Source organism: Neodiprion virginianus, chromosome 7 (genome assembly GCF_021901495.1).
Source record: "Neodiprion virginianus isolate iyNeoVirg1 chromosome 7, iyNeoVirg1.1, whole genome shotgun sequence".
Classification (NCBI taxonomy): domain Eukaryota; kingdom Metazoa; phylum Arthropoda; class Insecta; order Hymenoptera; family Diprionidae; genus Neodiprion; species Neodiprion virginianus.
In genome coordinates this window covers 12,757,601-12,829,689 of record NC_060883.1, presented here as the reverse complement: position 1 = coordinate 12,829,689, position 72,089 = coordinate 12,757,601, and the positions used below count along the sequence as shown (strand labels likewise).

The following is a 72,089-nucleotide window of genomic DNA, read 5'->3' as shown; positions in this document are numbered from 1 at the left end:
AGCCAGTAAGGAGATACGGTTGCATCTACGCTATCTTGGCGGACCGTACGGTCAACTTGAATTTGTATACGTATAATATTCGAATCGCCAATGTTCTGTGTAAGTCTTACGTTCAATAAACAAAAAAAAGATTTAAATTATGAATATTTTTTCATTCATCCATCTTGTATACCTTCAATCCTACGTACGTTTTGTACCTTGTAATTGTATCTAGAATTAAGTCTCAAAACCTAAGAAAATGCTACTCCAAACACCACTAAGCAACGACGGAGGGTTTCGAGCTGCGTCATGTAATGTGAACTCTACGATGAGTATTTGGACGGGTTCAGACCGGAGTGCAAGGTCGGCCGATAGCCGCGGTACAGAGCCAAGGATCTGCGGTGTTGGGTTACTATCGCTCCAGGAATGCAAAACATAACTCGGTTTGAGTACAGCTCGGTCAAGGATGGAGAGCAAGGTCGAATCTTACATAAGCTTCGTATTGAAAAATATTCTCTCTTAAGAGCTAAGGTGAAGGTATAAAATTATTTCATGAATATTCTTTAAAAAAACAGTTTTATTGAGTACAATTTTTAGAGTACGGTTGACAATTACTTCACAAAAATAGTACAATAATTCTATTCAACAGTATCATGACCAGGGTGATATATTCGCCAGGAATGCGGGACCGTTCTTGTAGACGATTCTGCGCAGTAACACAAATCGTACAGCCTCGCCATCCGGACAGTACGATGATTTTGTAGCCAATTCTGAAGTATGCCAACGTTTCGTGCTGCACAGATTGCGTTGGGTATTGTGTGAAGGTTGCATCTCAGAGACACAGCTGAAGTTTTTTGCAGGGTTTCAAGCGACGGGCAGTCAAAGTCCAACATATCGATGATTTGAACTTTCGGAACGATTTTGAGCAACCAATCTCGTTTTTCTTCTCCTTTTACGTACACGGTTTGAGCTTTGCACAGCCTGTCTTGAATGGTCCGCTCAACTTCCTCAAAAGGTATGGTTCCCAAACCCCTCGACGTAAGCCGTGAAAATCGCGTTCTAACCAAGAATTTTGGCTTTTGTATTTGACGTCTAGTAAATTCCATTTGTAAGGTGGCTTGAAATAAAAACATTGATGGAGATGCTTCCGAGTAGATTGAAATTATAGCCAATTCTTTTAATGTGAAGGTGTTGTTGAAAGGTCTACGAAAGCCTTGTATGTCAACGATGAGCTCCATCTTTGAACTGTGCGAGATGGTGGGAACGGGTCAGCTTTCATACCAACTTTTTCACCCCACCACTGAGCGGGTTGTATTCGACAATACGATCGTGAACGATCAAGCAGTACGCCGATGTTTCAGCGGGAAAGTTGGCTTTAGCTTCAAATTCAAGACGGATGTCGACAGGTCCGTACTTCAAAGATTCGTTTTGTTTCAAACAGTCGATAACGAATAAGGGGACGTCTCGAAGGAATTCACTCTTTGTCAGCAACGGCTCGGGGTTCTTGTCGTAGTAGGTAGCTTGGAAGTTTGCGTACATCTCGTACAGGAGCGCGTACAGATTACGACTCATGTTGAGGTTCAGGTTACCGTACGGATAAGATTGAGAGTTTAAAAATAGCTTGACGTCCGTGATATTGCAATGATCGAAATGACTTGCGTTCTTGCCGGTCTTGTTCTTTCTACTTGTTTGGAAACTCAAAATGACGTACCGAGGTTTTTAAGCTGAGTGGAAGTTTTCACAGTCCAAACGTGCTTCGATGTTGTGGGAAGTAAGGGATATTCGTACAATTCCCAACTGCGGAAGCTCATCGAAACAGGCGGATCTCTCTGAATGAAATTTAGTAGGTCAACTTTTTTCTGATCCGCGAGTTTCAAATACGGTATTAGCCATTCCACTGCATTGATCGTGATTTTGAATTCCTCCTCCTGAGTCTGCATGATTGCGTTGACGTCAGTTTTTGATCTCGTCAAAATTAACTCATGTTTAGCGTTGGCAACGATCTTGCGGTAGTCTTCGGCGAAACCCAATACCATGCTGAGCGGTATCAGTACGTCAAAGTTACCATTGGCATCGGTTAATTTTTTCTTCTCTTCTACATCGAGCCATCCAGCGTTCTCCATCAGCCAAGTCTGACCAGGGTGCAGGGAAGCGTAACCCTTCATGAGACTTGTCAAGCCAACGTTCTTGCTTCTATCAACCTCAACTGCGTTAATTTCGTAGCGAATTTCTTCAAACAGATGACAGATGGCGTTGTTTACGAGCTGTGTGTTCACAGTAGCTGTACCATCAGGTTTGAGGAGTCGTCCGTGGATATGTACCGAACTTTTGCTGGGTAATATGCATAAATCCTGATGCTGAACGGTGATTCGAATTTCATCGCTGTTGTTGAAAGTTGACGAGGCGTAAGGTTTGTGAGCGTGAATCTCGTAATGCGCAACGGATTCGTCAAAGACGACTGGTGTTTGAATGCTCAAGATTTCCTCCTCCATGGCACGTAGCAGATGATAAAAAAGCAAAATCGGATTTTTATTTGTCGGAAATTCCTCTTCCAAAAGGTGTCAGTTTCAGTCCCAGAGCTATCAGGAACTCCACGTTTCGAGGTGTTAGCGGTTCGGGAATCGATCGACGACTGACTTGATCGGGGCATGTCGACTTACTGATACACCTACTCTTTGACAGTCTGTTATATACAATTCCCATCGTTTATTGCGATTTGATGTGTAGTCTCACGGTAATAACTTCTCCACGAAAATTAACCAGGTCTCCGTCTTGATCCACTAACCGGAGCTGAACGTGATCTATGGTCTTGACGGTGATCGGAAGAAAAATGACGTGCGACGGTACTTCCACGATCTTATATCCTGGTGGGACGGTCGGGAAAAACTCGTAAATAGTGTGTACTTTGTGTCCATTGACGTAGGCGCCCGTTGTAATGCTACACTCGACTCGCAACGCGTTGACCTTGAGTATAGTTACAGGCACGTCCGATTCGTGAGTTTTATCAAACTCCAATACACGTGGTGTAAATCCCAAAAGTTGAGCAATGGAATCATTCGGCTCAAAGTTAATCGTGTGATTGCATGTGATTTCGCTGCAATAGTGTGTACTTTGTGTCCATTGACGTAGGCGCCCGTTGTAATGCTACATTCGACTCGCAACGCGTTGACCTTGAGTATAGTTACAGGCACGTCCGATTCGTGAGTTTTATCAACCTCCAATACACGTGGTGTGAATCCCAAAAGTTGAGCAATGGAATCATTCGGCTCAAAGTTAATCGTGTGATTGCATGTGATTTCGCTGCGTAATGTATTATTGTTGGGTTTCATGGCGAGCCTGATATCTGTATTTCTTAGCACGTTTTGAGGATACTTTCCTATGTCCTCGATCTCGTAGCTGCCGGTAGGTATGGTGATCACTTTGTCAGCTGCGTAAATTTTATTGTGACCGACATCAACGTTGGGAATCGAATTAAAGGTTAACAATTCTACCAAGCCAAGAGCATAACTTTTATCACGAGCAAGTTCGATCGGTGGGAAATATTGTGCCTCGAGTATCGAAGAGGTTCCCGAAATCGTTAACGTTAACGAATCATCCATGACTGCGAGTGGTAGACTGACTTTGACGAATCACGCACCATGTTTATTTTGCTCACCACTTAGAAATTTCAGACACAAGTGTCCGCATTCAAATGTATCATAATCCTGGTACCTCTCATGATTGTATTTGACGCTACCAACGCCGAGGTATTTTATGAGGTCTGAGGGTGCTTGAAGGTTGCCGAAACTGTCAAAGTAATCGATATTATTGTCGCGTTTCTTGTAAGCAACCCAGTGTGTTCCCGGACCGTCTTTGTCGTCAAGGTTGATTATAGCTGACTCGTTTTTTCGTGGACCGTTTTCGGGCATTTCGTTTCGCATGAAAACACCGCGGAAATGCGGAACCCTCAAGATTTTTGCATATTTCAACAAGTCCCAATCAGTCAACGCTCGACGTGGTAGCGTCGCATCTAGTTTTTTGAAAGATGGAGACCAAGACCTGTTTTGTACGGTTTCATATGAAGCCCTTTGCCCAACGCGATAGCTTCCATAGTTTTGTTGTGTCGTTTGCTTTCCTCCAATTCTCGTTTAGCCGCGCTCGCATCGTTCACAGCTTTTGCTATACCTGCCGCACCACCGGCTAACGCACCCGTAGCGCTGAGACCGGCAAAAATAGGAATCAGAAACGGTAGAAAACCACCGACTTTCGAAGGTACCGGTAGGACGCGAGGTGTTCGCACTTTACATTTACCACCCGCTTTTTCAACGGCGGTCTCAGCTCCCTTCAGCGCAGATTCGATAGCTACTTTTGCATCGTTGCTTGGAACCATAGAACGTTTTGCAGCATTTACAATTTTTCTCAAGGTCACATTTTTCGACTTTTGCATTCCCATTCCGAGTTTTGATTTTACTTTCATTGTATTAGCTACTGCCCAAGCGGCTGCCTTCTCACCCAAATTTGCGTCCTTTGCGAGAACCCGTTTCCAAGCTTTCTCAGCCAACACCCTATCAGCCTCGTTTCTAACCTCAAGGTTCTCACGATTTTTCGAATACGCTATATTGTGTTCCTTACACGCTGCATCAAGAGGATTGATACCGGAATCGCCTCTCGCGAGTCTTTTCGTCAACTTCGTACCAGGACCGCAGTATTGGTAACCGGGAACATGCAACTCGATCGGAAGTTTGTTGATGATTCTATTCACCAGACCCTTGCCACGATGTTGCCGCCTGCTGCTGCTTCGTTTACCTCTGTACGCGATCATGTTCGTGCGTTGACTGAAGAAAAGTGCTTTAAAACGGGGTATTTATAGCAAATCCGATCAGTCATGTCCGAGATGCGGTTTGAGAAACAACCTACCAAGCTCCCCGTGATGAATTTTGACAAACTTTCGGAGCAAAATGTCAAAAGGCACAAGCGGCACGGTGAATTACTCCCGAACAGTGTACGTGCGATATTCTGTGGACCGTCGAATTGTGGTAAAACTAATGCGTTGCTCACACTTATAACCCATCCCAACGGGCTCAGATTTGAAAATATCTACATCTACTCGAAATCTCTCAACCAACCTAAATACCAATTGTTGAAGTAATTGCTGGACCATGTTGAGAATACGGAGTATTTTGCGTTTACCGAGCGTGAGCAAGTGATTCCACCGGAAGAAGCACGGCCCAACTCAATAATCATATTTGACGATGTGGCGTGCGAGAAGCAGGACAATATTAGAGCCTACTTTTGCATGGGTAGACATCACGACGTTGACTGTTTCTATCTCTGTCAGACGTACGCGCGTATTCCCAAACATCTCGTGCGCGACAACGTAAACTTACTCGTGTTATTCAAACAAGGCGATATGAACCTGAGACACGTATACAACGACCATGTGAACACCGATATGTCTTACACAGAGTTTAAAAGTGTGTGCTCCGCATGCTGGAACGGTGAGAAGTACGGGCTTCTGGTGATCGACAAAGACAGTGAGCTCAACGAAGGACGATACAGGAGGGGATTCGATTCTTTTGTTAGCCTGGGAAAGGAATGAAATCTAACGTTTTTGAGCGAGAGACGCAGTAGCGTTGCAGACTCAGTTGCGTCAACATGCAGAGCTCTGAAATTTCCAAGCAAAAAGATGTCCTACATCAGATTGCTCAAGCAAGTGCTGCGATCCGTCGAAAACACAGATTGCTCAAGTCGGGCAGGGAATCTACGACTCAGAAATTGAGTGACGTTTTCAAACCAGTAGTGACTCCGTTGCAAGAACTGGTGGATGTTACAAAAGATACCAAACCTGTCAAACAAGAGGTGGAAGAAATTAGAGAAGAAATGAAGGAGATGAAAAATGAAACGAAAAATGAAACTGTCTCGGAAATGGACGATTCCTTTGCTTCGGCGGGGGATGAAACAGTCGTAGAAACACCGGTCGAGGACGAGTATTTTGCACTGATGAGAGATGCGAAGACAAAAGGCGAATTGGACAACGTGTACGGTGTACGCAACCTCTCAAACGGACTAATGATAGGTGATTCGTTGATATCTTTTGAGAGTGACTACGTTCGTATTGGCGACACGCGTTACCCGAAAACCAAGGGTTCGCTGGAACTTTTGTTCAAAAAGAAGCCCAACGGTTCTTCTGTGAGCGCCGGAGATCGGGAAAATTTTAAAAACATAATCCTCGCAACAAACGCGCATAAGAAGTATTACTCATCCGATAGGGCTGTTCGAAACGATAACAGTTACAAATTTAGAAATGTCATTGCCGAATCAATGGATTATTCCCCATCACCTCGCCGAAAGGGTAAAGGTCTACTTCCGCAAGCTATGATCACTCGACAAGGTGTTGAAACGGAATACGTCTTCTGGGATGATCCAAACGAGTTGGTGGAGCGTCTTCGTTTACTCCTGGCATCTCAGGCAGCAGGAAACCCGAGTCACAATAACGAAATAATCTCCATTATCGAAGAGCTACGCGAAGCAGGAATCATTTATTAAGCAGCTCCCGTCATTTTTGCATACATTACCGAGATGAGCGTCGACGTGTTTGGACGTCAGCTGAATAAAAACACGACCGCGAGCACTCGCGGTCCTCCGGGTGTCGGGTTTCAAATAACAGCGGACGGGCATTACGATATACGGAACAAGAGACTGTGGAACGTCGCAGATCCCGCACAGCCGAACAATGCTGTAACTTTAAAAACCTTGAGACGAAAATTCAGCGTGCTGCAAAAACAAATCGACAACCTCGATGAAATGATCAAAGCTTTGGAGATCACCACGGAGAAAGCCTTGGATACCTTCTGCAAAGACTTTAAAACAGGCAGGGACTTGTCGATTCGGAACGCGGAAATCATTTCCAAATTGGACACCAGACTAATAGCGTTGGAATATGAACGAGAAAAAGCAAGCACTGGTGACGGAACTGCATAAACCTGCACGCCGGAATTGCCCACGTCGACGTGTAGACGTGCGCGGCATCGACGAGACCTGGCAGGCGGATCTTGTTGATATGACGTCGTACGCTGGACAAAACAAAGGCTACAAGTACATGCTCACAGTCATTGATATCTTTTCAAAGTATGCGTGGGCTATACCGATAAAGAGCAAGTCTGGAGATGATGTTACGAAGGCAATGGAATCTGTGCTTGTCCAAGGACGGGTACCGAAAAATTTACACGTCGACAGAGAAACGGAATTTTACAACTCGAAATTCGAATCGCTTATGACACGCTACGGAATCAAACTTTACTCCACGTACAGTAATTTGAAGGCTTCGATCTGTGAACGTTTCAATCGCACGCTGAAAGGTAAAATGTGGACACGGTTTAGCATGCAAGGAAGCTACAAGTGGCTCGATATCTTATCTGATTTGGTTTCGGCTTACAACAACGTCAAACACCGAACCATAAGAATGAAACCGTCGGATGTCACCGTTGCAAACGAGAGGCTGTTATTACGTCAGGCGTACGGAGGGCTTCGAGCGATACCTACCGTATCGGCAAAATTCAAATCCGGCGACAAAGTTCGAATCAGCAAATTCAAAAATGTCTTCGAGGAAGGGTACCCTCCTAATTGGACGACTGAAATATTCACGACAAGTCGAGTGGAAAATACTCATCCTGTGACGTACAAGCTCAAAGACTACCGAGATCAACCCATCGCTGGTGGTTTCTACGAACAAGAGCTCCTCAAGGTTAAGCATCCGGATATCTATCTGGTGGAGAAGGTGCTCAAGAAGCGTGGAAGAAAAATATACGTTAAATGGTTAGGTTTTGACAATACACACAACAGTTGGATAAACGAATCGGACATGTAACTTTTGAATAAATGAATTCTTTGTAAAAACGTATGTCCCTCTTTATTTTATATCCGACACACAACAAGTATGCGTCTTTATTTTTTTTTAGACAATCGACAGACATGGTACAGTTATAAATTACAAAGCTTAGGCTTGTAGCCCCACGGAAGCTTGTCGGTTGTATTTTGAAACACGATCCGCTTGTCGTCATTCCAGCTCAGTGCTACTTTCTGCTGTTCTACGGTGTATACCTCGTGCTTTCGACTCAATATCAAATGCTGATTTGAGGATAGATTTTCACGTTTCAACGCACAGTCCAAATAATCGTTGAAGGTTATTTTTCTCAACGCTGATCCTCTAACACCTTTGGCACGTTTGTTGTCTTTTTCATCTCCCAAGACTCGGAATGCGTACAACTTAGCTCTTAATCCTACAAATTCGAGCATGATTTTCCCGTTATTCTCGTCTTTCATCAAGCCGAGAACTTTTTTGTTTGCTCGAGGTATTCCGTAAACGTTGTCAAGCGGATAATCAGAAGTATCGAATTTGTGCAAGTCCTCCTTAATGTGTTCGTATATGTCGGGGACGGTAAAATTGTAAATCAAACTGTCGGTATCCGTGTACATTAATTTTGCTCGGTTGCCGAATTTCTGCTTAATGTAATTGTAATGAAAATCGTGGATATATGTTTTAGCCAGATCCATGATGGAGAAACCTGCGTACAATGGTTTATTCAACTTGACTTTCGTCTTACTCATTTCAACGATAATTATATCTTTGTCGAAAACGGTGCAGCTGTGAAAATTGGGTTTGGCTATGGTAGCTCTAGCACCGTATCTTCCATCCCATTTCGTGATCAGCCTGACATCTCTATACTTCCTAACATTTTCCATAGTTTTGCCAAAAACTGCGTTGTTCATTAGCTTGTAAAAATTTTTCTCAAATTCGTTGTCAGATTTTTTTCGCAAATCGGTATTTAAATCTATATATTTTTTGAGCCACCGGGTTTGCCCGAATTTGAGAACTCTATGAATTTTGAGTAATTTTAAGCCTAATTGTAAGCATTGTTTCAAAACGCGGTAGTGAACAACGTAGTTTTTCTTGGAAAATAGCGTGGGTGTCAATTTCGGTTGCTTACTATTCGAGATCGGAGGTATGTAGTGCTCCGGACACAGTGGTAAATCCTTATGAATTTCATGCAGTTCCTCAGGATATTCCAAATCAACCTCCAGTATGTAACCAAACTCCGCGTCGTCCGAGATGGTAAGAACGTCGCACTATCCGAAGTCTGATAACCATTCGAAGGAACTGTATGGCAGAGCAAAGCTCATAGCAGCACCGTACAAATTATTAACGTCAAAGTACATGAGATAAGATTCTTTGACCTCAGGATCGAATTCCTCTCCCATATATCTATTGTTGGCCTTTGCGTATCTGTTCGAACACTGTGACACACCACCACTAATACCCTTTTCGATAAACTTAACCATGTCTATGTCGGTGAGAAGCTCGAGTTCAATGCCTGTACATTTTAACATTGCATCAAACGACAGACCGGGCGCTGTGTAGTAATGTAACGGGTCCAGTTTGTACGTCGTCCAACAGCTCTGTCGAAAATTTTGAAAAACGTCGGCCAGTAAAAACACGTCCGTCTGTAAATACAAGTCCGAATACTCTCCCAAAGTTTGAACGTTAAAAGTTTGCCAAACTTTACATGCATGTGCATAGTCGTCGTCTGATATATCCCGATCATTTAATTTTGAGTAAAATTGTTGTTTGGATGGTAACCGTGTGTCCTCGAGCTTCTCCCAACTGTCTATGTATTCGTACGGGAACACTCCTTTTCTGGTCAATAACTGAAATTTATCTGAGCTATGATAAAATTTTCGTGTGATTGATTTCTGATCATCACCGAGATACGTTGCTAATTTCTCAAGACTACCGGGCATGAAGCGGTACGAATCTACGAATCTAAACTTTATATCTGTCTCCTCGACGTATTTTGTAAATGAAATGTACTTTTCTTTGTTCACGGGTAGAAGCTCAGTTGTGCCCTCGAACGATGTGGCCAGTGCTTTGATCAGGAAATGTGAATCGTAACCCGACAGATTGTGGAATATCACTGGGATAATGTGCGAATTTTGGTAATTTAGATTGCAACCTCGGTGAGCAGCACCACGGTACTTTCCGGTGAAATGGCAGTGATCACGATGTTTCACGTCTGCGAGTGTAAACGGTTTTTCACAAATGTGACACACTGTTGTTGAGTGAAATTCGTTGATTTGATTGAAATTTAGTGGTTCCATCGGTACAACAGTCTTGTAGTATCCCTCCAACGAATGTGCCAATTCCGCTAACTCGTTCACAAACCATTGAACGCAAGTCTCTCCGCGATTAATTTTGAATTTTGAAAGCGAATCGTCAAACGCGCAATGTAGATAGTAAGCTATACTATACGGAAGATGCTTCTGATAAATTGTTCTTGTACCCATCTTTTTGAGCGTAGGTTCCAGTGAACATTCGAGATTCGCGTAAATACAGAATGGAACGGTTTCTTTGTGCTTGAAATTTTTGAATTTTAGTATTTTTTTCTCATCTGTAGGTAGAATAACTTTGGTTTTGTTTAAATTCATGCAATTTACATTGTGCTTTGTTAAACACTCTTCAGATTGAAAGTGTGATAGACACCTATCACATAACCAAGTACGACCATTGCGTTTAGAAATTCGGGAACTTGTCAACCGCGATAAATTTCGAATCCATGCAAAATAAAAGATTCTATTTTTTTCATAATTTTCCATATTATCATCATCATCAGGGATTTCAGTTTCGATCGCCAAAAGATGAATCATAGGTTTGTCAGACTCATTCTGACTCAGGTGAATCGGTACTATTTCACTTTTTTTCCGATCACCTTGGTCTATACCGTAAACGTTAATTGAAAGACCGTTAAGCTTTTCAAATTTTGAAATGATGTTTTTGTCTAAAGACATTGGAAAATGCAAACCGTCGTATTGTAGCACTGAGCTGAAATGTGGATACGAAGTAATTTTACTGGGATTGTTGTTGTCGGCTGGGAACAGAGCTGCGGTGACCGACCAGAGGAAGCAATACGAGTCGCTGTTACGGATGTTGACGACAGCCTTCTTATCTTGAATATCTTTGGGTAGTGGTGTGTATGTGAAGACACCGCCTCGTAGTGGCACGTACTTGTTGATATTCACAGTCAAATTGATCATTTCGGTCAGCGACCAGCCTGAATCCTTTTCCTGGAAATCTTCCACCTTTTTCAACAAACGCTCCATCGCGTTTTCGATGAACCATTCGTTGATATCCGTTGTCTGGAGGATGATTTCATTTCTTGTATCAAAAAATTTGATCTCTTCCACCATGCGATCATCTTTTCTAACTTCAAATTTACAAGCCAGGATAACGTTGGCTTTCAAGCTCCTGTCTTTCTTCAGAGCGTTATTCAGCCTCGTCACAGCTAGTACCTTTGCGTCTTCTAGAAATCTCTCCACATCTTTATGCTTCAAATTGACGATGGATCCAGTTTGAATTCTACTCTCGAAAGCTGATCCCAAATCTTCCCACCGTACTCGATCGCTTCTTCGTCGGCTTCGTAATCCGTCACCCACTTTCTGCAATTGTTGAAATTTGACTGTCAACGATTTCAGAATTCCAATTATAGTCAAAATTCTTGTCTTCTCCCCGATCGTTGAGGCGTTGTTGCGTAAGATTTTATTTAAAAGCCTGATATTTTGGGTTCCGAGTCGAATCCATTTTGCAATTTCTGCCGGCGACGATTGTTCCGATAAAATCTTGAACGCCGATTCCATAATATCGATCAATCTCAAACACTTCGCGGATTCCATCTTGAGCTCTTTCCTCACGTATTCTTGACAGCTTGTGACGTAATGATCGTTTGCAGTGATGAGCGTCCTTTTTATAGGGCAGCTGTACGGATGCGCGCGCACCTTTTGGCATTCCAACAGGGATAGTAACCCGACACCGCAGATCCATGGCTTTGAATGTACCGCGACTATCGGTCGACCTTGGATATCAAACCGACATCCGAGTAGGTGAAAAACAATTCTCGGAATCGTCCGACGAGTTTCGACGGTGAGCGGCATGGGGTCAAAGGATTTTAGACAAAACAATGCGTTCGACAAGTTTCGACTTGACGGTGAGCGGTATGCGGTCAAAGGATTTCGGTGCGACGTTGAATTTGGGACAAACAATTCTCGGAACTATTAATTTTGGAATGTCACGTGGTTGTTAAGGTGGTTAGACAAATCAATGCGTCCGACAAGTTTCGACTTGACGGCGAGCGGCATGCGGTCAAAGGATTTCGGTGCGACGTTGAATTTGAGACAAACAATCCTCGCAACCATTAATTTTGGAATGTCACGTGGTTGATAAGGTGGGAAAGGAATGTGAGGTGGTTGATATCAAACCGACATCCGAATAAGTGAAACACGATTCTCGGAACCATCAATTTTGGAATGTCACGTGGTTGATAACGTGGGAAAGGAATGTAAGGTGGTTGATGTTACATATCAGCAGTCTTACCGTGAGAAAGGAATTCGGAGTGGTTCATGTTACACATCAGCAGTCCTATCGTGGGAGAAGAATGCGGGACGGTAAAAAAGTTCTCGCCCCCGCTGCGTCCTCTACCGTTGGCAGGCGAGCACTACAGACCTTCGGTCGGTGAGATTGTCGGTAAAACAGCACGATTTTGACCCTCGATCGATACAACTGTCGGTAAGGTTGCACGGGGTCGGTAAGATTGTCGGTAAAACAGCACGATTTTGACCCTCGATCGATAAGAATTGCCGGCAAAGCAGTGCCATTTTCACCGTCGACCAATACAACTGTCGGTAAGGTTGCATGGTCTTATCTAACGAGAGTGGGGGTAACCTTTAATGGTTTGCGTCTGGGCTGCGCGGAGCGGTTCGGTCGGTAAAGAAGGTGTTTGTACTCAGAACTCTCCTTGCCATACTACTAATACTACAAGACTGTTGTACCGATCAAACCACTAAATTTCAATCGGATCAACGAATTTGATTTATCGGCGGTCTGTCATATGTGCGAAAAACCGTTTACACCCACAGACGTGAAACATCGGGATCAGCTCAACTCAAGTTGAATCAACCATTGTATGCAGGTTTTCCCGTCTCGAGGATTCTGTGCTTAGGACGAACCGCATTACTCGCTTGAGCGATACGATGCAAGACTTCTTTTGCCTCACGAATTTCCTGCATGTTGACACAACTAGTTCTGGAAAGCTACTGTTTCGTCGCCTCCGAAGATCGTGTATTTCATTCTTTCGTCATGTTGATGAAATTGTCAAATCCCCTCCTATACCGACTATTATTGAGCTCTCTATTCTTGTCGATCACTACGAACCCATGTTTGTCACCGCTCCAGCATGCCGCACACAAGTCTTGAAACTCTACGTACGACATATCGGTGTTTACATGATCGTTGTACACATGTCTCAGATTCATCTCGTCTTGTTTGAATAAGACCGGCAAGTCGGTGTTGTCGCGCACGAGATGCTTAGGAATTCGAGCGTACGTCTGACAAAGATAGAAACAGTCTACATCGTGATGTCTACCCATACAAAAGTACGCTCGTATGTTATCCTGCTTCTCGCACGTTACGTCATCTAATATCATAATCGAGTTAGGTTGCGTCTTCTTTCGTTGCAATGACTTGCTCATGCTCGTTAAAGGAGCAATACTCAACACCGTCGACATTTCCGAGTGTCACGTACGGAGCGGTCTCGCACGCGACGGCTTCAACCCTCTTGTTCTTACTGAGGTTTATATTTATTTTTTTGGCAGGTTAGGAGGCGAACGTCCTCTACAGGATGTTCCCTGGGAAAAAGTTTGGAGGATTTCAATTAATCGTACCAATGTTTAAAGGGAAGCAAAGTAAAAAAATGTTTAATGGATCAAAACTAAAAGCAGAAAAGGTGCTTAACAAGGAAGCTTACAATATTTTTGGTCTTATTCTACTCACGTTCTCCCTCTCTCGCTCTCTTGCTGCTTCGGCCTCGATGATGCCGAAGTATACGCCTTCACACACTCACTTACAGGCTACACTGCTCTATAGAGTTCGTGGCTTATACAATTGCGCTTATTACTAGCTTCAAAGACTGACGCCGCGACGCGGGATGCTCCGGAATACCGCTTGTAGAATTAGAGGTGTTCTCGTTCTAATCGTCGTGATTCTAAGTCTGATACTCTTCACACAGCAGCTCTGAAGGAGCCTGGGTTCCGTTCATGTCGTTCTTAGCTGTCTCTAACGGGGACTGCCTTCGCTCGCTCGTCCGACACCCCTTGGAACGTCGGGCGGCGAGCGAGTTTCCGCTGAATTTACAATTCGGCATTTTCGCTAAATCCTCTATTTCGAACAAAGGCTCGCCTCGCAACAGTCATCCTCGAAGCGCGTGATTTCGCGCTCGCCTCATCCCGGTGTTGATTACACCCGGGATCCGGCGGGCGCGAAGACGCTGACGTTGCTGGCTGTCCAACTACGCCGTTGCGCTTGGCTACTCCACGAACTGATTATAATAAAATATTCTGTATAGACTAACTAAAACTATGCTTCCTTGTTTCTAGAGATACTAATAATATATAAAATAATAATTGATATAATCGGTAATATATTATAGTTTTGAGTAAATATGCGGCGCTCGTGACACGAGCACTTGACTCAGAAACTTGTATTTCGGTTGATTGAGAGATTTCCAGTAAACGTCCAAGTTTTCGAACCTCAAACCGTTCGGATGCGTTATAAGCGCAAATAATGCGTTGGTTTTGCAACAGTTAGATGGTCCGCAGAATACCGCACGTACACTGCTCTGCAACAATTCGCCATGACGTTCTTTCCGTTTTGTACTCTGCCGCGTGAATTTGTCAAAATTCATCACGGGCAGCTTGGTCGATTGTGTTTCGAACCTCATCTCGAACGTGACTGACTGGATTTTCTATAAATGCATCGTGTATAACAACTTTTTCTCAGTTGCAGAGCGGACATGATTGTGCACACACGTGATCGTAAGCGATCCTCAAAAAAGCGATCGAGTGGGAAAGGTTTGGTAAATAGCATTATCAACAAACTCCCGATCGAGTTGCATGTTCCCGGTTACCAATACTGCGGTCCTGGCACGAAGTTGACGAAAAGACTCGCGAGAGGCGATTCCGGTATCAATCCTCTCGATGCAGCGTGTAAGGAACACAATATAGCGTACTCGAAAAATCGTGACAACATTGAAGCTAGAAGCATTGCGGATAAAATGTTAGCCGAAAAAGCCTGGCAACGGGTTCTCGCAAGGGACGCAAATGTGGGTGAGAAGGCAGCTGCTTGGGCTGTAGCTGACACGATGAAGGTGAAAACAAACTTACGTATGGGGTGTCGAAAACCTAAGAACGTTTCCTTGATCAAAATCGTACGAGCGGCAAAACAGTCTATGATTCGGAGCTACGACGCGAAAACAAGCATGAAGTCCGTACTCAAAGGTGCTCGAGAAGCTGTGAAAAAAAAGGTGGTGAACATGATTTCCGATCACCGCGCGTTCTACCGGTACCCTCAAAAGTTGGCGGATTTCTACCTTTTCTCATACCTATTTTTGCCGGTCCTAGCGCTACGGGTGCGTTAGGGGGAGGTGCTGCGGGTATAGCAAAGGCTGTAAACGATGCGAACGCGGCTAAACGAGAATTGGAGGAAAGCAAACGGCAAAACAAAACCATAAAAGCAATCGTCTTGGGTAAGGGTCTCCATCTCAAACCCTATAAAAAGGGTTCCGGTCGTCATGTTTCAAAAAACTAAATGTGAAGCTACCACGCCGAGCGATGACCAACTGGGATTTGCTGAAGTATGCAAAAATCATGAAAATCCCATACTTCTGAGATGTCTTTATACGCAACGAAATGCCCAAAACCGGACCGCGTAAAAACGAAACAGCTGTAGTCAATCTCGACGATAAAGATGGCCCCGGAAGACACTGGGTTGCATATAAAAAAAGCGGCAGCGATGTAGTGCACTTCGACAGTTTCGGTCATCTTAAACCTTCGTTAGACCTCGTGAAATATCTCGGTGTTGGTAGCGTCAAGTACAACGACGAAAGGTATCAGGATTACGGTACATTCGATTGCGGACACTTGTGTCTGAAATTTCTAAGCGATGAGCTCAATAAACATGACACGTAATTTAATAACGTCAGTCAAGCACTTTCAGTCATGGATGAATCGTTCACATAAACGATATCGGGAACGTCTCCGAGTCTCGAAGCGCAATATTTTTCTCCGATCAAACTTGCTCTGAACAAAAATTATGTTCTCGATCTCGTTGAACTGTTAACCTTCAATTCCATTTCCAACGTTGATGTCGGTCACAATAAAATATACGTAGCCGATAAGGTGGTCACTTTATCCACTGGCAGCTACGAAATTGAGAATATTGAAAAGTATGTTCAAGACGCGTTAAAAAATACCATTATTGAAATTAGCATAAAGCCTAACAATAATACGTTATGTAGCGAAATCAAATGTAACCACAACGTAAATTTGGAACCTGACGATTTTATTGGTCAGCTTCTCGGACGACACCGCGCGTATTGGCAGGTAAACAAACTCACCATTCGGATATGCCTGTAACTGTTCTCAAGGTCAACGCGTTGCGAGTCGAATGCAGCATTACAACGGGCGCCTACGTCAATGGTCATAAAGTGCATACTATTCACAAATTTTTTCCTATCGTTCCACCGCGATATAAGATCGTGGAAGTGCTGTCGCACGTCATTTACCTTCCGATCACCGTCAAGACCATAGATCACGTACAGCAGCGGTGAGTCGATCAAGACGGAGATCTGGTTCATTTTCGCGGAGAAGTTATAACTGTGAGACTGCACATCAAATTGCAATAAAAGATGGGTATTGTACACAACAGATTGTCCAAAAAAAGTTACATTAGTCAATCAGCACGTCTCGATCAAGTTAGTCATCGATCGATTCCCGAACCGCTAACACGTCGAAACGTGGAGTTCCTGATAGCCTGGGGTCTCAAGCTGACACCTTTTGAAAAAGGAATTTTCCACAAATAATACTGCGATTTTGCTGTTTCGTTGTATGCTACGTACCATGGAAAAGGAAATTTTGATCATCCAAACACCTGTCGTCTTTGACGAATTGATCGCCCACCAAGAAATACACGCACACAAACCGTACGCATCGTCAACTTTCAACAACAGCGATGAGATTCGAATCACCGTTCAGCATCAGGAATTATGCGTATTACCGAGCAGGAATTAGCTGCATATCTCTGGAAAATTGCTCAAATCGGACGGCACTGCAGCAGCGATCACAACTTCAGTCACTAACGCTATCTGCCATTTGTTCCAAGATGTACGGTACGAACTCAACGATGTAGAGATTGATAAATGTAAAAACGTTGGTCTGACCAGCCTGCTGAAAGTTTCGCTTCGCTCTACCCTGGTCAAAGTTGGCTTACGGAAAATGCTGGATGGCTCGATGTTCAGGAAACGAAAAAATTGACTGATGCTGATGGCAACTTTGACGTCGTTATTCCCTTGAGCATGATATTGGGCTTCGCTAAAGATCATCGCAAGATTATCGTCAACGCAAAACACGAGCTGATTCTCACAAGATCAAAAAGTGATTCGAATGCCATCGTTCAAAATCAAGACGAAGACTTTAGAATCGTGATCGATCAGGTGCAATGGTTAGTACCCTATGTAAAGCTCTTGGATCAACGAAAAATCGCACTGTTGAATTTCATTGAGAAAGATACACCAGTCTCCATGAGCTTCCGCAGTTGGAAGTTGTACGAATATCCTTTGCTACCGGCAACCACGAAACACGTTTCGACTGTGAAAACGTCCACCCATTCGGAAAAACCGCGATTTGTCATGCTGGGTTTTCAAACGAATCGAAAAAATAAAGCCGGCAAAAATGCTAGTCATCTTGATCACTGTAACATTACTGACGTCAAGCTCTTCTTGAAATCCGAGTATCATCCGTACGGTAACCTGAACTTGGACATGAGTCACAATTGCTTTGCATTACTGTACGAGATGTACGCAAACTTTTAAGCCACCTATAACGGCAAAGAACCTGAGCCTCTGTTGACGACGAGCGGATTTCTACAGTAAGAACCTTTGATTTTCATCGACTGTTCGAAACAAAACGAGGCTCTGAAATCTGGACCGGTAGATATTCGTATCGAATTTAAGGTTGAATTTTTCACTCAAACACAAAAGAAATTCGGTATCTACTCGAACAGTTATTCATTCTCATCGTGTAAAGCATGGGTACGATACCGTTGAGTAATTACACCCATATATCAGCATTGTGAATTTCATGTAAAACTGTAATCTTGAGTTGTTTTTTGCAATAAAATATTTTGCATCGTCAATATCAACCGGTAATTCAGAACCTCTGTCCTGCTAGTTAAGAGTTTATTTCAGAACCTTCCAGAATTCGACGTCGCACCGCAATCCGTTGTCGGCAGGCCGCTCGCCGTCAAGTCGAAACTCGTCGGACGATTCCGAGTATTGTTTTCGTCGGACGATTCCGAGAAGTGTTTGTCTAAAATTCGTTCAAGGCCAGAGCGGATCTTTCAGAATTCAACGTCTTACCGAAATCCTTTGACCGCATGCCGCTCACCGTCGAGTCAAAACACGTCGGACGATTCCGAGTATTGTTTTCGTCGGACGATTCGGAGAATTGTTTGTCCAAAATTCGTTCAAGGCCAGAGCGGGTCTTTAAGAATTCAACGTCGCACCGAAATCCTTTAACCGCATACCGCTCACCATCGAGTCGAAACACGTCGGACGAATTGTTTGTCAGTCTAGATTCGTTCAAGGCCGTGAGAATCTTCTCGAACCTTCTGGAAGCTCTCAAAACCCGACACATGCCAGGATTCTCGGTCGAACGGTCGAGGATCCACGGGGTCCGCTCGAACGCCTGTGGATTCACGGAGTGCGCTCGGTAATGCTGTTATCGATCCCGCTCGATGAGCATGATTTTCTTTACCGACAAAGAGCACAACTTATCCCACAAGGGGTCATACCACGGCAATTTCAGGCATTTTTTACCGACGATCATGGTCATTTGGAATATTTTTCACCGACAATCATGGTCATTTGGAGGATTTCCTACTAACCATCATGGTCATTTTGGAGATTTTCTTACCGACGAGCGGTCGGCAGAGCACATTTCATCTTACGAGAGTGGGGACATCCTTCAAGGGTTTGCGTCTAGGATGCACGGATAGGCGGATTGATCGCCTGATTGGCGGCTTGGTCGGTAAAGATGGTGTTTCTATCCAGAACCCGCCTTTTATACCACTTACCTGTCATTCTTGTAGGCCAATTCGTCACCAACGTACACAATTTGAAAAAAAACACATTTTTTTTTACATGTTATTTCCATAAGAAACTTTGGCGGGAAAGCGAACTATCTTAGAGTCGTTATTAGGAGCTGAAATTTTCAAAGGATTTTTTCCATTGATTTGTAAGCGTTTGAGACCCTGGGAGCATACAAATTCGAAAACACCCCTGGTAAGGGACACCCTAATTTATATATATATGTAAGGAAGTTTATTTCCTTAAGCCGGAGTTGAATAGATTCGCGCTCACGCGCGGGTCGGTAAGGTAGCGGACCACCCATACGAGTGAGGAAAAGACAGAGGACATAGAGATTGCAAAATGCCACTTGTAAGTAATCATTAAATTAATTATTGTGAAAGAGTAATTCAAAGAGGTGAAGCATAAACATTGAATGTACTTTCTTAGTTTATTTCAGGTTTGTATGTAGTTGTGTGTAGGAACTATGTAAGTTTGAGTAATTAAATAAAGTACCTCCGCGTTGTTTACTCCAGAGAACCGTTTCTTGGTTATTATGCACCCACCCTTTGGCAACACAATAAAGTAAACTTTTAACACATACCAACAGAATATCTTGAAAGTTAACACTCGGTCACCGCCGACTTAGCACCACTCACGTTCTTCGTCTGTTTTTCGCAGGCTGGCCATCCCATATTCAATTTTAAACTGCAAAAGGCTGAAAATCGAAAAAAGTTCTCAAAGCTTATCACATTAGGTGTAATCGCCCATAAAAATATCGATGGAATCAAAAACTCAAATTCATGGACGATTTGACAGGGAATGCCCCATACATAAAACGAAAACATAATCGTCGTCGTCGTCGATGCAATCATTTCTTGGCCTTTCGCTGTTTAAAATTAAATATGGGATGGCCAGCCCGCGAAAAACAGACGATGAACGTGAGTGGTGCCGAGTCGGCGGTGACCGAGTGTTAACTTTCAAGATATTCTTTCAGTATAATGATTCCCGGCAATCAGTTTGAACAATTATGCATGCAATAAGTTTATTAAATACCGTTTGTCGTGGAACAACTGACGACTTCGAACATCATTATGTTCTTCGCAAACAAAGTTATGTTTATAAAATGTTATTAATTGTTTACATGATGTTGTTGAGGCGACCGAGCTCGAATAATTGCCGTAACTTGGCGAGGAGGAGGAAATCTGGTGATTGAAATAAAGAGTTTGAACACAGGTTTCGCAATATAATATCTCGTGATTTTCTTTATCAACTCAAGCATGTATCACCCAGTGCGCTAGCGTTTTTTTTTTTTACGACTTCACTTCGGAGCTCTCTAGAGCAGAGAAGCTGCTCTCGTTACTTTTCGGAAATACTCGGCTCGTGCGTGCCCGTTACTCAAATGCGACAGCCTGCCTTGATAAATGTTAACCGAGTATAGTTAACGGAAGAAGTATTCAGTAAATCAGGTGTGTTTGCCAACAGATACTTCAAAAAATAATTGTTCTTGTAAAACGCATCGATTATCGGATGTGCTAGATGTCGTGCTGTTTTCTGCTTTTAATGTATCTATGATAACTATCACTGTAGTTCGTGTGACATTACACCTACTTCTTTTCAAAAAAAGTTGTGAGCATCGAGATTCGATCCGGTGACCACCGGAGGACGAACTAGAGAGCGTACAGCTGCGCCGCGCGATGGTTGAATTTCAGCAATCGTAGAAAGAATTAGAATGTAACAGAATATTTCAATGTCGATTTTTTCGACAACGGCGAAGAAGCGCATGTGCGTGCTTTGCCATATTACACCTCTAGCCATGAGCTTTTATTATGCGCAGTATAAATCGAATCTGAATTTTACAATTGGCGGACTCCCCTTGTAAGTAAAAATGAAACACAATATAAATTCCAATACAATATTGGGTTCCGTTCAATTTTGAATTCTAACTGTTCTTCAAAAATTTTGGTCCGAGATATTCTGCGTCCTCTTTTGAAGCGATAATTTTCTAAATTTCAGTTCAATCTATTTTTGATTGTTGTACGGTGAGATTTTGAAGATTAAACAGACTTCAACGATTGCTTTATTACGAAGTCTAAAATTATCTAAGTTTTGAAACTGGGTGTATACGAATAAATTTCTCGATTTTTGATTTATGTTATACAAAATATCTCAAATTTTCTAAGTTTCACAGCAGGGTGAATATTTCTGTCTTGATTTGATGACTCAGTTGATGAAGAGACAATATAGGCCTAGGAACCAGAGTAAAACAAGTGGGCTCTTAATTCAATATTTGACAAAATTGATCTTCTTATTCGAAAATGTTCAGGGGTGTCTCTTGATTGTGAATTGAGGTTTTAGAAAATTTCACTTGGATATATAGGACTTCTTATTGAAAACATCAAATTATACGTCAACGTTTCGACCCTAAGATGTGGGTCATCTTCAGGACTGTTCATTACATCGAGTACAAGAGAAAAAAGAGAAAATAACAAAAAAAAATATAATATAAATTTGCATACTCTTACATACATCCAATCATGACATATCGATTTAAAGTGTCTTACTAACCTGGTACTAAATTCCAACCACCAGAAAAACCGAAAAATACCAGAAGGAAAGTAACTTTTCGTAGAAGACTTCTTTTCATTCTTTACTTCAATTTGTTTAACATTTAACATTGAATTTAAACCGACGAAGAGGGCCCTTGGACAGAACTCACACACGAAATTTTATTATAATAATACCTTAAACAAGTGAGAAAAAAACCAAACTATAATATCGCATAACGGTATTTGACACTGTTAAGCCGATAACTTAAGCGTGGTCAACAACTGTTCTTGTGATATGACCTAATTCTGTTCATACTGACCTATTTACATTGAAAAAAAGAGACGATTCACCGTAGACGAGAGGCGCTAATCATATTTTAAAGAACCGGGAATTCTTCCCTTCTCGTTTTATTCTCACTTCCACCTCTAGATCGGTCACAATAAGAATATTTAGATCTGAAAATTTAGATTAAACTTTTGCTTGCGTACGCGGTGACCACCGAAGCAGGAAGAAGGAAGTAAGGAGAAACCGAAACAAGGAACCAGAACAGAAACTGTCATTTCAAATTAGAGTAATCGTGAACACAGTCGGTAACTTATCCTAGAGACTAGCGCGGGTAATTAATTTTACATAGGTGTCTGTTCGCTATTTGTTGTTAGCTTTTCGACCGAGCCGCGTGGAAGGAGTTGATCACTGTGGTGTCAAAGATGAGAATTTGATGTTGTAGTATATACACCTTATTTATTCATTGTTTATTTACATCTATACATATATATACAAAGGTGGTCAGTTATTTGGTTACCACGCGAGGGAAGGGATTGTCGTGGTCTTATTGCACCGCGGTGGAGGCTGCAGCGATGATGTGCGGTGACGAATCCGTTTGGTCCTCGGTGGCGGCGTGTAACGGCTTTCTGGAGAGCTAGGCGGCGTTGGGGGACGGCGATTCTCCGGTCCGGTCATTGGTAGTGACGATTCCCACTCGCTGTCAGATGGTGTTGTTTGCGTCGCCGTTGACACTAGGTGGGTGGTGATTCCACGAATGGAGAGACCGCTGCCAGGATGCTGCTGTAGTAGCTCGGAGAAGTGACCCTGGCTCGTCGGATGTCCCACAGCGACAGCTGGATGCTGGGTGGCCTTGTCAGAGGCCTTGATGACAGATCCACCGGTTGTAGCACCCAAGGAGTTGTGGGATTGAGGAAGCTTGCTCTTCTGGTTGGACTGGCTCGTGCCAGGTGAAAAGTCTCAGTCATGCAGTTGTCCAAAAAAGCCTGCGTGCTGTTCTGTAACTGTGGCGTACTGGTGACGTAGCGTAACAGTGGTGGTCGTATTGTCTGGTCAATTCCGGCGAGACCGAAGTTGTCCTGCCAATCGGTGAGATCGGTGGTCTCTTATCTCAGCCTCGGTTTCACTTCAGCAGCGGGAGACCACGTTAGCTGATTGCGGGACGCGCTCGGCTGCATGGGTGGCGTGAGCGGTGCGTGTGACGTAGTGCTTTCTTCTGTGGCGCGCGACTGGAAAGCGTGAAACGCTTGTTGCGATGCGTGAATTGTACGGCGCGCGACCGACAAGTTGGTTTCACAAGGTTGTTGTGAACAGTGTCACTCAAATTCTCCACATCTTGTCTTAGATTGACAGAAGTAGTGTGACTCACAATATTGCACATTTCTAAAATTATTCTCTTATAATAACGTGGTTTTTCATGGAGAATTCTTACATCATTATAATCAAATTGGTGATTGAATTGTACCATATGTTTCGTTAGAGCCGTATGGTGGTCGTCAGATTCTTTGATGTTGTTCTTATGTTCATTTAATCTGACGGAAAGTCACCGACTAGTCTGACCGATGTATATCTTGTTACAATTTTTGATTGGAATTTTGTACACTAAATTTGAATGTTTATCTCAAAGAAACGCATCTTTACCTGAATTAAATGAGTGAGAGAGACCGCTGCTGCCGTCTCCCACCCCAAGCGCTGAGACAGAGAGAGAGAGCGCGCGCACACGCTGGAATAGAGAGAGAGAGAGAGAGGGAGATCGCGCGCACTATAGCAAACGAGCACTATAGCCAAAAAGTGTCGGTTTTTTGGTGTCGTTTTTTTCCGCCTAGCCCCTACGGTGAACGAGCGATAAGGAACTTCGTTCCAAAACTGATCACAAATCATTTGAGTTTTTTCCGACGAATTTGGTGTTGTATTTCTTGAAAGTTCTATTCAACGACTCAAATAATCCTGAATCATGAACTTCCGTTTCCAGTTGGATGTGAGTAAAAGGTGTGCGAGAGAGTGGGAATAATAGAGGGAAAGTAAGTGGGACAGCAAGATCGGGTAGGGAGCGCGATAGAGTGGGAAAGGTGAGCGAGCGAGGAGAAGGGCAACGCCGTAAGGAGGAATAGGAGGGTGGGAGAAAAAAGGGAAGGGCAGGTAGAGGTAGGACGGGAAGATTTGAGGTGAGGTAAAGAGAATGAGGTGATGACAAGGGGTAACAGTAGTAGAGAAGAAAAAGGGACGACATCTAGGGAGGACGAAAGGGGTGAGAGTGGAGATAGGTGAGTGACAGGCAGGAAAGATGGGGAGCGGCAGAGCGAAGTAGCATAGGTGAGGCGGGCGGTCAGAAAAAAGGGGCGAACAGCGTAGAAGAGGAGAAACGAAAGGTAGAATAGGTAAGGTAGCATTTCTTGGCAGGGAGAGGAGTCACAGTTTAGGCTCAGTGATGACGGTGACATAATTATGGAAGAGAATGCGGGAGGATGTAGGGGTGAAAGAAGTAGATGAGATAGAAAAAATGGAAAGGGTTTGTGTGCAAAGTATAAGAGTGCAAAGGTCGCCCAAGGGCAAGAGTGGGGAGGAAGAGAAAGAAGAAGAAGGGAGCATACAGGACCTGTTGAGGGTGATTAGAGAAGAGTTGAAGATAGGGTTAGAAAAAGTTAAAGGGCAGGAAAGGGGATCAAGGGAAGAAATGGAAAAGATTAATGGGGAAATGAATAGAAGAGAAGAGCTATGTGAAGTAGAGAGAAGGGAGATGAAGGAAGCAGTAAAGGGGCATGGGTAAAAGACTAGAGGCAGTAGAAAAGCGGGGAGGGGGGAAAATAGAAAACGTAGAAAAATGATTGGCAGAAATAGAGAGGGGGCGCATGAAATGCGCGGAGAAGCGACAAGAGGGGAGGGTGGGGGGGGGGGGGCAGGCGTGGTAAAGATAGCAATGGATAGGATAAGAGAGGGAGAGTGAGTTTTAGAGAGGAAAGAAAGGGCGGAGCCGCGGAGGAGTATAGTAGTGAGAAAAGCCAAAACAGAGAAAGCAAAGGAAAAAGAAGGGTCACAAAATATTATGCAGGTAATAGGGGTAAAGGTGGAGATAAAAGAGATGTGGCAGGTGGGCGCGAATGTGGGGGGGGGGGGGGGGGTTGGGAGGGAGAAAAGGGGATATGGATAGCAAGGCTAGGGAGCAGGGAGCAAGGAGCAAAGGAGGCAGATAATAGAAAAGAAACGTCTATCAAGAGTAAGGGAAAAGAGAATAGAGGAGGACCTCACCTGGGCGGAAGGAAAAATGTAATGGAAATTGAGGGACATAGCAGCGCTTGAGGAGGGATGGGGAAACAGAGTTAGAGTAGGGTACGGAGGAGTATTAGTAGAATGGAAAATGTGGAAATGGGATGAGATAGGAGAGGTGCTTAGGGATAGGGTGGGTACGGAGGGGGGCGGAGGGGAAACGAAAAGTGATAATGACAGGATTTCAAGCGCAGAAAGGCAAGAGGGTAATAAAGCGGGGCAGGCGAAAAAGGACAAGGATTTCTAGAGGGGTCTAAGAGAGTGGGACGTGATGTTTTTAATGGAAGCGTGAATAGAGAAGAAGGGATGAGAAAGGATCAGGAATAAGCTACCAGTAGGATATGAATGGGAAGTGCAGTGTGCGGTGAGAAGAAACAGGAAAGGAAGAGCAATGGGGGGAATGCTGTCAGGAGTAAGAAAGGAATTAGTGAAAGGGTGGGAAGGCAGGCTGAACTGAAGGAGGAGATTGCGAGGAGAAAAAAATAGTGAGAGGGGGGGGGGGGGAGTAGAAAGTACTAGGGGTAAACGTAAACGGGTATTTGAAAACTAAATTAGGGGAATTGAGGGAACGGGTAGAAGAGGCAGAAGTAGGACTACGACAAAGGTGCTAGTGGGTAGTGACTTTACTGCCCGGACGGGGCAAGAGGGGGTAGGATGTTCGGGCGAAATGAGGAAAAAGTAAAAATAGCAAGTCAAAGGACAGAAAAATACACCCGGAAGGTAGGGAGCTGTTGCAATTTTTAGAAGAGATGGGCTGATCAGTAATGAATCAGGATATAGAGGGAGATGAGCAGGGGGAATTACGTATGTGGGAGGGGCAGGAGAGACGGTGATAGATTATGCTATGTGAGGAAATGAGATTACGGAAACTGTAAAAAGGCTGAAGATTGGGGTTAGAGTGGATTCAGATCACCACCCAGTGATAGTGTAGATGGGGGAGGGGGGCAGAGTCTAGGGAAAGAAAGGAAAAAAGGAAAAGGGGAGTTTGTGAAAGGGTCTGGACAGAGGAGGGCAGGCAGAGGTTTAAAAGAGAGAGAAAATGGGAGAGGATAGGAAAAGCGGCAGTAGATAAAGAGATAGAGGAAAGGCTAAGGGAGTTTAGGGGAGCAGTCGAAGCAGGAGGTAGAAAGGGTAAAGCGAAAGGGGGTTAGTAGGATGAGGAATGTAGGCGAAAGAAAGCAGACGCTAGGCGAAGTTTAAGAAATTGGAGAAAGAGGGAGGTAGAGGGAAAAAAATATAGAAAGGAGAGAAGGGTACATAATAGATTACGTGACAAAAAGAAAAGGAAAGAAAATTTCGATTTCATAAAAGAAGCAGCAGGACTTCCGTTTCCGGTAACGTAGTTTACAGTTGAAAGGTAAACCAGTGCAATTTTGTTCTTAAGTCTTGGAGGTTTGGGTGTAAGAATTAGGGAAGTGTTCGGGAATAGGTGAAAGAGAACAGCTGAAAGTTCAAGTGAAATAAATAAAAGAGGAGGGAGGAATAGAATTAAAGTGAGTGTTGAGGTATAAAGTAGAGGTGGTAGTTAGGAGGTTAGATTACGGCGCGGCGGTGAGTGGCGGAGAGGTAAAGGGGGCAGGTGAGAAAATAACAGTAGTGCCAGGGGGCGGTGAGTAGATGGGCAAAGTGGTAACGGCGGTGGGTAAAGTAGGTAGTAAGTGTAGACATTAGAGTATGTCGTATGGTAAGGAGGTGGATCAGGTGGGAAATTGCAAAGGCTAGTGATAGTTAGAGCGGCTAGCACAGGTGATGTAAGTGAAGCGGCAGGAAAAAGTGAGAGGAAGGAGAGAGGGGTAGAGGGGGAAGTGAAAGTAGCGGGAGACCTAGAAGAGGAAGAGGTTTTTGAAAGGAGTGAGATTGTGGTGAGGTCGCCAGAGTGAAAGGAAAAAATAATAAGAATTTTCATAAGGCTAGGGGAGATAGATGGTAGGATAAAAGAGGAATGTGGAAAGGTAGGAAATAGGGTGAATATACTAAGAGAAGAGGGAAAGAGAAAGAGAGAGGAGTTGAAAAAGATCTGGGAGGAGGAGAAAAAAGCGTTGAGGGATAGATTAGAAAAGATGGTGAAAAGGCTGGAAAAGTTAGAATTTGACGCCGCAGAAAAAAGTAGGGAAAAGGGAGATGGTGTTAGGACAGGGATGGAGGTGATGGATTAAAAAAATGAAAGAAGAATTAGGAAATTAGAAATAGGAATGGAAAAGAAGGAAAGGGAGGAGAGAAGAAAGAATGTTATAGTTGAAGGAGTGGAAATGAAAACCGGGGTAAGGTGGGAAAATGAAATTTGAAGGCTTTGAGAAAAAATAGGAGTTTTAGGGGGTGGTAAAAGTATGAAAAAAATTGGAACGGTGAATAGAGAAGGGAGGGTGATGGTTTTTATTGAGTTGGAGGGACTAGAGAAGAAAAGAGAGGTGATGTTGGCGAAAAATAGGGTAAGAGGGGAGAAGGTAAGAATTGAGGACGACCTGACGAGAGAGGAAAGGAGAATTAAGAAAGTGATTGTGGAGGCGGCAATGAAAGCGAGAGGAGAGGGGAAAGATGTGGGTGAATGAGAAAGCGAGGTTGCGGAATGAAGCAGGAGATTGGAGAGTACAGCAGGGAAACAAATAAGGGGGGGAAAAGAAGAAAAAGAGGACAGAGAAGGATAGGAAAGAGAGAGATAAACGAGAGTATGAGAGTGAGAGAAAATATAGGATAGGTTTTTGGAATATGGCGGAGTTGAGGAACAAGGGAAAAGACTTCTGGGAAGGGTAAAAAGATTGGGATGTTGCAATATTAGTGGAGACATGGGTGGATAAGAAGAAATGGGCGGAGTTAAGGGAGAGTTGGAAAAGAAGTTTCAAATGGGATATACAGGAAGCGATCATACCAAAAGGGAGGGGAAGGGCACAGGGGGGTATAGCACTAGGGATAAAGAAGGATACTAAAGTAGGTAAAATAGGAAAGTGGGATACTGACGGATGGGTAAAAAGAGAAGTTAAACTAGGAAAAGAATGGTGGTGTATAGTAGGGGTATATGTGAATGAGGATTTGGAGAGAAAGAACGAGTTAGTGAGGTGATGGATGGAGGAAGGTAATGAGGATGAAATAGTGTTAATAAGGGAAGATTTTAATATTAGGACAGGGACAGAAAGAGGGGTAGAATATAATGAACAGGACGAAGGAAGTAGAAAGGCGAAGGATAAAGTACTAAATAAGGGAGGGAAAGAGTTATGTAAGTTCATCAATGAAAGAGGGTAGGCAATAGCGAACGGGTGTGTGAGCGGGGTCGAAGAAGGGGAATGGACATTTGTAGGGGGAAGGGGATGTTCAGTTATAGATCTCGTATTGATTGATGAAAGAATTAAAAAAAGTATAGTGGATTTGAGAGTAGAGGAAAGGACTGAATCAGATCATATGCCAGTTGTAGTTAGGGTAGAAGTCAGCGGGTCTAAAGGTTGGAGGAGCAAGGCAGGAAGATGGGGGGGGGGGGGGGGTATAGGAAGAGAAGTGTGGACGGAAGAGGGGGCACAGAAGTGCGGCGGAGATATGGGGGTGCAGGGAATGGACAAGGATCGAGGCGGTGCAGGACAGGTATGTGAGATGGACGTTAGGTGTGGAATGGCGAACACCGGGGTATTTAGCCAGGGAGGAGTTACAGAGGGAGAAGCTGGGAAATAAAGCAGGCAGAAGGGCATGGAGTTTTGAAAGGAAGCTGGAGAAGGGAGAGGAAAGCGAGTTAGCTAGGAAATGCTGGGAAGAAGTAAGGGGCAGGGCAGGGGAGGGGAAGCAGAGATCGAGATGAGAAAGGGAAAGGAAAAGTTTCTTCGTGGAAAAGGGAGCAGATCACAGGGGGGTAGTAGAGAGGAGGGAGAGAGGGGAGCTGAAATTTAGGGAGAAAGAGGAAAGAGAAAGAGGGAAGAGCAGAGGAAAGAAAGATGGGAGTAGAAAGGGAATCTAGGTACAGTAGATGGTACAGGTGGGTAAAAGGAGAGGGGATACCAAGGTATTTAGAAAAGGGGTAGGGAGAAGCAGGTGGACAAAGATCGCTAGATTCAGGTGAGGGAGCGAGATTAGGGAAGCAATGTACTGGGAGGCAGAGGAAAAGAGAAGGTGTAGGGTATGTGGGTGGGAGGAGGAAACGAAGAAGCACGTTTGGGAGAGGTGTGTAGGTTGGGATAGGATAGTTTCAGTTTTGTTTAACCATAGACACCGATTGGTATCAAAAACTGGCATGGCCATAAAGATATTCAAATTACAATTTACATCATTCGAAATCCTACAAGAAAAGCACCATTATCAATCTGGTAAATCAGGGTATAAAACTTGCAAATGATTGCTATCATGACAAAAATCTTAAAAGGATGAAAGAATTTCTTTTCGAAAATAATTATCCATGCATATTATTACATAAAACTATAACATTCAGACGCCGTTCCATACTTGAAGGAGACAACAACAACGAAGATAATCAAACTGATAACAACGATTTGTTTAGTTTCGTGTCAATTCCCTATGTTTCAGGATTATTTGAGTCGTTAAATAGAACTTTTGAGTAATACAATATCAAATTTGCGGGAAAAAATTAAATGATTTGCGGTCAGTTTTTGATTCGGGAAAAGATGCGTTACTTAGAGATAAACATTTAAATTTGGTGTACAAAATTCCAATCAAAAATTGTAACAAGCCATACATCGGGGTCAGACTAGTCGGTTACTTTCCGTCGGATTAAATGAACATAAGAACAATATCAAAGAATCTGACGACCACCATACGGCTCTAACGAAACATGTTACAATTCAATCACCAATTTGATGATGATAATGTAAGAATTCTTCATGAAGCACCTCGTTATTATAACCAAATAATTTTAGAAATGTGCGATATTGTGAGTCACACTGCTTCTGTCAATCTAAGACAAGCCGCGGAGAATTTGAGTGACACCTATGTAAAATTAATTATCGGCGCTAGTCTCTAGGATAAGTTAGATAAGTTATTTGAAATGACTGTTTCTGTTCTGGTTCCCTGTTTCGGTTTCTCCTTACTTCCTCCTTTTTGCTTCGGCGGTCACCGCGTACGCAGGCAAAAGTGAATCTCAATTTTGCAGATCTAAATATTCTTATTGTGACAGATCAAGAGGTGGAAAGTGAGAACAAAACGAGAGGGGAAGAATTCCCGGTTCCTTAAAATATGATCAGCGCATCTCATCCACGGTGAATCGTCTCTTTTTTCAATGTGAATAGGTCAGTATGAACAGAATTAGGTCATATCACAAAAAAGTTGTTTGATCCCGCTTGACTTATCGGCTTAACAGTGTCAAATACCGTTATACGATACTATATTTTGGTTTTTTTCTCGGTTGTTTAAGGTATTATTATAATGAAATTTCGTATGTGATTTCTGTCCAAGGACCCTCGTCGTTGGTTTAAATTCAATGTTGAATGTTAAACAAATTGGAGTGAAGAATGAAAATCGCATTCTTTTCCCACGATAGGACTGCTGATGTGTAACATTAACCACTCCAAATTCCTTTCCTACGGTAGGACTGCTGATGTGTAACATCAACCACCCCTACATTCCTTTTCCACGTTATCAACCACGCGACATTCCAAAATTAATGGTTCTGAGAATTGTTTTCCACTTACTCGGATGCCGGTTTGATATCAACCACGTGACATTCTTTTTGGCTTGTAACTGTCATGTGAACTCAACGATGAATTTTCAACGGGTTCAGTCAAGGTCAGAGTGCAAGGTCGACCAATAGCCGCGGTACATTCAGAGCCATGGATCTGCGGTGTTGAGTTACTATCGCACTGGGAATGCTAAAAGGTGCGCGCGCATACACAACATACGTAAAGCTGCCCTATGAAAAGGAAGCTCATCACTGCAAACGATCATTAAGTCTCAACTTGTCAAGTATACGTGAGGAAAAAGCTCAAGACCGAATACGCGGAGTGTTTGAGATTGATCGATATTATGGAATCAGCGTACAAAATCTTGGACTAATCATCCTCAATAGCAGAGATTCAGAAATGGATAAAATTTGGAAGTCAAAATATTCGGCTTCTGAACAAAATTTTGCAAAAGGCTTCATCGATTGGAAAAAAGATGAGAATTATCACAACGATCGGACTCTTGAAAGCGCTCGGGGAAGAATTCAAAGGTCTCCAGAAAACGGGTGAAGGTACGCGGAAAGTAAGAAGAAGCGATCAAGTTCACTGGGAAGATTTGGAATCAGCTTTCGAGGGGATAATTCGAACTGGGTCCATGGTCAATTTGAAGCATGAAGATATGGAGAGATTTCTAGAAGACGCAAAGGTACTAGCTGTGACGAGACTAAAAAACGCTTTGAAGAAAGACGAGCTTGAAAGCCAACGTTATCCTGGCTTGTAAATTTGAAGTTAGAAAAGATGATCACACGGTGAAAGAGATCAAATTTTTCAATACGAGAAATGAAATCATCCTCCAGACAACAGGTATCAACGAATGGTTTATCGAAAATGCGACGAAGCGTTTGTTGAAAAAGGTGGAAGATTTCCAGGAAAAGGATTCAGGCTCGTCGCTGACTGAAATAATCAATTTGACCGTGAATATCAACAAGTACGTGCCATAACGGGGCGGTGTGTTCACATACACCCCGTTATCTAAGCATATCAGTGATAAGAAGGCTGTGGTAAACATCAGAAACAACGACTCTTACTGCTTTCTTTGGTCGGTTACCGCAGCTCTGTTCCCAGCCGACAACAACAATCCGAACGCGACCAGCTCGTATCGGCATTTCAGCTCAGTGCTACGGTATGATGGTATAAAGTTTCCTATGTCTCTAGACAAAAACACCATTTCAAAATTTGTGTCTCTAAGATGCGACATTCATACAATACCCAACGCACTCTGTGCAGCACAAAACGTTTTGATACTTCAAAATTGGCTACAAAATCATCATACTGTTCGGATGGCGAGCGTGTACAATTTGTGTTACTGCGCAGAAGCGTCTACAAGAACGGTCCCGCATTCCTGGCGAATGTATCATCCTGGTTATGATACTGTTGAATAGAATTATTGTACTATCGTTGTGAAGTAATTGTCAACTGTAAACTAAAAATTGTACTCAATTAAACTGTTTTTTAAAGAATATTCATGAAACAATTTTACACCTTCACCTTCACCTTAGCTCTTAAGAGAGAATTTTTTTCAATACAAAGCTTATGTAATATTCAACCTTGCTCTCCATCCTTGACCGAACTGTACTCAAACCGAGTTATGTTTTGCATTTCTAGAGCGATAGTAACCCAACACCGCAGATCCTTGGCTCTGAATGTATACTACCGCAGCTATCGGTCGATCTTGCATTCTGGTCTTGACTGAACCCGTCCAAATTCATCGTCAAGTTCACATGACAGTTACAAGCCAAAAAAATGTCACTTGGTTGATATCAAACCGGCATCTGAGTAAGTGAAAAAAAATTCTCAGAACCAATAATTTTGAAATGTCGCGTGGTTGATAACGTGGGAAAGGAATGTGTGGTGGTTGATGTTACACATCAGCGATATCCGAGTGGATAAAAAACAATTCTCGGAACTATTAATTTTGCAATGTCACGTGGTTGATAACGTGAGAAAAGAATGTGGGGGTGGTTGATGTTACACACCAGCAGTCCTACCGTGGGAAAGGAATTTGGAGTGGTTAATGTTACACATCAGCAGTCCTATCGTGGGAAAAGAATGCGGGACGATAAAAAAGTTCTCGCCCCCGCTGCACCCTCTACCGTCGGCAGACGAGGACTACATAAAGACTTTGACTTTCAGTCGGTAAGATTGTCGGTAAAACAGCACGATTTTGACCTTTGACCGATAAGAATTGTTAGTAAAGCAGTGCGATTCTTACCGTCGACCAATACAACTGTGGGTAAGGTTGCATGGTTTTGACCTCAAGTCGGTACGGCAGACTGTGACGTCATCGCGGTAAAGGGTTTGAGTCTGGGGAGAATGCCGGTAAGTGTCGGTAACAGGAATCTGTAAGTAGAACCCCCATTGCTATACTACTATTCACAAAGTGGTTTCGTGCAGCCAGGTATCACCTGACTCATCATAAGTTAAGTGTATCAAAGTGTCAATAGAGGCAAAAAAGGTTTGTACACCATGAAACATGGTATCAAGATGCGAAACAAGGCGTATAAGATCCATTAGTTGTTCATCGTTGAGCTGCCTCTCAATGTTGTGATGTATATGCGGCGCATATTTGGTAAATCAGATCCCGGAAACATTACATGGTGTGACCTGGCTCTGGTCTTAGCGGTAAGTCAAAAATTTTGGGTACCATGGTCTGGGAAAAAAAAATATTCGAGTTAATTTGAAAGATGAGTACGTTGAAACATGACATTCATCATAAAAAAGGTATATTGGAAAAATTTTAAGATGTTTCAGTAGTTGAGAAATGTCAAGGTCCGAAAAGAATTCCAAAGCTATTGAGCTGAGTTTGGAGATTTGTGAGTAGTTGTAAATGTTTTTTTTAATCACCTGAAGTTTCCTAAGTAATTCGAAAGATATCTAATTCTTCTCAACAAAAGAAGTGAAAGAGTGTGATAAATTGAAAAATTCACATCGGGTAGCAATTAGTACATGAACTGCCGTGTTCTCCTCTCGAAAAGTGTAACCGAAGGTACAATACTACCGTGAATATCCGATTCTCGATGTTTTCCAGTCTCGTTTTCCGAAAGATGGATTTGACGGTGATGGTTAAAGTCTGAAACGAATCCAAAAGTTATCAAGCTGAGTTTGGAGATTTGAAGATTTGTGAGTAGTTGAAAATTTTTTTCAAATCACTTGACGTTTCCTAAGTAGTTAGAAATGAATGTAATTTTTTTCAAAAAAATGATGTAAAGAAGTGTGATTAATTGGAAAATGATGAAAAATTCACATCAGGTAACAATTGGTGTGAAGACTTACCGTTTCCTTTCTGGTAAAGTATATCCGAAAGCCCAAGACACTTCACATCACTTGAGTTTGGCTGCCAATGAGCTGGTCCAGGACTGCAGTCTTATATGTATAATGAACCCCTATGTTGATGTTTTGTAAACGTAAAAATGCGATATCGTAGGGTGGTCCCCGTGTTCGCCGAATGTCATTATCTCGATTCATGTAATTCTTCTAATGAGTACCGTTCTACGCACACGGACGGCTTCGCGTGCACACACAAACATACGTACAGCTGCCCTATAAAAAGGACGCTCATCACGGCAAATAATCGTTCGGTATCAACTTGTCAAGTATACGTGAGGAAAAAGCTGAAGATGGAATTGTTGGCTGTATTCAGGCCGTTCACCGATAAAAACAGAGTCCTTTGTTTTATGCATTTGTTCTACGATATCTTTTATGTTTCTTCGTATGTTATTATTCTCAGAGTCTCCATCTCGTACACGTCTGTTCTCTCTGAATAAATTCATCCTTTCCTTTCTAATAATCCAATAATAGGGAATAAAATTGACGCGTCAAAAACATGACACATCTATTGAATGATCAGACATTACTCTGAATCACTTACTAATAATCTCATAGAACTAAAGACGTCAAATGAAAATTATTAACAAACAGGGAAATTGTATAAAGTTAGTATACCACAGTACGGATTTTGGTTAGTACATCATGCTTTTATATTTAGTAGGTCTTGATGCTTATTCATAAAGGGTTTGTATCACCCTCTACACCTATACATATGACTATCAACATAGAATAAACATTGTTAGCAAAAATAGGAATTGCACAAAGTCAGCAGTATATCACAAGCAGTATATCACAGTACGGATTTTTATTACTAAATTCGTCTCATATAGTAAGCAAAACTTCGAAGTATTATCAAGCGCTTATTAACAAAGCGTTTGTATCTTCTCTTCGATCAATGTTGCTTCTTTTGCAGCATCTTCAAACACCTTTTGTTTCTTTGCAGATAACTCGTTCACCCTAATCGCAGCTCTTCTTCTCTCCTGTAATGCAATCTTTTCGGCATCTGCCTCAGTGCGGCGTTTCTCCAATTCATCAATACTTGCGGTGAGCGTTTCTATCACTAAGAATGAGTGGTTTTTTGTAATGGGAACCGATTCCAATCTTTTATTGGTGATAATAGCATCGTATATTTTCCTATGTGCGATCAGTGATTCTTCGGCAAGATTTTCGACGAGACAGTCCTTGTTTACTGAAAATCTTCTCTCTAGTGTTGCATTCCCACGCGAAAGAATGAAAATCATTTTTAGAAAGGATGATAGTTCTTCCGGAACCTCAGATTCGCCGAACACTGTACAGAACCAAAAATTGTCTACTCTTTCATCTCCGGAAAATGTCTTCAAAGCTTCGACAAAGTGACTGGCAGCGCATAAGTCTTTGAACTGTCACTGTACTCTGTCTGCGACAATACCAGATAGCCATTTATGTTCTACAATCATTTCTAATGTGGTTACCAGATATTTATCTCGAATAGTAGACTATCCAGAATTTTGAGGATCAAGAAAAGAAATAACTTTCGTAAGTTTACATTTGAGGGGTAAACGTTGCATTAATTTCTGGCATAGTGTTACCATTGCGTTGCAGCAATCCCGGCGAAAATCGCCAAGGTCACGATCCTTTAAGCCATCAGTACTGCGGAAAGTGTCTCGTGTTGCGAAACCCAAATCAATTTCTTCATATCCAATAAGGTTTTCGTTGTCAGAAAGGTCCACTTTCGATAAGTCTTTATCAGTGTCAATAATTTCTGCTTTCACAAATCTCGTCATTACAGTCTGCATCGTTGCGATTAGAGACCCATAGAGTAACGGTACCTGCGGTGTATCAGATTGCAATTTTCGCAAAAATGGTTCAACGTCCGATGCCGATGACTGAAAAAGACTTAGTTTTGGACCCAGCATCTTATCTTCTATAGCTGTCGCGATGATTTTGAAACTGTTGCAGATGGACGTCCGTTTGTTCTTTGTAACGGCATCGACGTATTTTATAATATTTGAAAGGATTGATATATGTAGCTCTTTCAGCTACCTTGGCGTTTTCGAGCCATCTTATCGCGCAAAGTTTTAAAGGGAAGGTTTTAGACCCCGAGTGATGAGTGTAATCCGCGCGTCGAGCTGGCACACGATTAAATAAATTCTATAGCGCTCTAAGACAATCAACTAGCTTTCGATCAGTCGCATTCATCCCTTTTTTGAATGCGTTGTGTAATGCATGGAGCCCACAACTTCCAATCTGCACTAACGTAGGGTCATCAGGGTAACCTTGCAAATAAGTCTGCAGATCCTTGTGGAACTTCAGGTTCACGTTGGGGCCATCCATGGACACCTGCAACGGTTTCTTTATGTTGATTCCACTCAAAGTCTCAGTGAATGCTTGCAGCAAATCTGCAGCCATTGCATGTCCGAGAAACGATGAGCCAAAATATCGCACACATACTTTACTAGACTTGGAGTTCCAAAATCGTACAGAGATTTTCATTTGTCCTTTATGTGCCGTTTTGTTGTACGATTCATCACACCCGACGACTGTATGAGAGCAATTGGTGATCATGTCGAATAGTTGTTTTTGGAAGAATGGCGCATTTCCATACAAGAGCGTATACCCAATTTTAGTTCGTCCGAGTTGTACTTTATTCGCGATTTCTGAGTCAGGAAACAGAGATTTTAACACAGGTACCATAGATGCGCTACTGCGATCAGAGTGACGGTACATGATCACGTGTAAACACCAAATAATTTCAGCTATCGTGACTTATTCATTCATAACAAATGGCTGAAGTCCTCGCGGTTGTGGTTGTCCATAATTTGTTTGTGACGCCGGTCAATGTCCACTGTCTTTGGTTGGTGTAATGACTGAAGCAAGTTCTGAAGAATTTAGTGATGACGGTCCAGTCGCATCAAGTGGATATTTCGAATTCTTCGATCCACTATTATGTCTTGTTGCGTCATTTTTTCGAAAAAACACTTTTAAACTCGCAGATTTTGTTATGATCGAAACAGCAGACGTATGTTTCCGCCCACGCATGTGACTCGTTACTGACTGTTTTTCCATATTTCTAAGAGAAAATGATGTGCGGCATCTTGAACAATAGGCGGAATAAGGGTCTTTTTCGACTCGTCGTAACCAGGAAGAAAATGCAGGATCCAGAAGCCACATTTCATTGGAAGTAGTTTTTCCCGCTTTGGAATACATTGTATCTGAAAATAAGTCTATGCATTGCATGGTATACACGCTGTGAAACGTACTACAACATTGTACTCACTAGAGAATTTTGATCCAGAAAATCAATTCATACTCCGGTGTTGAATATGCAGTTATTCTACATTTCTTTCATAATACAATATACAAATGAATTATTCTGAGATAAAAACATGTTAAAACCAAAACAAATTATAAGTGGATTTTCTGGAACAAAAAATGTATCAATATGTAACAATACGGTATACGTAAAATGATTGTGAGCTGCTCTCTTTACACTTTGATTTGTTCGAAGAAATTACGGTGAAAAGCATTTCAAAATAAATAATGAAAGAATGGAAAATCAGAAAAAATCGCCCCGTGTCCCAAGACCAAATTTACACAGCACTGAGAGAATACAAATACCTATATGTCTGTGAATTATTTCAGATTGAAAAAAAACCTTTTCCAAAACCTCGAATTGTTTTCGAAAGTTGAGAAGCTTTTATATTCAAGCCAAAAGGATCGAGTAGACTATTTTTTTCTTACGATTTCCTTCTTCGCAAAGAAAATGAGACCAAGCCAGTTCCCGTACGAAAAAAGTAGCCGGAGTTATGAATTTTTGAAAAAACGAATGTGCCATTATGCGGAAATATTGAAAATTTTATTAACTCCGTTATCCAAACCTCAACTTTTATTTTTTGTTGTGTACGCGTTTTTCGTGTTTCATTCGGAACATAGAATGTTTGAATTACGGTGCGACGGAGAACCGCGCGCAATTACAATGTTGCCAGCAAGCGTTTGGTCAAACGTTCAAATATTACGTAACATATACATTCACATGTTTCATTATTTGTTATTTAGACATTTAATACATGAAAAAGTTTAAACCACATATTAAATGTTTATAAATGTTATTAGATAATATGTATGTATATTATTTAACAACATTTATGAATATTACATATACTTGAATAATCGGTAAAATGGCGTCGGATTACCCAACTTACTTCGACAGTGACACCTACCGCTCACTTTTTGAATTCACGAGCTTACGGAAACTAATCAAATGCATAGCGAGAATTAATAATGAGGGTAATTATCGTAGTCTTAATATCGGTAACGGGTATTGATTTTTAAGCTGTAAACGTTACTCAAGAGACCATTAGAACCTCGATGAGAACGCATGCATTTGTGCATGGGTTTTCGGATTCCGTAATCCCGCCATTTGAATTAGAGCTGTACAGTAACTTCGATAACAAATGCAATAAAATGTAGACGAAAGTAGTAATTATATATGTACAAACCATGTGTTGAGTAATTTTCCGTTGAATCGAGCATCGAGAATGCCGGTATTTTGATCACTGAACTTTAAAACAACTGAGAGTATCACTACGGTGATGGCGTTTTAGCCGAGAGAGAGATAGCTCAAAGGAGAATGCTGTCTGTTTCTACCAGTCACTGCGTATGCGTGGGACAGTCTAAGTCAAACGCGGGCGAAGGAAAAGACTGTACCGATCCGATAGACAGCACTTCACCTTCAAGCCAGCCGTATACCGAGCAATGCAGTTCTGTAGAATATATTATATAGAACATTTATAGTCTAGTCAACAAGTGTGATTCCTGCGAAAAATCGTTCCAAGTCTCCTAAAAATATGAGTGATAGCTCATTCGATTCGAAATGCGATTCTGAGAGAGACTTTCTTTCATTTTCCCCGCCGATAAAAATTGCAATTGTTATTAATAAACAACAAACAAAAAAAAACAAAGCTTCAGTTTGTGGCATTAATTCAAATAGTATAAGCGCCTTCGGAAATTTGAAAAAATATTCTCAAAGAGTAGAAAATTTCCAATGAAAAAGTGCTGACTACTGGTACTCTAACTTCAGTGGTAATAATTTTAATTTAACGTTGAAAATAGGGCACTGCGCGACCGTTACGGCATGGGCGCGCCGCGTCTGAAGACAGTATACCACTCAAAATAATTTTTTTACTGTAGTAAATATCAATTCAAAAATTCGAATAAATTATGGTGTATTCTTAACACTAGAAAGGAAACTTTCTCGTTAGAAAAACATTTTTAAATTTATTTTCCAAAAAGTTACATATTTGTTAATTGGTCATAATTTTTCGAAACTTGATTTTCATTCCAAACGGCATGAATGTTTAAATAATAGCTCTTCAAATATTTCGCTTCTTGGAGCCCCTTCTTGAATGTATACTCAACAAGACCACGTTATAAAAGTTTTTTAGAGTTGTTTATTTCGTTCATTATGATTTTTGAAAGTTGACAAAAAATGAGAATTTCCAAATTTCCATTTCCGTGGTCTTGTGAAGTACGTGTTTAAGAAAGGGCTCCAAGAAGCGAAATATTTTTAAAGCTATTATTTGAACATTTATGCAGTTTGTAATGAAAATCGAGGTTCGAAGAATTATGACGAATTACCGAATGTGTAACTTTTTGAAAAATGAACTTAAAAATTTTTTTCCAACAGGAAATTTTTCTTTTGAGAAAAGCCCTGTACAGGTTCTAGTAACTATTGCAAAAATTGATACTTTGGCTGAATGCGAGATTTCGAATAGACGTAGACATTTTCGAATCGCAAACCATTGCCGTGGGTGATGGGTGATAGAAGAGCGTTAGTTTTATCACAATTGGATGGCCTGCAAAAAATTGCTCTAACCGTATTTGGTAGCAATTTTCCATGTCGTTTTTCTATCTACCTCCTTCCACGCCGAACCATTTTATCGAAATTCGCGACAGGTAGTTTATCGGGCTGACCTTCAAATCCCATGATGCTTGGTGAACATGACAACGAGAACTAAGATTACAGTACATAAATTCATCCTTTTATAGAACGCTCGTTAGTTGTTGCTCGACTATGAGGACGTGCACACGAAAGAGGTGCGGTGGAGGTTTGCTAAATGAAATCGACAATCATCTTCCGGTTAAATTGCACGTGCCAGGATATCAGTAGTGCGGAACCGGAACGAAATTGGCCAAGAGGTTGGCACGTAGTGATCTGGGAATCAATCCACTGGACGCTGCATGTAAAGACCACGACGTTGCATATGCAAAGAATCAAGATATCGCAGCGAGAAATCTTGCTGACAGAGTGCTCACTGAGAAGGCGTAGAATCGCATCTTGGCCAAGAACGCTAGTGTGGGTGAAAAGGCGGTAGTCTGAGGACTCACCAACACCATGAAAGCTAAATCTAAACTCGAAATGGGTTTAGCTGTGAAGAGGTCGAAACTTGGAGTGGCTGCAAAGAAAAAATCTACAACAGGTGCGAAGAGTAAACAGCGAAAGAGAACAGTGAATCTTAAATCCATCATCACAGCAGCAAAGGTCGCCATGCAACCAGGTCATAAGGCCGTTGCGTAGGCGTTAGCGGGTGCTTGTGCGGCCGCGCGTGCGACTGGGAAAAATGTTCGTGTGCCTAGCGTTATAGCTGTGCCTGATGAAATGGGCGGCATGTTGCGGTTCCTCATTCCAATTCTGGCTGGTCCACAGTGCGGCCAAAGGTCCCTTTATGCGGCCAAAAGTCGAAAGAAAAAGTTTTTAGTTGGGGATATTTTGTCATTGGCTTGGCTGAAGGAGTCCCCTAGGAGTCGGAAAACATTCATAGTAAGGTCCCTTGCCTCAAATCCCCCCCATAATCTCAGTCTGAATATGGCCTTCGCCCGAACGCTACACGACGGTTAGGAAAGTGCGACTGGCGACGCGTCGGATAAACAGGCGTCAAATTTTTGTTTTTAAAGCGATTTCAACAAAACAAAATGGATTCTACAGCTGAAGGTGAGTAAAATGAGTGAAAAAAATTCTGAATATAAATTCCTGAATAGTACATTCTTAGAAGGAAATATGTAAGGACTATTTTTCGGTTATTTTTCTCGAATTGAATGAATTTGATTGAGTGAATACGTTTTTATCTTACTACATCTTGCTCTCTAAGTCATTTGAGGTTTTAGGTAAAAGTATTATGTACTAATTAAAATCAATTTCAGCTGCCCGTTGCTGCCCGTTCACTTTTTGTGCACTGTATTACAAAAAAAAGTAAGATATTCGTTTTAACGATCACAGTAATATATGAAAAACAAAATGAAATAAAGCATAGAATTCAAAAACTAAAGTGAAAAACAAAGATAAAAGTGAGCCCTCAAAAGAAAACACATCCATACAGTAAATCAAAAGAATATGAGAAAGAGAGAGGGGGTTATACGCAGCTGCGATGTTGACACGTCAAAAGCTGGTAGTGGTACCTCAAATGACGGAAACACCGTTCGAGGTTTTTTTGAAAACTACAAAGAAGCTGCACAAATAACAGGAGTTGACGAAGATATTACATATCGTTTTGATATTATATTGCAAACTATTGCATGTGGTCATGCTATTGATGATAACAATTTTTGGCAGTATGCAGTAAAATTAGCTAAAGACATTGTACAACAATATCTCTGGTATTATATGCCCACATTGGTTCACAAACTTTTGATTCATGGCCCCGAAATAATAAAACATTCGGTGTTACCGATCGGTCAAATGTCCGAAGATGCGCAGGAAACCTGTAATAAATTTTTCAAGATCTACCGCATGAATTTCGCTAGAAAACGTTACCATCAAAAAACGTTGGAGGATGTTTTCAAACGATTTTTGATTGCGTCTGATCCACAAATCTCCAGCTGTCGGAGATTACCCATGAAACCACTAAAATCTTTATCTGAAGACTGTATTAATTAGTTAGCTCCTCCAACTGTGAATAATCAAACGGAACTACAATATTATGACAGTTCTTCGGCTTTAGAAACCGATACAGATATAGAAGATTGCAACTGTGACGAGATTAGCAATGCAAATTTTTTCATGTAATATTATTTTCTACACCTAACTTTTGAATATTTTATCCAATACGCTTCTGAACTCTTCATGTTTAATGTGAGTTACTATGGTAAATGTCGATAAAAATATAATGATTTTTTCAAAATTTTTTCCTGTATAACATCGCCATATTGCACCCCGCCATTTTCAAATTGTTCATTCTTAATTACATACCTTAACAATCTCAAAACAAAGACTTTTAATCAATCGCCGAATTCATTCAATTTTAATAAGTTTTTTCGTACGATATGATGCCACACTAGGTCGGCCATCTTGAATTTGCTAATTCTGATGATGAATTCATAATCAGTGACCCCAAAAACCCTCATATACCAATTTGTGGATCCTTCTCTACATTTTTCGACTTTTGGCCGCACAAAGGGGCCTTTGGCCGCACTGTGCGATCTAAGCGCTACTGGGGCTCTAGCGGGTGGTGTTGCGGGTATAGCTAAAGCGGTCGACGAAGCTAGCGTCAACAAACATTGCTTGAATGAAAGCAAATGGCACAATGCAACAATGGAGGCAATTGCGCGAGGCAAAGGGATTATACCTAAACCCCTACCGCAGCGGCATGGGTCTGTATTTACGACCGGCAGAAAACTGGCAAAGCTACCACTCCGAGGTCTCACCAGCATTGATTTTCGCAAATATGTTAAAAGTATGGAAATTTGACATCTTCGCGGCGTTTTCATGCAGAATGATCTACTGAAATCAGGACCAAATATGCGAGAATCTGCGATTATTAATCTTGACGATAAAAACGGTCCAGGGACACATTGGGTTGCGTACAAGAAAAATGGTGACCACGTTGTGTATTTCGATACTTTCGGTGATTTGAAACCGCTTAATGATTTGATGAAGTATCTCGGTGTTGGTAGAGTTAAATACATTCATAAGCGGCATCATAATATGATATTGTGATTTGCAGCCACTTGTGTCTTAAATTTCTTAGCGGACAGTTATAAAAAGACAAGTGTCACATGAGCGAGCATTAGTCATGTCGGAGTCGTTGACGTTAACACTGTCAGGCACATCCTTCGTGCTGGAGGCTCAATATTTCCCCCCAATCGAGTTATCACCGGAGAAAAACTGTTCTCGGACTCGTCGAGTTCCTGACACTCAATTCAATACCCAATATCCGTGAGACGTTCAATAAATTTCACCTGCAACGAGCGGACAACAACAGAGAGGTCATTACGATACCCACGGGAAGCTATGAAATTGAGGATATTGAAAATTTTCTGCGTAAGGAGCTACTCTCTGACATCACCCTCAGTCTAAGAGCTAATAACAATGAACTGTTCAGTGAAGTCACGTGCAATCAAGTAGTAGACTTTAAACCGAAAGATTCCATCGGCCGATTATTGGGATTCAAAGTGGCTGAGCTAGCACGAGATGTTACTGATAACTCAGAATTACCGGTGGCCGTCTTGAAGGTTATTACTTCACGCGTTGAGTGTAACATAACCACAGGGGCATACATGAACGAGCGTCGAGCTCACACGATTTACGAATTTTTCTCAACCGTTCCATCAGAATATAAGATTTTCGAAGTGCCTGCCAACGTCATTCACCTACCAATCGCCTCACAGTCGATAGATCATTTGCAGCTAAGAATAGTCGATCAAGACGAAGAGCTGATTAATTTTCGTGGCAAAACAATAACTGTGCGTTTACACGTGAAATCACTAAAATAACGGGAATCGTGTTTGAGACGAAAAAGTTGGGCCAAAGTCGTGAAAGTGAGACGTCATGGTCAAAAATCATCAGTCGCCCAGCACCTCTGACGACGCTTACACCCCCACGAGGCTGACGCCTGTAAACGTTCGGTTTCTCCAGAGCCTATGTCTTCGATTTTGTGGAAATTTTGGAAAATCAGAATTCGTGTTCGCTGTATCCTGTGCGTGTTACCATGGAGGAAATAATAAGAGTGCAGAAACCTGTGGTATTCGACGAATCGATTGCGCACTCTGAGATTCATGCTCATCAGCCGTTCGCATCATCCACCTTCCAGAACAACGATGAAATCCATATTGTTGTTCAACATCAAGACTTGTGCCCACTGCCCAGTAAAAGCTCTCTCCACATTCACGGAAAAATTACGAAGGATGATGGTGTGATTGCGGTCACGACTACGAAATTGATGAATAAGGCTGTTTGCCATTTGTTTGAAGAAGTTTACCACGAGTTGAACGGTGTGGAGATTGATCGGAATAAAAATGTTTGTATCACCAGCGTTATGAAGGGCCACTCATCCCTAATTCCGGGTCAACAATACAGTCTGGAGAATACTGGTCGAGTGGTGATACCGAACTACCTGATGCTTCTGGAAATTTCGACGTTGTTCTACCATTGAATTATATGCTCGGCTTCGTTGAAGATTGTTGTTGAGTCATCGCCAATGCCAAACACGAGTTGATTTTCACACGTTTCAACACCGGTTTGATTGCCTATAGCGCCTAACATATCTCTCTTTAGGTATTGGCATTAGTGTAATTTTGCTGTTATTCTTCATCACGTCTCACGTTTGCCATGTTCGGACAGCTCTCTGCTGCTTGTGAGATTTCTCGTGCATGTGGACTACAGGTTACAACTTTATAAGTTTCTGTGTTTTTTATGCCAAGTCACCTATTAGAGTAAAAGAGAATGCCTGCAGCTGTTGATCTCTCTGCCTTAACACGGAGCGCGCAGTCTATCTATGTAGATCTATGTTATTACGCAAGTGTGACGTTACGCTGGTCACGCGTCGCTGCTAAACAATTATACGTTAATCCTTTTTTAGTCCGGTGCCCCTACGCTACTCTATGCACCTGTCTTCTTTGTGAATTCTGGCAATGCGTCTTGCGGTTGATCAGCTGAGCACTTTACACTACATGTACGTGTAATTGATGACGTCGTGATAAGACGTTGCAACAAGAATAAATATATTCTCAATAAGGTGCTGGGAATATGTGATGGAAACGGTAGGAACATTTTGAGATACTTGAATACTTTGAGATGGCAGCAGGATTTAGGAATGTGAATTTTAAAAATGTCACTAATGGCGATACTGACGATGAGTTGCTTCATTACGTTCCTGTCGGTGGCGATAAGCGTTTTCTGGATTCTCGTAACTGCAATTGAATTACTAACTAGAAAAAACCGAAGTAATTGTGAAATTGCATCGATGAGCATACTTTAATTTAGAATATTATTAGTCGTCACTTATGTATATCATAATTGTCGGGTTGATAGCATCGCCAGCGCCGCTCGCCCACCTTTTCATTCCGCCGTTCCCCGGATGGCTCGACCCCGTACTACTGCTCGCCACGTCAAGCAGTGAGCTCTTGTGTATGTGATGCCAAAGGCAACGCATCGTGTGTCACGGATTTTCAGAGAAACATAAGAGAGTACAAAATGAACTGTGATATGAATAAGTTAACAAGAGTCCAATACAGTGGAGAGAGAGAGAGAGAGAGAGAGAGCGAGAGAGGGAGGGAGGGAGGGAGGGAGGGAGGGAGGGAGCGAGGGAGGGAGGGAGGGAGGGAGGGAGGGAGGGAGGGGAGGGAGGGAGGGAGGGAGGGAGGGAGGGAGAGGGAGGGAGGGAGGGAGGGAGGGAGAGAGAGAGAGAGAGAGAGAGAGAGAGAGAGAGAGAGAGAGAGAGAGAGAGAGAGAGAGAGAGAGAGAGAGAGAGAGAGAGAGAGAGAGAGAGAGAGAGAGAGAGAGAGAGAGAGAGAGAGAGAGAGAGAGAGAGAGAGAGAGAGAGAGAGAGAGAGAGAGAGAGAGAGAGAGAGAGAGAGAGAGGACAGAGAGAGAGAGAGAGAGAGAGAGACAGAGAGTGTGGGGTCGTGAAGTAAATAGAGTAAATACCATGAATACCGGCTAATACCAGGTTGAATACTTTATTCAATAGCATGTATTGAACAATAGTACAAGGATACCAGCACGTATCAATACTACTGCTCGCGAAACGCCGAAGCGTTCACTGAAGCAATCTTACTCATATTATCGTCGGTCCTCTGTCTCACGCACACATATCCACCCTGTCAACTATTATGTGCCTTGTCAGTCGAAGCAGTCAATCAACTGAGAAAATGAATAATATTTTCATCATTTTGGCCTTTGTACTACGAAAACTTCTTTTTCCCGCGAAATTTATAACAATTAATTTTTGTGGCGCTGTCCAGAGGTCAGTAACTGGAAGACGCCAGAAATTATTGTATAAAGTAATATGGGATTAACAACTTGTTTATAACGAAACAAAATCGGGTTGCAGAAATTAGGATGGCGTAGTACAAATGCGAAAGCTAGCGAAAGAAAGAAACTAATCGATAGATACGTATGCGCAAAGGGCGTGGCGAAGACTGGAGAAAGATGTGAAAAAGTGCAGGCTCGCCCTCGAGTCGAGGCCATGGGTCGCGTCGCGCCATAAATGGCACATGTAGGGAAATTCCCGGCGCGGTCAAACCCTTGGCTCGCAGCTAGCGAGACGAAGCCTAAACACTCGAAAATTAACTGCAAAGAACAATAATTTTAAAAAGACAGAAATAGAGAAAAGGAAATATTGTGAGAAATTCTTCGCTGGCTTTCTGGGGACGGATGTCCACTACAATTTTCAAATAGTAAAAATATGTCATACTTAAATTTTCACACACCGCTGCAACTGACGAGCAGAATAATCGGAAAGGTAGAGTTACGGTTCGAGGTGAAGAAGGTCCGGTACCTCACTCGATTACCGGTATAATTACAATAAAGTATATTTCAAAGCTTGTACTTGATACATAACAAACACGTGTGCACTGTAACGTGGCATTTCGGATACGCGTTCCAAACGGCTCCCCGAACCCTAGATGGGACTCGAAATTAGGGATCCCGCGGATCAGACTGCTAATCCTTTCGAAAAAGAATGCCAGGACGAAGGTCACGCATCCGATACTCTGAGGGGGGACAATTTTCGGTCTGGCGAAGACGATTTTTCGGGATTTTTTTTTTTTTTTTTTGTTTCGAGCAGATGCTGCATCATACACGGGAACGGCGGCAAATTCGAAAGAATTATAAAACCACAGTCGCGACGCGTCGCGACGAAAGGAGGGCCTCACGCGAGGCTACGGAGAGAGCGTCAACGTAGAGCTCTGCCGCGAGGGAACCCAAGGTGGAAGAGACTCCCGTTGGTGGCCGGCGAGCCGTAGCCTCCCCTCACCACGCTGACGTTATGCAACCTCGCGAAGTAATCACCACGCCACTGTCGAACTACGGGATACCGGCGACTGGACCGCCAATCAGCACTCCGCAGCAGCGGGAGCCAACGATAGCGATAAGTTACCCTATAAGAATTTCGCAACGAGAACACCAATTAGAGCGGAAGAATTTTGACGACGGATAGCGCCTATGTTCGAGGCATGTTCGAATTGTGGCTCCGATTAGCGGAGCTCGTCACTTGAGTCCTGGCGACAGTCCGAGGTAGTTAAACTTGCAGAAAATAAAGAAACGTTGTTGAGTTGTGTGTGCCATGGCCGATACGGGAGTTGACGAATTCTTGGTGTGGTTACGAATCGTTAAGTGCTATTAAGTCTTTGCGAGCTCATTTCGAGTGCAATTTAGCTCGGCGCACCGGTCAACGGTTGGCCAATTCTTTTTTGAGTTAGAGTGGCACTCGAAATTTGTTTGCCGATCTCCTTGTTTGATGGCCGTAGCCTGAGTTCTCGCGAGAACGCTGGGAGTAACATTTGGTTTGTGTATGGTATAAAGTCGAGTCACGGTTTTGAGTCGAGTCACTCTTGTTTTAAATCGAGTGTAGCCAAATTCCGCTGTACCGGGTCGAGTCGAGTCAGCTTAGGTAAAAGTGTCACCTCTAGCGTAGGTCGCGTATTCTTGTGCGTGAACGCTCGGGTTAGCGGGGCGATTTTTGAACTTTCAGGGAACGGTGAGTACGGATTGAGTTCGGATGCGTTGCGATAAAAGTTATACGATTACCGTGGAGACAGACGTAATTACGAAGAAAAGCTAGAGGTGCGATTAGCGCGTCGAATAAAGTTTGGTTTTAGTTATTGCCCTTGTGAGGTAGCATTATAGTTGGGCGATTAGCGCTGTATGTAGTTGAGGACGATCGTGGTTAGCGCGTCGGGTCAGGTTCCGTTTTTGGTTTTTGAGTTATTGTTTATTACTAAAGCAGCGACTAGCACACGTAGGCTTAGAGGTCTTCTAGATTCAGTTTTTTTTTTTTTTTTTTTTTTTTTTTGTGAGATCTAAGTATTTGATTTTGAATCGCGAAAAGCGAATTTTGAATTATTTTTTCTTTTGTTGATATCAACGTTGTCGTGAAATATATGATTTTATTTTATTGTAATTTGGTAAATAACGTGTTGGTGTCGGAGGTCTTGCTCTCTCTCCCCAAAGCTACCCCTCCCCTCTCCGCGGTACTGAGCTACCGAGTTAATTGATGAGGTCTAGCGAATTAACGATTTTGAGGCGTGTTAATCACGCCAGGCGCCCAAAAGAATTTCGCGATATTGTTTAAGAGCCAGCTTACATCGCGGGACGCCGAATTCTTGTGCACGCGGTAAGTGCTAGGTCATTTCCTTCGAGTGATTGAGGTACAGGAAAAATCCACGTCACAGTGTTTAGAAAAATAGCGTGTATTCACAGCGCTTGCCTTGGCTCATGCTGCATTCACACTAGTACTCATGCGAACGTAGCACTCGTCTTTGGCTGATGCCACCAACTTTGTATTCTTCTGAACGCAAAATCGCCTTTGCGGCTTATGCTGCAAACTTTACAGGTGTCAGAAAACTCACTTTCATCACTTGTTATAAAATATACCGGTTCGTAAATTACAGAAGTTAATCAATGAAAAAACAGGATCTAGCCCAATGTTCAGCATACATATTTTCTTTTGCATCGAAAGTGATTGAGACACTGTTTTTTTATTGATGTCATGTCTAATATCAAAAGCCATATAGATAAAAGATATCAAGAAGACAAGGCAAAGGCTTCTCTAGGAGAGTTGCTGAAGTCTAGTGCTGATGTAGATATGCACTGATCTGCCGATCTTGCCTAACTTACCCGGAAAGTACCCAGGGTGTACTTGACCGATTACCTGCATTCTGTCATATGCTGTTCATCAAAAACTAATTCAATATTAATTTTCATGCTCGTGCTAATTGAGCCGTTGAATGGATGAAACTGTCCTGGAAGTTTTGCGGAAAAAATCGTTTTACGATACAATCAATTGGACGTAACGTATTCACTCTCAGCAGATGATAATGTTCGCAGTGTTCTTACCCTTAGGGGTTGCATTCATTATTTGTTTGAGGTGAACTTCAGAGGCAGTCTTACCCATTAAAGGATCAAATCCGCACGGAAAGAAATACATGTGCAATATTTTTTAATGTACCACACCACACCGCAAATCGTAGATAATCGATGCGGTACATCTTAGGTACGCTTTCCTTATAATCGCTATATGAATTACTACAAGTGGCACCGCTCGTGACAACTTCGATCCATTTAAATATGTTAATTCTGACTAGGACTATGAGCGCTGCTTGTAGAATGCCACTTCGGTCAAGGGAATGTCAGACCTTTATGAAATACAGGAAATCGTATTTTACAATTCTTTTCTTTCTGAGTAATAAAATCTCTCTAATACTTTGGGAAATGATAAGATTTACGATTGAGCTTGTGGATTAACTGAAAGAAGTTAACAAAATTGATGGCAAAACCCCAAAAATATTTGATTCAGTTGTAGTAGCGCATTGTTACTTCAAATCCAGTGAAAAATAGCTGTAAATAATGTAGTGTTTCCGTTAATTTTCTAAACTTTTTTTAGTCAACCCACAAGCAGGATCATCAATCCTATAACGTAATAAGGTTTGAAGAGATTCAAATACGTGAAAAAAACAAAAATAAATTACCAGAGCACAATACGCTTTGCTGTATTAGACGAAAGTACAATATTTACTTAAGAACGACGTACAAAGCAAATACTAGTGAAGGTAGACACAAATGTATTTCTCATTGAATTAAAGTTTTGGTTTGCATATTCTAGATCTAATGTAAAATTTTATATATTAAAGCACGTGAAAACAGAATACATAAATAATTCTGAGTTTCATATTTCCGATAAGCTGTTCATGGTACATTAAGTCGACACGTGAAATCAACTTGTCGGGATTAGATGGGGTCTTTAAATGAGTCGTAACGTTGCAAATGTATTGTGTCGATGATAGGCGACAACAGATGCGGGAGTGACATGGGTGGATCGACGGACGGTGAAAATTGATTCTACGATACAGCAGAACGACAGAAAGCTGAATTAAGTTAGTCGGATATTGAAAGAACAAGAGAAGAAAAGAGCATAGAAGAGCAGGGTAGAGAGAGAGAGAGAGAATAAATCTTACCACAGCCCGCTATTGATGGTTGATAGTGCGTTGCATAAATTATCGCAGTGGTGTCGAGTGCGTAAATGCACTACAGAAGGATGACTTAGCTGTCCTCGGTGATACAGGTTCACACTGCCACACTGTAACGGTTGGTACAACGCACTCTAGTTGTTGGATGCCGGTCGTGGCGGTCCAGCATAGGTGGTTGTGTTCGAATTGACAGAGATAGCAGGTGTTTGAACGGTACGATTCAATCGAGCAAATGTTACGGGTTTACGGTTGTATTTTGTTTCGAGTTTCGTCAATATGTAAGAAGTCATGAACGATGATCATTATTATTTTGCAGAAAAAGCATTATACACACAAAATTCATGTACAATTCCAAACACACATACAATCGACATAATAAAAACAGTAATCGACGATCTTGATCGATAACAAGACAAGACGTAGGCGGTAATGTATTAATGGTTAATGGACAGTAGTGATTGTGCATAAGAACGTATAAATGCGTACTATAATGACACAGTTGTAAAAAAGCAATAATTATAGACAACACGTAAGGAGAAAGATGATAGGGGACACACAATGACACGACGTATAATATACTGTGTCAAGTTGATTTGCGAACTGCGTAATTTCACAGTGAACTATAAATTTCCACGATGTAGTGTAATTTTATGAAATTGCATGATCTTTTTGAGTCTTTTTCTTGTACGATTGACACGTCAGTAGAAAAACACACGCTGAACATTTATTCTATTCCTTGCAATGGCAAAAAACAGCAACACGCGGTTCCAGTTCGGAGTAATAAACTAGATGGAGTCACGCTCACGTTTCCAATTTATTACTGCTGCGCATGGAATCTGATTCAATCTCTGAAAGGTCTAGCCGAACAAGAATGGTGAATCTGCCCCCACCGAATTTTGTGGCACCGATTTTTTCCCAAGTTCCTTACCCAAAAAAAAAAAATGTTGTGCAAAATTACAGCTTTCTACATCGATTCCGAGGGGTTTTTCTGACGAAAAAACGTGTGTTTTCGATTTTTGCAGTCATTAAATACTAAGAGGCGACCGAAAAATCTGAAAAAATTCTGAAAAATCAGAAACATGTTAAAATTTATGGAAAAAATATTTGCAAATTTTTTATATGCTAAAGCCTATTATCAATCCTCGAATCTTCCTTCAAAAAATATATTTTACAGTGTATATATTTTGCTACTATTATGACAAAAATTAACGTGATTCTACTATTAATTCCCTGCAAACTAAAAAAAAGTTTCAAAATTCGGCCTGCAACACATTGAAAAAAAATAAAATGACAAAAATTTCACATTTTTCGATAAGAATCCATAGATAAATCATTCTTTGGGTTAAATTATCGGGTGATCATGGCTGGAGTAGTTGTGAGACATGACAAACAGATGTATATAATATGATTTTTACGCTTATTTTGGATATGTTGGAATTCTCGATGTCGATTAACAAGGTCGAAATGGAGTTTGTCCAATTTTTGACAATAACATGGATGAAAGAATCATCAGAGCTGTCGGTAAGCTGCACAGCTCAAGTGGCGCCGCTTGTGTGAATGTATTGAACGGCATTGAACCTCGAAATCGATCTAGATACTTCGGACACCAAGCCCATTTTCCTACTTAATTCTTTATTTCTCCATCGTGACAGAGTGAATCATTTGTCTCATCCTATACAACTGAGCTGACACACGTCGTAATCAAATGTGTGGTGCACGCACGGCATGCGCATCGACTTTTCGGGATACAGCGCGCAACTGAGCGCACGAAAATTCTATTCCCCAAACAGCGAAAACGAGGCGCGCGAACCTTCTCGATGTAACGGGTGAGCGTGAGACGCAGGGGACTTATGTTACGCCGTGTTGTGCGTCCCCCACCACTCAGCGAAACGCCGCATATGTTTCCGAACGTAAATAAAAACATATAAGCGGAGCGCTCACGTGCCTGCTTAGTCATTTCACTTCACGATTTCAACTCGTCAACTACGATCTGCTCAGTGAGAATATTCAGTGCAAGTCCTAGTCAGTGCTTAGCTACAAATGTATGAATTTCTATCCATTCTATACGATACTCGAGACAAAGAATGAAATAAAAATCGCCGTGCTGTCAGTAAGAATTTTATCAATGTTTCGTCCATCATTAAGCATGGTTCTCGCAGTGAAAACTAGATTTTCATACTAGAAGTTATGCACCCACACAACATCTTAATTTTGAGTTATTGGTTTCAGAATAACTTATGAGCGATTGATCAACATCAGTAATACACCATGTCAACGCCTCAGGTAAGCTCGGATTCAACAACAGATCCGACGAGATGTGCATACTGTTCTCGTATGCTTAGAGCATTAAAGGGGCAGCGAAAAAGAATAAACGATTATGGCAAATGTTCAGAATACTCTGTGAGAATAGGCAGTCTTGAAACTTGGGGATATTCTCTGCAATCATTGCAGGTTGATCCCATAGAGCAAAAGTAATAGAAATAGCACCGAATCGTTATCGACATCTGGCTCAAGAGAATCAGGATCACAACGAGCAACAGAGTTTGGTGGATCTCGCTAATGTTCTATGCCAGAAGTTGATGATGAAGATTCAGACCTCTATGAGTTGCTAACGCAGACATCTTCACTTTCTTTACACTCATCTCAAAGGACTTCTTCACAACAATCTTCTACAGTGATACCTTTACAAAGTTCCACAGACACTCCATCACAATCGTCCACTGGCAACCCATCATTTGTAGTGCAGTAGCGAGTCAATGTCGAATTGGTAGAAATGCCTTTTCCACGGGTAGTGTCAACTCACAAATACTGCTTTCTTTGTTACTCATCATCACAAATCGTCACTGTCTTTTCTGAAGCTCGATTGCAAGCATTCCAGAAAAGAAAGATCTTCATTCCTAAGGGAAATCGTTGTTCCCCAACTCATCTGATAAAAAACAAATTCCATTCAGATGACCTAGCTGCGTTGAAAATACATGCTGGTAACAGTATGATTGAAGTATCAGACTTGAAGTTTTTCCTGAATGACTTGTCAAATGGCCAAGAATTAAAGCACCAAATAAGGGATATTACTCTATCTGATCAACGTCTGGAAGCATTGACTGGGCTCAGTTACGCAAATCTGAATGAGCTGTCTGGGAAAATGAAATCGATGAGGAATTCCAAGACCCGTCACATTTTGCAAGCACTGGTAGTGTTTCTTTTCAAAATGAGGACTGGGAATTCGAATAGTATAATTGCATCTGTACTAGGGTTTGATCGTGACCAGCAAGTTTCAGGTTATTGTGCAGAAGTTGTGAACTCTTTTGAGAAAGATATTTTACGAGAGGGTTTTGGATATTTTAGCAAATCAAGGGATGATCTTGTGGAACATCAAACTTCGGATACAGTGAAGAAACTGTATGAGCTCGAGGACCAATTAGTGCCGATATTTGATGGAATTTACATCCGGCATCAGAAGAGTATGAAAAACAACTATCAACGAAAATCGTATTCTGCACAGAAAAAGGTCCCATTATGTAAACCTTTTACTATTTTCACGACGAATGGGTACATTGTTGAGATGGAGGGGCCTTTTTACGCTACTCAAAACGATGCCGAAATAATGAGAATACTGCTAGACAATCCAAATGGTCTCCAACGAATCGTGAGGCCAGGTGACATTTGCGTAGTTGATCGAGGATTCCGAGATGTGCTGCAGCAATTAGAAGAGAGAAAATATAAAGTACTCATGCCAGCAATAAAACAACGTAGTCAGCTCACAACTGAAGAGTCGAACAACTCTCGATGGGTTACAAAACTTCGTTGGGTGGTCGAAGCAGTTCACGGCATCCGTGGCTAGAAATATAAGCTACTTCATCACTCTTTAGATGATAAACTTCTCCCAAAGGTTCAATCACTCTTGAGGATTGCTTGCTATCTGAATAATATCTTTGGAAAGAGGTTGAATTCTGATGTTAGCATTAGGGATGATATTATTGAGCAAATGAAGTCTAGGCGTAATAGCGAGAATTCATTGGCAGAAGAGGCAGAGTTGGAGCGTTGGAATCGCCGAAAAACGCAATTTTAACAATGAGCATCAGCTGATTTGCTTGATTTCCCGGAGCTGACCGAAAAGGAATTGAATATACCCTTTACTGGTTCATACCAGCTATCTGAAGCAGTATCTTACCTTGCTGAAATAATGGACGAGGATGGAAATATTGCACTCAATTATTTGAAGAGATTAGAAGATGCAAATCACGCAATCGTTCAAGTTCTTGTGAGGTCGAGACACATTAATAAAAAAACTTATAGATACTACATTGATTATACTCGTGATTCCCAAGGATCTTCTGGGATTCGCCCTTACGTTTGTGATTATCCAAATGGCAAACGAACCGTTGGTTGCTGTTCACACATTGTTGCAATCGTTTATCATCTATCTAATGCGCGATATCTATCGAAAATCATAAGACCATATGAAATCTTCACAGGACTCTTTGATGTAGAAGAGGTCAATGCTGTCATCAACAGTGATAGCGATGAAGATTAAATATGTAGCAATATAAATACTAGGAGTTAATGCTTGATCAATGACATTTATGGAAACTCAAATTACACTTATCATACTAATAACATTTATTAATAAACTCAAATTAGCAATAAAATCCTACTGATTACATCTGTTTATTATGTCTCACAACTACTCCAACCATCATAACCCAACAATCAAACCCAAAGAATGATTTATGTATGGATTTTCATCAAAAAATGTGAAATTTTGTCGTTTTATTTTTTTTTCAATGTGTTGCAGGCCGAATTTTGAGCCTTTTTTGTTTAATTTTCAGGGAATTAATAGTAGAATCACGTCAATTTTTGTCATAATAGTAGCAAAATATATACACTACAAAATACATTTTTTAAAGGAAGATTCGATGATTAATAATAGGCTTCAGCATAAAAAAAAGTTGCGAATATTTTTTCCATAAATGTTAACATGTTTCTGATTCTTCAGAATTTTTTCAGATTTTTCGGTCGCCTGTTAGTATTTAATAACCGCAAAAATCGAAAAAACACGTTTTTTCATCAGAAAAACCTCTCGGAATCGATGTAGAAAGCTGTAATTTTGCACAAAATTTTTTTTTTTAGGTGAGGAATTTGGGAAGAAATCGGTGCCACAAAATTCGGTGGGGGCAGATTCACCATTGTTATCCGGCTAGACCCTTCATAAGATGTGTTATCCAAGATTCCATCCTTACACCCGTTAACTATTCATCATTTTTAGTTATAACGTGAGTATGTTCGAAAGCGACAAGTTAGCTTTATCGAGAGTGTCAGGTCATTCACTCAAGCTACTTGCAGCGTGAAGTTTTACCTTACCTTCTTTCCTTCGCTCTGAGTTTTCATTTTGTTTTTTTTTTTTTTTTTTGCCTGGCTTCAGTTAGAAAATAGCATTTAACTATGTAGGCGAATTTTTTACATATTGTTAATAGAAATTGTCACCATCACACCTTTATAATAATTTCGCAGTTGAATTCTTTTGATTGCTCAACGTTTAGTAACGCGTGTTCATGGTAGATGCATGCATATAGTGACATCCTCTCGACGAGATACGTATACAGAGCAACAGCAAAGTGATATACAGTGGGAATTTCTTGCGATATAATTGTACGTAGTTTATTATAATTTAACGCACTCTAAGAATTTGAGTATTGTAGTCACAGTTAGACATACAGCGCTCAAGTGCAACGTGACGAATGAAGCTGCGCTAGCAGCGTGTCAATCCATTGATCAGCGTGTTTTGAATGTTATAAATCATGTTAAGTAGCTAGCATAAAACTCATTCGTACTATTTGATATGTATTTTATTCATTTATCACGTTGCCTGTTCGAACCCTGTTCGGAAAATTTGATGTTATCTTTGTGACAATAAATCAAAAGGACTGGTACGATTAAAAATACTGACGACTCATACCAAATTCAAAATGATTCGGCTGCTACATACAATGCTTCTGAAAGATAAGCGTATACGATTCATTGTTAACCGTCCAAAATCTTAAATTCATATATCAATGTAATTTGTAATAATATTTCGTTGATTGACAACTGTCCATTCTTGTTACCGATCGTTTAGCCAATTTTTCAAACAAAGAGAATTCCAACAGCTCACCAATCATCCTATTGAATATTTATGCAAGTATTTATATTTTTATTACAATTAATTCAGTTATAAGAAATTTGTTACAGCGCATGCACTACAATTTGAGATCACTGGTTGTCAGCGTGACCAACCACCACGAACGTTACCTCAACAATTGTGACAGTCGCCACTGGCAGTTGTGTTCCATACTGACAGGTGTCAAAATTTTGGAGGTTACATACATCGTGGCGAGCTGTCATCTAAATTTATGACAGTTGGTCGCCCTAGCTAACAACTCGTTTTAGATTGTAGCGCGTGCGTAGGAAACTACAGCATATGACGGAGTATTCTGCTGTTAGCAATTCACACTGTACGTATAAAATTAAAAAAAAATATCCAGGGAAGTCGGTTAAGCGTATTGTTTCTATAGTCCGCAGACAATATTACTGTAGTGCTACGCGTGATCGAGTCAATGCACTCTTAATCCGATAAAAGATTTTTAGTCCAATTTCCGGTTCCGGAAACCATGGAGAGAATGGCTAGTGACTATTCCACGATATCTTAGTATGCAAACACCGACAAAAATTGTCAATATCTGATGTAAATTATTGAAATGAGTTATCAACAATTGATTGATGAACGTCCTGATACAGGACGAAGTAACAGAGAAATAGGGAAATAGTAAGTAATAAACTTGAAAAAGATACAGTAACAAATAATATTCGGTTGATTAGTCGATCAGTCGGTCCAAAGATACACAAAGAAGGAGAGGGCGAGGTATTGATTGATTAATTGATTATTTAATATGCCCAAGCTATGCTACAGAGCAAAATTTCAGTACATTTGTAGACAGCATCTGAAGTATGAGAATTATAAGGGAGTAGGAGTTGGAGAGGAATAAGGAGAGGGAGAGGGAGAAGGAGAGGGAGAAATCAAGAAGAGAGACCGCGATAAGATGTAAGCAATACATGTGATACGTAATTGCCTCGTGACAAGTATAACAGGACATGTAGAAGATATCACGTAAACGTATGATAAGAATGTATAAAAAAATAACAGATGTAAAAAGTCAAAGTAATTGGTGAAAATAACTATGCAACAGTCAAACGGATAATAATGAAAATATTCATCTTTTTGTAATTAATTTCATCATTCTATTGTCTATACTCACGACTGCCTCGCCTTTTCTCCGACGACAGACTCATGGTTCGACCCAGCTCTCCTTTAACAGCTTTTAAAGATCTCAATACCTCATCAGGATCTCGCATCACCCTTGCGCATGAACTGCGTCGGCGGTCCCGATTGTAAACGGCGACTGGAACGTCAGCTTCGCCAGTGCTGCCACCTGAGATTGATAAGGGCATTAAAATGATTTCAAATGAACTTAAGTAAGGTGGATGTACCGGTTTTTTCATCACCTTAGTGTGGTGTATGTACGACGTGTGCGTATTATACCGCGGAGATTAGGGATGTATATACGGGCACGCGTTATACCTATATACGTAGAGATGTATATGTACGCGAGTGAGTGGGAGAAGAGAGTACGAGAGCCGAAGAGTGTGGTAGTCAGTCAGTTGAAACAAAGTTGTCTTCTTGTAAACCTGTGTATTGATTCCTCTCTCCGATCCAAGATATCACACTTAGTATCAGTTATGTCAACACTATACAGATAATGACAGATAGAATGAGCAGGTGAATGTTACAGTCGATTCACCGAGTAAAAGAGAGAGAAAATCGAGTTACCCCCCATCTATCCTTGCCTACCAAGCATGCGAAGTGGACAATTGCCTAGAGGTAGAGCAGAAGTACCTAATCACGCATTCACATGGTCGCGGCATGGCGCTGTAACAATCAGAGGCTGGCAAGTTGCCGCGCGGCAAGTGGTGCTGCGCCGCGCGCTAACTTCGAATAGCCTATTCTTTTGACTTTCTTGTAACGCATGCGTAAGTGCGTATGCAAACAAGGATAGATGGGGGTACCTCGACTTACTCTTTCTTTTCATCCGCACGACCTTACCACTTATGTTTTCGATTTCATGGCCTTTTGTAGTTTGAATAAAACAAGGTATTCGTCGATGTGAAACCAACAGAATATATTAGTTTAATATTTTCGACGTTTCGGCTGGACTGTCCGCAAACCATTTTCAGGGCTAATTAAGAAAAACCATTCTACCTAATTAATGTTTTCCCCATAAATTGTATGTTCTGATTCGATATAATATTTGAATGTTTAAATTTGAATGCATAACTAATATTTTATAGATAAACTAATCAGTTATTTGACTGAATGTCATCTCACGCCTATCAATTGAGGTTATGTATTAATAAGCGACTTTATCTTTTAGATGTTCTATCACCAAATCGCAACAACCGGGCTAATGGGAGACCCCATAGCAACCCCGAAAGATTGCTTGTAAAATTGATTATCATAAGCAAAATAACTGGATTCTAGACATAATTTGAGGGCTTCTGTAAATTCCTTTATTTAATAGTGATGTGAGATATGATGTCCGGCCATCTTTTGTTTATTATAGAAATCACAAGGCTTGTAGGTATATCAGTAAGCAGCGAGACGACGTCAAGTGAAACCATATAATAGTCTGGGGCGATATTTTTCCCTCTAGTTTCATTAACAAATGACCAGGAGTCTTTGACATGTTTTTCCGTTTTTCCATTGATATGAGATAAAAACTAGCTGAAAATTTTGAAACTTTCTACGTCGGTGAGTTAATGTTAGAAACTATAGGTCTGTGTGGTATGTCTGGTTTATGAACTTTTGGTTGAAAGTAGATTTTAGTTGCGAAAGAATGATGTGTTTTTAAATGCTTTACTGAAAAGGAACTCATCTACTTTTCACTCAACCAAAGATTTATATGATCATTGACTTTTTTTCTATAGTGTTAGGAGGATCCTTCGGTAGTAACGTATATGTACTAATATCATTGAGTAAGCTTTGACATTTATGGTGATAGTCATTCCTTTCAATAAGGACCGTTGTTTACCTTTATCCAATTTAGTTAATATGATATCATGTTTTTGGAGGAATTCCACTTATGATAAATCCTGCGTTTTGCCCACTTATCTTTTATTATCTCTATGGGCGAAACTCACGTTTCGCGAGCCAAGGTTATGACTGCAAATGGTACAGAGCTACTTTTATTTGTAAAAACACTAAATTTTCAATTATAAAGTGTACCAAATATCAAAGATTTCCATTCAAAACTTGCTCAAAGCCGGACTTTGTCATGATTCAAGCAATATCTAAATTAGAAGTGAAATGATTGAATATTGAATTTCATGAAGCTGGTCGTGCAGTACAGTGACTTAAAATATTCTTATAGAATTACACAAATTACATGGATTTAAGAAAACTCATAATACGACCACAGGTGACTTCAAGTTATTTTAAACGACTTTAAGTCATTTCAAAATAATTTCAAAGACTTTGGACCAACGTTAAGTATTAATTAGCTGGATTTCGGTGTAGTTACGTGTGCAGCTGAGCTGAAATAAGGTTCAAACGAAGGAGCTACAAAATAAAAATTGAAAAAGTTTGACTGATTGTACAGTTAATCAAGTTGAATTTGATCCAAACAATGTTCCCTAAATATGGAGACACGAAAAACGATTAAATTTTCTCGGAAAAAAGTCAGTTTCAACAACTTTTCAGACCTGGCATACTGTTCTCTTTTAATTTGAATGAAGAAACTATACCACATATCTAATTTTAATTAATTTTAGCTAATTTTATTGACAACTGAATTATCCTCATTCGGCTGGACTTAAACGACTCGTTTTGAATCCATACAAGTTGTATACATCGAACAGATGTTCTGTTTCCAAACATACTCCAGTTAGCAAAAATTCATATCACATGACTTGTACAGAATTCACTCACTAATAAAATGAGCCTTTATTCCGGGAAATTTGGAAAACGGAATTGGTTTATAACAAGTGCTGCAATGTAATGTAAGCTCTCTCACAAAGAAAGTTACACAAGTCGATCGTTGGGGATACCTTCCGTTTCAGATTATTAATCAGTAACTTGTTTCGACGTAAATTTATGGTTTTCAGTTTTCGTCCATGCTAAGTGGATAATAATATTCCGATAAAATCAAGCATTAGTTTCTCTTTCAAGTTGATGATTTTAAATTACAGCTTCTTCACTTTTCCCGTTTCTATGGTTTTTTGACTGACCCATACACCTGACATAATCAAAATGAGACTCTATCAAGTTCTGGATACTGACAAAACTGCCAAAGGCAACAAATACTTACGTTTGCTGTCAGTCCCTCCTTGACTCTGGAAACTGCTTCTTCGGCTACCTGGAAGTGACCTACTGTAATCTTTACTGAGTTCATAAGGCTCAACTTCGAGCTGTTCAGACTGGCTTGATCCCCTTCTTGAATTGGCTTGCCAGGCGTGGTCAGGATGAAGAAAACACGGTTCAGGGCTTCCGCTCTCACTCTGAGTGTCATCGCTAATACTCCTTTCCCGGAAATCAGTTCGTCTCAATAGTCTTTGAGCAATTTCAGTAGACAAGGAACCGCGCGGCGAACAGTGCGGTGATTTACCATACCGCAAGCCACGTGGATCCTCCAAACGGTACCTGTAGAAGTGCATTTTTAGAAAATGATTTCCCATTCGTTGAATCCAATAGTGAGAAACTATGTAAACTAGTTGGTATCTGTTCTTAAAAGGTATTCTTGGATGAGAAGGACTAAATGACCCTGTTTCGAGATTTTTAAACAGTCCGTTTAGAAATGTTTTGTAGGTTATAAAAACATGTGTCCGGCGTTTCATAATTCCATAGCCCCCTCCATCCTCTCCAGGGAGGGACCAAAATTACATTTTTTGCATCCGATTTTTTATTTTAAGGTTCGATTCACGGATTCTCACAAAAAAAAATTACCTACATCCATTACTAAAATACCTCTTATGTAAATCAATTAAGACGCAAGTTAAGCTAATTAAGTTAAGTCAATTAAGACTCCCAAGTTCCCGAAAAAAATTCACATGTTTCGAAAGCTAATCGATGTGATGAAAACTTGACTTGTCATTTCATTGCTTCAGATATATGTTACCTGCACTGACTATTTTAAATTTTCGTGAATGGTGCGCCATGTCAAGAATGACGATGTTTGCACTTGTTTGCCATTCTTATACTATTTTCAATCATGTCTTGAAAAAAGTTGTCTGAATAGCTATAAAATATCGAGATTTGCCTTTCAAACATTAATTCACCTGATATCGAGCCTTGCGACCCTGTATATGAGAGTTTTGAGTTGATGAAATGTCTTATTTCAAGGGTGAGCATAATAATGTTGATTGATTTCTCGACCTGATCTTGAATCCATGTACAGACTTTCTTGGTGTCGAAGGTCAGTTTAATCGAAAAACAAGTTTCATATTTTGGCCCGTGGGGGGGGGGGGGGGGGTCAATCACGATAGCTTGAATATTTAAAATAATAAGTCATAACATTTTTTTACTCCATCAACAAGTCAAAGTTAAATTTTCCGGACAAAATACTGGTGATGATTATGATAATAATGTATAGGATTCGAAGAAGTTTTAATTTTTTTAAGAAAAACGTTTGTGACTGCATCTCATCACGGAGCAGGTTAGGAATGGCACTTTGCAGTAAGTATTTTGAACAAGTATGTGAAAGAAATTATTTTATTCTCGTATCCATAACTGTGTAAATATTCCTTACAACCAAGGATTTACAGTGGAGATGATATCTTGTCCTCGTGACTGTCTTCATCAGCAATAAGATGAACATTTTCCACGTCAAATAGTTTCGTTAGCATTTTTACGGATCGAATTATTTCTTATGAGTACTGTAAGACAGGTAGTATACAAGGGCAGCTGCATGAGGGTAATATCCAATTGTTCGTACACCATTTGTACAGCTACAACAGTACTCTTTGATTGCTTCTATACTAACATTCTTCTCGTCGTAATGTATGTAAGATAACACAATGAAAGCGAATGATCTTCTGTAAGCATTTCTGCTAGGTGGGATAGAGTCTGAGAAAGTTAATGGGACCCAGTGTCTAGGACAAGATATCATTCCCACTGTGAATACGTGGTTGCAGGAAATATGTTTCGTGGGGCGCGTCCTCTTTAACAAAAAAGAGGCCGCGTATGTTTTTTATTTGGTCACGATTTCCAACTCAAGAAAACAAGGATTTAGGTGATAGGAATAAATGAAATAAACACGTATTTTGAGCTATCAGTTCTATGTTTTATTATGGCTCAGAGAGGAAAATCTTTGAGGTATGAACCTTGGAGAAAAAACTCCTCGCGAATGTTGAATTTACAATGTGTATAGGATATTTATCATGTCAAATATATTTCGCACAATGAATTATTTCGGAGGTGAAATCTACGATTATGAGACAATATATATATATATTGTAACGTTTTTAGACGTTACAAAAATAAATAAGGATCCGGGAGTTTAATTAATGAGACAAAATCAAAGGCGTTAATAAAATGCTGAGAAAAAGCTTCAATTGCAGGAAACGTGTTTTTAGTTCAGAGTCTGAAACAAGACTGTTTTTACAATAATGTTGGTTGACGCAGCAACCTTATTCTTTTCAAAGACATAAGAGGTTTATAAACTTCTTTTATCTATGATGACTACTAGATCATTAAAAGGGGGCAAAACGGGTGATTTCACCCTTTGTAACACTACTCCCCCCCGAGCAAAAGAGTCGTCCCGACTCCGGAAAGATAAAACAATTGTAAAAGTGATCTAGCAGTCAGTGCTCGAAGGTGAGTTGAAGCTGTGGCTCTAAAAATTCAAAGACTCCCTTTTTTACTATCTGGCATTTGCCCACAGTCTCAAGGTAAACCACAGAAAACCTTGAGCAGATACTTGAGCATTAAATTGAATTTCAAAATTTTATGTGCCTTGTTTTATAAAGGTAAGTGTTATTCGGTGTTATATATCTTCATGAATTTGAAGGAATCAAAATCATCCGGATCGACGTCGGAAAGGAAATCCATTCCTCTGACAAGTACGTCGAGGCGGAAAACCGTATCCGGGAAAACTCTGGGTCCTAGGCAAGGAAAAGGCTGATTCCCTCCGAGAATTGGCACAGGAAACAGGAAGAAGGAATGGGTGACTGAATCCAAGACTTCTTCCAGAAACAGCACACCCTAGAGTTTGGAAGGACAAATGTGAGTGGTGGCAGATCAATCCAAATTCGCTTAGGAAAAGCACGGAAAAGTTGAATCGAATATTCATTTCAGAGAGAAAAGAGACGATCTTATCTGAATCATTTCCGTGTGATTCTTCAAAGGCCACCAGTCATTCTCAGGAATCGGGAAAGGTCGGAAGGAAAATGCTGTTTGACAACTAACCTGAAAAAGTGCTCACAAAAACTGACACTTGGGGTTGATAAAATATGAAAATCAAGCAATCGCTCATCGACCTTGAAAAATAATCGTGGCTCTATTCACATTATAAAAGAAACCAAAGCCTATCCGACACAAAATCCGATTCAGAAGAATAAGTTTCTAGAAAGAAACAAAATTCATGGAAAAATAAAAGATTAACACAAAACAAACAACTCTAAATATCTAAATAATTCATTCACGTCCAACCCTTGATTCTGCCATCATGAATTCAAAAGAACATACGTCCTTAAACGCGGCAGTATTAGCCAAAGGATTCCTTCTAGGAAACCTAGAAGAACACTCCGCAATAGATATTTCAAATTTCCTCAATTCTCTTTGGAGAGGAATTTCCTGTGGGCAGCTCGACGTGGTTTGAGAAGAGGGAAAAACAGGCTACCTATGTCAGAGTTGTTTTGATTCTCAGTAAGTATACCATAATGAGTAACTCAAATAAATTATAAGAAGAAAATTTCCGCTTCAAAAACACTATTTCATTCTTTTAGCTCAAAACCCGAATCTCTTCAACACTCAGTTTCTTTTCATATTACTTTTTTTTAAAGAAAAAGCAAAATGTTGTCGGTGCAAGCAGAGTCTTTACGTCATAGTAAAACAAGCGGAAGGATGCGGAGAATGCGACATCGTCAAAGAGGAATTAAAGAAAATTATAAATGTTGCTCGCTATTATCCTTTAGTTTGATGTAATTATAAAAAATGGAGTTTAATTCATAAAGTTTTGTTGAATAAATTTTTTTTTTTTTTGTAACCAGAAAATTCTTTTAGTATTAAATTCAAAGGCTTAACTTTGTCCGTGTGACATTGCGAAACAGAAATTAGAATAAACTTGGTCGGCTGTGGATTCTGTATTGATAACTAAAACAGGAGCCGATAAAGAAGAAAAGATTTGTTTTATCAACCATTCCGCATGAACCTCATGAATAGTTCTGAGTTCTGAGCTCTGAAGAAATGTTCGACTCTTCTTCACGAGAACGGGAACTGACTAGGGCGAAAGAAGTTTCTGGAAAAACTATCAAGTAAACAATTAAATCTACTCTGAGCTCACACGAGCCAATGAGAAGAACGAAATTTTTCATCAATAAATGAGATTCGACGTCGCGAAAATTACCCAATCTTCGACGAGCTTCTATGAAACAATTGCTACTGAATATCGATCTTTCCATTACCTTTACAGGTAATGAATTTGTCTGAAGATGCCTATCTAACATAACCATTTGAGCAAAATGCTGAAAATAATAGCAATATCGATCCTGATACATCAAATCTAAAAGATTAATTCCAGCGACGTCTCGATATTCCTCGAGAGGTTCTAAAAGTGTACAGACCTGGCGATCTGCTAAAAACCTCTTGGTGAAAGTTGATTTTCCGCAACCGATATTCCCTTCAATAATAATCGTAAGCGGTCGAGTTTTATTCAAATGAATTCCAAAAGGAAGATTCTTCTTCCAATCGATGACTGACTGTAAGGAAGGTTAAGTCGATCACAGTTGACGAGGGTGTACGTCTGAAGATCTAACCTCGAAGGATGTTTCAGGTTTTGGAGAGTCTGTTTCGGGTTGATCTTCTTCAAATGGAGCAAGACGTTCCAGGTGTACCACTTTTGGCTTGGAGTAAAGGTTTTTTCAGATCCTGTAAACGACATCATTCATCCGGTTAACCACTAAGTAAGGGCCTTCCCAATTTCCTTGCAGTTTCGGACATCGTCCTTTTTGTCTTCGAGGTTGAAAGAGCCAGAGAGAATCTCCAGGATTAAATTTTAAATCCCTGGCTCGAATATCGTAACGAGTTTTTAGTTTTCTGAAGCCATAGAAATTCTACTTCTAGCAAAGCTATGAATTTCTTCTAATCGTTGTTGTAAAAGAGAGACATAATCTGTTTGGTGCTGTCTTTGCACAAGAACAGGGCCTTTTTCTAAATCTGACGGAAGTCGAAGATTTCTTCCAGTAAACATGAGGGCTGGCGTCTGTTTTGTCGTCTCATGAATCGCAGATATGTAAGATAAGAGGAAGAAGGGGATCCAGGAGTCCCAGTCTCTTTGATTCTGCTCCACGAAAGACGACAAATATCAAAGTAAAATTCGATTCAGACGCTCTATCATGCCGTCAGATTGCGGATGCTAAGGAGTCGTACGAGTCTTTCTAACCCCTAAAATCTGGGTAACCTCTTTCATTAAGGTTGACTCAAAATTTCGGCCTTGATCAGTATGAAGTTCAAGAGAAACTCCGTGTCTACAGATAAACTCTGTAACGAACGCTTGAGCTACAGTGGAGGCTTCTTGATTGGCAAGTGGGACCACTTCAGGCCATTTGGTGAAATAATCGGCAATAACCAAAGCATATTTATTTCCTGTAAAGGTTGTAGGGAGAGGTCCGAGAATGTCTATTTCTATTCCCTCAGCAGGAGCTCCCTCGTTGTAGACTTAAAGAGAGCTGTGTCCTTTAGCTCGAGGTCCTTTCTTTGTCGTGCAAATTCGACATCTTCGGCACCAATCTTCAACGTTCATCCGACAACGAGGCCAAAAGTAGAAGTTGCGTATTCTGCCTAGAGTTTTATTCGAGGCGTAGTGTCCACCTGTAGGAGAATCATGATAAGCGCAAGAATCTCTGGAACTCGAGTCCTAGGAACCAAAAGTTGCCACCTGATTTCTTTTAAGTCTGCAGATTCCCATTTTCGGTATAAAATTCCATCAATCAGAAGGATAGAGTCCCATTGAGCCCAATAAATTTTCAAACCTGGCTCGGCTGAAGATATATCCTGCCAGTCTGGGCGAGTTTCTGTTTCCTTCCAAGACTTCACTTGATTCAAAGTGTCGTCCTCTTGTTGCGATTTTCTCCATTCCTCCTCCATTTTCTCCATTCCTCCTCCTGGGTATTTTCGAGAGAAATCTTCCGTATTAAAAGTAAGGGGTCTCGGTTTTTCTCTTATCGTGGACACTGTTTACACTCTGGCATTTCCTCGCAGGGTCTTCGAGAGAGCATCGGCGTTTCCATGATGAATTCCTGCTCGATGCCAAATGTCAAAATCGTACTGTCCAAGCCTTTCTAATCATCTAGCTACCTGACCTTCGAGAGGTTTGAACGAAAGTAGCCACCTAAGAGAAGCATGATCTGTACGTATCAAAAATCTCCTACCGTACAGATAATGATGAAAATGTACTACGGTCTTAACAACAGCTAAAAGTTCTCTACGAGTGATACAATAATTCCTCTCAGTTTTACTCAAAACTCCGCTGAAATAACTTGTCACCCTCTCCTGACCTCCCTGAATTTGTGACAGAACCCCACCTGTTTCTGAAAGAGAGGCTCCGTACCTAAAATAAAAGGAAGTTCGACCTCTGGATAGGCTAAAATCGGCGAAGAAATAAGATTTTCTTTCAATTTCTTGAAAGCTTCTTCGCATTCCGGGCTCCAGTCATCAGGAATCTTGATTCCGGTTAAGTGATGGAGAGGTTTAGCTATGCTAGCGAATCCCTAAGACCTAAAAAGCTTTGTACTTGCTCTTTATTTTTAGGTGTCGGCCAAGAAGAAACCTTCTCGATTTTGGATGGGTTGGTCTTCACACTTTGAGCTGAGACGATGTGTCCGAGGAAGCCTACTTCTCTCTGGAATAAATGGCATTTTTTCGGGCTCATTTTTATGCCTGCTCGCTTCAGCTTGGTGAAAACTTGTTTGCGATTTTGAACTTTTTCTTCAAAGTTTTTACCAAAGACAATTATATCGTCCAAATAAACGAAGCATATTTTGCCAGTGAGCCCATGGAGCACAGCCTCCATCATTCGTTCAAAGGTAGCCCGGGCATTACTCAAGCCGAAAGGCATGACCTTGAAATACCATAATCCTCCTGAACCCGTGACAAAAGTTATTTTTTCTTTATCTAGAGGATTCATTTCGACTTGCCAGTATCCACTCTGAAGATCTATGGTGCTGAACCAAGTTACACAAGCTATCAGGTCGAGTGTTTCGTCGATTCTCGGTAGAGGGTAAGAATCTTTCTTTTGTAACAGTTGAATTTAGCCGCCAAAGCAGCGACTACGTGACCCAGTGATAGGTAGGTCCGTAGGGAGGGGGGCTTTCACCTAAGCGGTGATACGACGGGTGAGAATCGATCAGAAGGTATAAGCGAGAGACGAAAGAGAGAATCGATCGAAAAAGGTGTAAGCGAGAGACGACGAGAGAATCGATCGAGAGAATAAGCGGGAGACGACGGGTGAGGTGGATCGTCATGAGAGTGCGCTCAAAAGAAGAATCATACGAACGGAGACAGACAACCGACGAAATGAAGTAAACGCATACGGATTCCCGATTAAGGAGAACCCACCAATATATTACGGACGAGGGAATTCGAATTGGCCGGGCACTGAATTCGTGAGCGCAACCGAAGAGATGGAAAAGGGGAATCTGAAGAATATCCACTATGACGCTTATGATAAGTTTTTATACATATTCTGACCTGTCTTGTTTTTATTTGTAATTTTATGATTATGCCTTTTATGGAATTGTTGTCGTCCTAGATGTCCACCGTCCCCATTTTATTTATACATTTATTTATTATTTTCGTTGATAGTTATACGCTTATTTTATTCGGTCCTAATTTATTGATATATGTCATTGGGTCATACCAAACGTCAGGATTTTCGTTTTAAATAAAAACAATAAAAAAAAACAATAAAAGTAAATTGATAACGGCATCTTTTCGTTAATTGCGAGGGGCTCCGCAATTGGAGTTAATCCTAGTCCAAATAAACCGCGAACCCGAAAAGACCGTTACAAAATTGGCGCCCGAACAGAATTAAACAAAAGATTAACTTAAGGTCGATTAGACGTATATTTGTGTATAACCCTAATTTTGTTTATATGTCTCTTAAGCATTCACCTGTTCTAACTAGATCTCGAGACAAAAGGGTAACATCGCTGAATAGTTCAAGTTCACAACAACAACAAACTACGAAACAGACGAACAAACAAGAAAAAATGGAGGAAGAACTAAAGCAGTTGCGTGAGAAGGTCGATACGATGAAAGATCTGCAAAAAATGGTGGATGCCTTATACGCTCAGCAACAGCAGAATCCGAAGATTTCTGAAGAAATACAAGAATTACGTAAGCAGAATGAATTGCAGCGTATAGAGTTAGAAAAAATTAAACAAAGTACAAGTAGTCAACAATCTAGCAATGAAAGTAGTTTAATCAGTGGGCTGGTAGAGAACTTGCAACAACTAAGAGTTGATTTAAAAACCCCAGAATTTTCAGAGGAAGAAGGAGTTAATCCGAGAGAATTCCTGGAAGATATGAAAAATTATTTAAAATTTAAACATATTTCAAATGTGTGTCATTTATTCGTCGTAGAAAGTATGCTCAAAGGTCGAGCCAAGACATGGATGGAATCTTGTCGAGGACGATTCTTGAATTTGAAAGATTTTGAAGATGAGTTTTTAAAAAAATTTTTTTCCATTCCTTTGCAAATAAAAGCCGAAGAACATTGGCGATCTCGTCGATATATTTCACAAGACGGTACTTTACAAAATTACTTTTACCAACAAGTAAAACAATCTAGATTTTGCCTTTCGAATTTAAACACGTATAAACTTAATTTTACCATCATACAACAAATGCCTGTGCGAGTCAGAGATGCACTTGCATTAGCTGATTTCAATAAAGAAAATGAAATAGTACAAGCTTTATCGATATTAGATGCTGGTTATGAAGCTAGACAAAGAGACGATCAGAAAGATAAAAAAAAGTATACTAATAGTTCGAGTCAAGTAAACCCGTACTCAAATTTGAACCAGGCTAATCAAAGTTATAAGAGTGACGCAAACAAAATTCAAAACAACGCGGCGAATCCAAATATACAAAGTGTTCAAAGTCACGGTGGTGATAATCAATATTTACCAGTTGGACATCCAACTTTTTCTCGTCCAACTTATCATCAACCGTTAACAACAAATTGGCAAAATAATCCACCAAATAATTATCCGCATTATAATCAAAATATGGTATTTCCAAACACTCAGTATCCTCCACCTGTAATTTTAGATGCTCATAGGAATAGCTTAGGTCACAACAATGTAAATACGACAACTGCAAATCCAAGCAGGCAGCATTTAAACTAATGTGCAACGCGGTGCAGCTAGGTCCAACATCGGGTTGCGCATTATCTTTTCAAGATATAGAACAGGACCTAATTTCAGATGTAGAGTTAGAATTTAATGGGAACGCACAACAATCTAACCAGTCATATAAATGTCCGTTTATTTTTGGTAATATTGAAGGTGTTCCTGTCTCTATTTTAGTAGATACGGGAAGTCAAATTTCTTGCATATCCGAAAAATTATTTAGACGTCTAGAAAGTGTAAAAAAATTTGACATTTTACCGGTTAGTAATATCCTAGTGTTACCTGCAATTGGGAAAAAGGCAACTCCAGTAAAGAGGCAGATACTAATCGAGGTTAAAATAGGTGATATGTTGAGTAGATGTTCATTTCTTGTGATACCAGGGTTGGCGAATGAAGTGATATTTGGCAATGATTGGCTTTCGATCAATGGAGCGATTTTAGACTATAACAAAAAGACGATAGTAATTAATGGGAGTTTGCTTAGTGCGTCGTTGGTATCGTACGGGTGGACCTCTTCTGAAAGATTGCTCTCTTATTTAATTTGTAATAAAATATGTATAAGAATTTCAAACGTAGAGGTAGAGGAGATAATAAGTGAAAAAACTAAAGTCATTGAAGCAGAAAGAAATGAGAACTATGGGAGTTCGACAATCGTTACAGATAGCGGTGTAAATAAATTCAATGAATCTGAAATTCAAATTTCGGATGATAATTTGGCAAATAATTTAGTAGTTACTAGAAAATCTATACTTGTTGAAAAAGAAATTGATAATCATAATGTTGAATTGGTTGTGAAAGAACCTTTACTTAATGATAATGAAATTGATCATAATGATATTGAATTAGTTGTAGGAGAACCTTTACTTGATAATAATAATGAAATTGATCATAATGATATTGAATTAGTTGTAGAAGAACCTTTACTTGATAATAATAATGAAATTGATCATAATGATATTGAATTAGTTGTAGAAGAACCTTTACTTGATAATAATAATGAAATTGATCATAATGATATTGAATTAGTTGTAGAAGAACCTTTACTTGATAATAATAATGAAATTGATGATAGTGATATTGAAATTGTGTTGCAGGAAATGTTAAGTTATGATTGTAGAATTGATAATAATGATAAGGATAGTAGATTAGAGAGGAATCCTATTGATGAAGATTTGTGTGAAAAAAATCGTAATTTAAATGGTCAAACGCTTGATGATCAACCTGAAAATGATATGGTGACAATAGTTGAAAAAGAAAATGCTAGAATAGAGAAGGAGGGAGAAGACCACAACTTTTTTGACGAAGTTTTAGTAAATTTGAACGCAATAAGCTTTAATGAATTAGATAGGACAAGCGGCTTTTTGGAGGATGTCCAAACGATCGTGGATTCAATTACGATGATTGACGACAAACAACGGCAGGCTCTAGTTAATGTACTGTCGAAATATGAAAAGTTATTCTCAAACGAAGTAGGATGCGTGAATATCTATGAACATAGTATAAAACTAAAGCATAGTAAACCTCATATAAAGAGATCTTATCCAATACCTTTGAAATTTAGAGATCCAGTAGCTGCAGAAATTAATTTAATGTTGGAGGCAGGAATTATTGAAAGGTCCAATAGCCCTTATTGTAATCCGTTAAGAATTGTACACAAATCAGATAAGAGTATTAGAATTTGTCTCGACGCTCGATTCCTAAATAAAGTTATTGACTCGGATAACGAAACTCCACCTCCGAT

The 72,089-nt window shown here is 40.8% G+C and overlaps 1 protein-coding gene across 1 annotated transcript; it reads right to left on the bottom strand.

The window, feature by feature from the left end:
- Positions 1-47,502: 47,502 nt before the first annotated feature.
- On the bottom strand, positions 47,503-62,623 carry LOC124309425 (uncharacterized). The gene is made up of 4 exons (XM_046773084.1): positions 62,541-62,623; positions 61,090-61,421; positions 57,985-58,158; positions 47,503-47,605 (listed from the first exon to the last, which is right to left on the bottom strand). Exons 1-4 carry the CDS (start codon positions 62,621-62,623, stop codon positions 47,601-47,603), a joined length of 594 nt encoding a protein of 197 aa, XP_046629040.1. The 3' UTR covers positions 47,503-47,600.
- Between the last annotated feature and the right edge of the window lie 9,466 nt (positions 62,624-72,089).

Bases quoted from the DNA above. Each gene is read 5' to 3' on its own strand.
- LOC124309425 (XM_046773084.1), bottom strand. From the start codon at position 62,623: ATGCTAACGAAACTATTTGACGTGGAAAATGTTCATCTTATTGCTGAT. The intron at 61,422-62,540 runs GTAAATCCTTGG...GCACTTCTACAG, and splicing joins GACAAGATATCATCTCCACT to GTACCGTTTGGAGGATCCAC. The intron at 58,159-61,089 runs GTAAGTATTTGT...TATCAATCTCAG, and splicing joins AGGAGGGACTGACAGCAAAC to GTGGCAGCACTGGCGAAGCT.